The sequence below is a fragment of the Pipistrellus kuhlii genome, unplaced genomic scaffold, assembly GCF_014108245.1.
Source record: "Pipistrellus kuhlii isolate mPipKuh1 unplaced genomic scaffold, mPipKuh1.p scaffold_m20_p_36, whole genome shotgun sequence".
Lineage (NCBI taxonomy): Eukaryota > Metazoa > Chordata > Mammalia > Chiroptera > Vespertilionidae > Pipistrellus > Pipistrellus kuhlii.
Window position 1 is genome coordinate 3,609,849 of NW_023425536.1, and position 72,089 is coordinate 3,681,937.

The 72,089-nt window shown below is 44.6% G+C and overlaps 3 long non-coding RNA genes and 1 pseudogene across 3 annotated transcripts; 2 read left to right on the top strand and 2 right to left on the bottom strand.

The window, feature by feature from the left end:
• The first annotated feature begins 33,067 nt into the window (after positions 1 to 33,067).
• LOC118732225 lies at positions 33,068 to 35,330 on the top strand (annotated as a pseudogene).
• Positions 35,331 to 37,777: 2,447 nt separating this feature from the next.
• Positions 37,778 to 51,626, bottom strand: LOC123651093. Its single transcript, XR_006739573.1, has 3 exons — positions 51,615 to 51,626; positions 42,222 to 42,228; positions 37,778 to 38,017 (listed from the first exon to the last, which is right to left on the bottom strand). It is a non-coding gene; the product is annotated as an uncharacterized LOC123651093 (long non-coding RNA).
• LOC118732245 lies at positions 38,680 to 40,655 on the bottom strand. The gene is made up of 2 exons (XR_004992099.2): positions 38,874 to 40,655; positions 38,680 to 38,837 (listed from the first exon to the last, which is right to left on the bottom strand). It is a non-coding gene; the product is annotated as an uncharacterized LOC118732245 (long non-coding RNA).
• Positions 51,627 to 54,889: 3,263 nt separating the features above from the next.
• LOC123651100 lies at positions 54,890 to 55,634 on the top strand. Its single transcript, XR_006739578.1, has 2 exons — positions 54,890 to 55,070; positions 55,168 to 55,634. It is a non-coding gene; the product is annotated as an uncharacterized LOC123651100 (long non-coding RNA).
• The last annotated feature ends 16,455 nt before the right edge of the window (positions 55,635 to 72,089 follow it).

The following is a 72,089-nucleotide window of genomic DNA, read 5'->3' on the forward strand; positions in this document are numbered from 1 at the left end:
AGGCTGTGATCCATAGCTCAGCTGCAATCCCTAAAGTTTGCTCCCCACAGCAAATTCCTCAGGCTGCCAATGAGTTGAGTCCCATGATCAGACTCAGTGAGAGGTGACCTTCCTCAGTGAGAGGTGACCAGCCTCGGTGAAAGGTGACCAGCCTCGGTGAAAGGTGACCATCCTCAGAGAGCAGGTGACCAGACTTAGTGAGAGGTGACCAGCCTCGGTGAGAGGTGACCCTCCTCAGTGAGCAGGCACACGTCTCCCCAGCTCAGTGACCCTGTTGTGAGCTTGGGGCCAGAGCCCAGAATAGCTGGCCAGCAAACTTCTGGGAAATGATGTATCAGAGCATGTATCTCCTCATGAACAGTTGGCCTAATTAGGTCCTCAGGCATCCCTAGATCTGAAAAGTCTACGGTGTCATTTCATGTGTGAACTCTACACTGACACATGCAAAATTTTAAAAAATCAAAAAAATTATAACTTTTCCCCCTTTTAAACTTTAGGATACTTTTTGAAATAACAAGGATCCATCTTTTCTGGAAACCAATCTACCATTCTTCCTACACCATCTTGGGGCCCTGCTGTGCTGGGTGGTGTGAGCAGGGCGGCTGTGCACATTGCTCTGCACCCTCTTCTGCTCCCTGGACGGTACAGGCTCCAGCTCTGCCTGTTTCCTCTCCTTTCAGAGGAATTGTGGGAAAACAGACATAACATAAGACATGTCCCTCTAACCATCCCGACTGCACACACGGGGGCATTGAGGACGTCGCATTCCTGTGTAACCAGGGCCACCCTCCACCTCCAGAACGTTTTCATGTTGCAAAACTGAAACTACCTTTGAAGGCCTTGCCTGTCTCAGCTCCACTCTCCAGCCACTCTATGGGTTCCACCGCTGTCTAGCCCCTACATGCTGTGACTCGGGGATAACCAGGTCCTCTTCGTGCTTCTGGGGTCACACCAGCAGGAGGTAGGGAGATCCTATGGACTGTGGACACCAATGGGGCCAAATGTAGCTTTATGATGTCAGGGAATCCTGTAGTTGTGATTGCAAACCCTTTTGTGCAGCATCATGTCCTTCGGAAGTCCCACCCGGAATTCTGATTCTTTATGGAAGTTGGGACCCAGGTATTGGAATCAATCCTAAATCCCAGGAATGTCCTCCAGGCCACACCGTAGAGGGGACTCTGTGTGTCTGGGAAGCTCTGTCCACATGGGGCCTCAGGAAGCACAAATGGAAACTTTGTCCCCAGGGGCAGCCACAGTCCCGAGGGGATGAGGAGCGTGCTGTCCACGCTCATTCACAGCAGCTCTAAGGACAAGGGCCCATGAAAGGCTCTCTGGCCCCTAAGGACTTGCACCTTCAGATCGGCAGTGTGGCCGCGGGAGCTGAGTTGTTCTCTGGTTTCCTCCCTCCAGCTGCCCATGGTGGGGTTTGCCAGGCAGGTGCCGGATGCTGTGACTCCATGGCATTGGAGACTCTTAATGCCCCTGGAATGTCCCCAGGACATTCTTCAGGATGTGGTGGTGAGCTCAGTGGTCCTTAAGCTCTTCAAAGTTGGCCTGTCATATTCCTAAATGTGGCTCCAACGATTAGGAGTCTGGCCGGTCCCACAACCTTCTGAACAAGTGTTGTCCTCACCGGTGCATGGAACAAAAGTGTAAAGACTCTTTCAGTCCTTTGTTTGATTTGCCCAGCAACCTCCCTCTGCACCTTTCTCCTGACAGAACTCCTCTCTTGGGGAGAACTTCTCCTTCCTCAGCACCGACGCAGGGTTCCCAGGGCCAGGCCAGGCACGTGGCTCCGTCTCCTCCTCCTCCATGTTTGCCCAGGGACAGCTCCATGACCCAAGCTGGAGCAGTCACCGCCTGCTCTGGGCTTTCACACACGGATGCTGTCAAGGCCAAACCTCTTCCCTCTGGGCTCCAGCTGTCTGGTACTTTATCCCTGTGATGGGAAGTTCTCGTTTGAAGTGACAGACAGTGAAGTAGACATTCAAGACGAAATTGACCCCAGAGAAGGAGGTTCCACTCTTTAACCTCAATTTCAATGTCAGTGTCACCCTTTCTAGGCATGCGTATGTGTAGTTTTCAATTTTAATTAATTAATTTTTTAAATATATTTTATTGATTGTTTTTCAGAGAGGAAGGGAAAGGGATAGAGAGCTAGAAACATCGATGAGAAAGAAACATTGACCAGCTGCCTCCTGTACACTCCCCACCGGGGACGTGCCCACAGCCAATATACATGCCCTTGACCGGAATCAAACCTGGGACCCTTCAGTCTGCAGATCGACACTCTATCCATTGAGCCAAACTGGTTTCAGTTAATTTTAATTTATTAATAGTTATTTTCTCATTATAAAAGCAAATCATGTTTATTGTCACCAATTTGGGCAAAACAGAGAATATGATTGTTATCTTCTTTTTCTTTTCCTTCCTTTTTTGTTGACCATTTTTAAAAGGCGGCCTTGAGATGTTACTAGCATGGGCTGGTCTCTTAGAGCCTTGCCCCTCACACTTAGTATATATGCAGCATGTCTGTACACATGTTAGTAAACATAATTTTACCGTACCTTCTAGGCCGGGACCAGCTCAGGGGTCTGCTGCGTTCACTGGGTGGAGGAGTGTGCTGCAGGCTCTGCCCCCTTGTGGGGACAAGCATGCAATGCAGTTAGCACAGGTGAGGAGCACTGGGAGCACCTCCCAGATCACTGCTCCTGATGGGTGCCCACTGGTTCCTGTGACAGGGTCCTCTGAGGCCCCCCACCCACTGGCTGTGCCACACTGGGGCTCCACCAGAAGCAAGGGCCAGGCTTCCTGAGAGGGGGAGGTCCTGAAAGTGCTGGAAGCGGGTCTGGAAGGGGAGCCTGCTTGGAAGTGTGGCATTTCCCATCCTGGAAGCAGGGAGCTCTGACTGGAGGAGGCGTCTGCCTGGCAGGGGAGGCGGGACTCACACTCAGGCGGGGCAGCAGGAACGTGAGGGAGCATCCTCGCTTTCCCCATAGCTAGGTTTGCCACGTGTACACCAATTACAGGCAGCTTTTTGAATACTGTGATAGGAACTTTTCATGAGAATAATTTGCCCCAATCTATCTCAACTTTTAACTTTGTTTATGGAATTTATTTGGGAGAGTGTTTTTTTTAATTTTTATGTTGTCAAATTGGTTACCTTTTTTTAAAAAGAAAAGTTTTCTATCATTGTTTAAAAGTGTTTTCAGTGCATTCTAAAGTTATTTTAAAATTGCATACTGAAGGATCCCGGATTTGATTCCAGTCAAGGGCATGTACCTTGGTTGCAGGCACATCCCCAGTAGTAGGTGTGCAGGAGGCAGCTGGTCAATGTTTTTCTCTCATTGATGTTTCTAACTCTTTATCCCTCTCTTCCTCTCTGTAAAAAATCAATAAAATATATTTAAGATAATAAATAAATATCTTATGATTGTATTCCTCAGTTATATCTTAATGAAGCTGGAAAAATACATAAAACCACTCACAGACGTTACCTCTGGGCAGTGGTACTAGGAGATTAGGCAATGACTTGAAGGATGCTGCTTTTGTTCTTACCATGTGTACTCATCGCTGTGATGAAAATTTTAAAAGTTCACTGATGGCAGGGAGGGCTGAACCTAAGGATATGCTTCATGCCACCATCCTGTGTGGTTAAAATGATTAAAATAGAATGGATACCTGTTCTTCCTGTTTTACCACATTGTTTAAATAAGAAAAAAAGAGAAAGCCAGATGGTAACACAAATTTAGGTCAGAGGAAAGCTTGTAGATCAATCTACACACTACCATGTGTGTAGAGTAGCCAAGCAGCCAAGCATTGCAAGGCCCTCCCAAAGGAGGGATGGGAACGATGATAGATTGGCTATTGGGAAAAATGTAATATAGGCTATTTCAAAAATATTTTGAAAGTGACTTTCCTAGAAGAAAGAATCAAGAGCTTTGAATGGCTTCTGTTTTCACCTGCTGTCCGTTCTTGTTTGCTTGAAGTCGTACACGGATGGCACCACAGATTTGTCAGTACTTGGATTTCTGACAATGTAAGCAAGCCAAACTGCTCATGCGGAGGGAAGGGCTCGGGTTCTTCATTTCCTCCAGGTTTGCTGAGCACCTGTTTGGGGCACCAGCCCCAGGCTCATAGCAGGGCTTACAGCCAAGCAAGCATGTGACCATTCACCTAGGCTGGCCTCGGGGCTCCACTCAACAGCTGACAGACAGCTGCTCTTCAGGGCTATTTTCAGAGATTGTGGCTGCGCTTTGGGCCACAGCCTGAGCGGGAGGTCAGACTTAATCCTTGCAACCTCAGCTCCGCCAGCTTTCGTGTTTTCCCCTGTGAAGTGGGGATTAGGTTATTATGGAGATCAAATGCCATATCCAAAGAAGGTGTACATGAGCCATGAAAGTCATTTACTGGCTCCAAAGACCACAAGAAAGTAAAGTGGAATTTTGGATGCATTTATTTTTCATTTTGTTTATCTATACTTTCTAAGTTTTTCATAATGACTAGTTTCATTATCTGTTTTTTAAACTAACAAAATATAATTAAAAGAAACTACTGGAAGAACCATAACCAAGGACCCTCTGAAAATTCTTGTAAATAGCCACCATCAAGTTATTCCCTGGAAGCTCTAATGGGGGGGAAACAAGTCAGCTGGATGGTGTGCTTACTGTCCCATCATCCACAGGAACAGGTGTCATTATGGCTCATGAGCCAGGTACCTGGCTTAGTTAATTGTTTTTATTTAGTAATTAGACATTTACATACTTTTACAACACACCAATGCCTTTCTCATTAAATTGCAACTAAGTCAGGATGAAGAGACTGACACTTTTAGGCACTGTTTACTCAGGCGTGTTGGTGAATCTGGTTTGTCAAGACAAATTAGAGTCGGTCCACCGGAAGTCAAGAAAGCAATTGCTGACATGCTTACTGTATTTCTGAAAATAACAAGAGAAGAGGGGAAAGAAGACCGGCTTTCGAGAGGGTCACTGGTTCACCAGGAGAAGGCCTGGACTCAGCATTGCACTTTTCCTGAATCTTGCCCGAGGTTGACCAATGTCAGTGCATCACACACATTGGGGGGCTCAACAACCAAAGCAAAGCAGGGGAGAGGCACTGATGAGGGAGGCTGGTTTGACTGAGAAGCTCCAAGACCACAGTGAGAACAGAGCATGCCTGAGGCATCATGTTGCAATGGCTCCAGGTGGGTATTTGGGGCATCATGTTCCTAAATTTCTGTAATTTTTGCTGTGTCCTGAAATCTCAGGTGTTTTGCCTTCAGTAGACTTTAAGGGCTTGTCACATATCTTGTTATCTTTCTATATTGCCTAACAATTCTGAATCTTCTGTGATATACCATAAAGTATGACTGGTTGAATGATACAAAGCAACTAAAATTTCAAAACAATATTAAGAAGGATAATACTAGTAGCTACAAGCTGGAGACTGTATGCTAAGCACTATGTAACTTATCCTCTACAATGCTCACAACACCCTCAGAAGTAGGCATTTTTAATATTTTTAATTTCACCTTCACAGATTTCATAATGGGCTCTCTATCAAGGACTTTCTCAAGGTTACATGACTGTTAAGAAGCAGAATCAAGAACTTGAAACCAGAACTTGAAACCAGCACTATTCTATTTAAAATCAGTGGCCCACGTTTACTGCGTATAGGTCTATTTTATTATCTTGCCCTGACAACATCATAACACTCACCTCACATATGATAAGTCATAAATAAAAACCTTGTGGTATGAATGAAGACTATCTCCCCTCAAGACCTAGGAAACAGAGGCATCATGGGGTAATGGCAGGTCATTGTTTGTTTCGCAGTTCACTGAAATAGCAGGTTCAGTATCCTGGTTTTCCTGACAAATTCCCAACGCCATGGCTCCCTAGTACTGAAGCAGAAATTCCTAGTGGCATTATAGAAACGTTTCATGCCAAGATTTTGTACGATTTGTTTCTTTTATAAATATTATATATGCTAGATAGGTCAGTTTAAGTTGTTATAAACCTGGAAAATTTGAGGGAAGTAGAAAGAATAAATAAATAAACTAAATTTATCATCAAAAGGTAAATATCTACACCCAAATATCAGGCCCTCTGAAATATATAGGGAAAAGGTATATGCAAAACACCTCTAAATAGGAAAAAAAAAAAAAAAAAAAAGAAGATATTTCATTTTATGTAAATTCTCACCACAGGGTGTCCCCAGTAGAGCAGGATTTTAATAATCAAGTGAATGGTATGGCTCATTTTGAGAATACCAGTCAGCCTCTCTCCCAGCCACCCCTGTCCTCACTCAATGGTCTCATTCACAAAGTGGCGTGGCTATGGGGGCAGGAATGGAGCTTGTGTATGGGCTCAGCACATGAACTTCTATTCTCTAAGGCCAACCTGACTGCAACCACCACTGGATGGCCGATCTGTCAGCACACTGGTCAGCACTGACTTCATCTGACAACATTCTCAGAGGTGATCAGCTAACTACCTGGGATCAGGTTGGTTACTTTTGACCACTTTTATGAAAGAGGCAGGATGTGCTCTTCCTGGAATATATATCTATCTGTAAACAGATTTACCTTCCTTGAAAGTAATACTTCCGCTGAAAGTACCATCCGAGGACTCACAGATTTCCCTCTTCACAATTGCAGTGCTCCTCACAGCACTGCTTCTGCTCAAGAACCTTGCTTCACAGCAAATGAAGTGCAGCATTGTTGGAATGCTCGTGGATGCGTTGTTGTTGCCATTAACCTTCTCTTTAAAGCAGCTGACTTGAAAAAATGATAATTTTTTTTAAATTATTGACTCAATTGCAGATGTCCCCCCCATTTTCCTCTCTTTTGCCACCTCCTTCCAGCTCCATCCCCTCCACCCCCTCTCCCGGACATCACCACACTGTTGTCTGTATCTTTAGGTTCTCTAGCTACTCTCTTCACATATACATTTTATTGATTTCAGAGAGGAAGGGACAGGGAGTGAGCGATAGAAATATCAATGATGAGAGAGAATCATTGATCAGCTGCGTCCTTCACGCCCCACACTGGGGATCGAGCCCGCAGCCCAGGCATGTGACGTAATGGGGAATTGAACCAGGACCTCTGGGCTCACTGGTAGAAGCTGAACCACTGAACCACGTTGGCCAGCTCTTCACCTTCTTTCATTCAGTCCTCCCCACCTACCTTCCTCCTAACATCAGTCAGTCTGTTCCACGTTCCCATGCCTCTGGTTCTATTTTGCTCATCAGTTTATTTTTTTTTTCTCATTAGATTGCACATATAAGTGAGATCCTGTGATATTTTTCTTTCTCTGACGGGCTTATTTCACTTAGCAGAATACTCTCCACGTCTATCCATATCCTTTTGAAGAGTCAGTTTCAATGACAGCGAAGTGGCAATACTTAGCAGAGCTAAGGGGAGGTTCCTCAGGAGGCTGTGTATGGTCCAAACCAGTGTCTAAAGTTTGTGCTGAATCTCCAATAGCCAAGATTCAAAGGCCCAAAAACAAAGAAATGGAAATAGTTATCACACTACTTACTGCTACCAGTAGAGACCCACCAGTAAAAATGTTGTTTCTGGTTTCAACAACCAAACTATACTCTGCTGCTATAGAAGTTTTAGTTTCAAAAAGATGATGATTTCACCGGGAGATACAACAATGATGCTCTTGAACTGGAAGTTAAGAATTTAAGATTATTTCCTGGCCAATTTAGGTTTCTCATGCCTCTGAATTAACAGGCAAAGGGAGTTATACCGTCTGGCAGGGACAATGGATCTTAACCACGAGGAGAAATTAATGCTGCTCTCTAGTGGACGTGAGAAAGGGTAGGTCTGAAATACAAATGATTAATTAGAGTGTCCTCTGAAAAAGGTCAATGTCAAATGCCAACAACCCCATTGAGGTTGGGAAAGTCATGGCCCAGGCACTTTAGGAATTAAAGTTTGGGTGATTGCAGAAGGCAATGGGGCTGCTTGATGGAATGGAAGAAAAATAATGTAATTATGCTGAAACCAGTTTGGCTCAATGGATAGAGCGTTGGCCTGAAGATTGAAAAGTCCCGGGTTCGATTCCAGTCAAAGGCATGTACCTTGGTTGTGGGCACATCCCCAGTGGAGGGTGTGCAGGAGACAGCTGATTGATGTTTCTAGCTCTCTGTAAAAAATCAATACAAATATTTTTAAATAATATAATTATAATTATCAACTGTGTATGAACACGTGACCAGTTACAGAAATGAGGAATGTAATTATATGCAGTTTCTCCCTTTTTGCTATGAATGTTTTGTGTGAGCATAAAATGTCTGTATGTCCTTCATTTCAATGTCATGTATCATAAGATTCATTGACTTTATATCGTAGCATTTAAGTGTTCTTAGTTTTACATCATAGTACTGAAGTTAGGAGACATCATATAGAAGGGTAAATATCATCCTTATTTCTTCATCTCCTCTTTTGGAAAAAAGGTTAGTTTGGTGTGTGTTTTTGTTGTATCAGGATAGCTGCATCATGTTATGAAGAATCTTGTTACTGTGTTTATTTGGAGACAAAGTAAGGTGTAAAGAGATGTGGAGGATAGGTGCCACGTTCACAAGAGGTAGATTAACGACAGTTGGTTTTATGTCAACTTGACTGGGCCATGAACACCCAGGCATTTGGTGGAACATTGCATGAAAGGATTCTTTGGGTTGATATCACCATGTGCAGGGGGACACTGAGAAAAGCCCATTGCCCTCCCTACTGTGTGCAGCCCCACGCCATCAGTGGAGACTGATTAGAACAAAGGCTGACCTTCCTGCTGAAATAATGCATTTCTCTGCCAATGGACCCACACTGACCACTGGCTCCTCTTGGGCCGGAAACTGCCAGCCTGTGGACTGGGACATCCACCATTGGCTCTCCTGGGTCTCCAATGTAGTAAATGCTACAGATAGGAGGACTTCTCAGGTTTCAGGAGCACTTAACCAACTCCTCGAAATAATATATATTCTACCAAAGCCGGTTTGGCTCATTGGATAGAGCATCAGTCTGCGGACTCAAGGGTCCCAGGTTTGATTCCGGTCAAGGGCATGTACATTGGTTGCGGGCACATCCCCGGTGGGAGGTGTGGAGGAGGCAGTTGGTCGATGTTTCTCTCTCATCAATGTTTCTGGCTCTCTATCCCTCTCCCTTCCTCTCTGTGAAAAATCAATAAAAAATATATATTTTTTGAAAGAAATAATATATATTCTGTTGGTTCTCTTTCTTCCCGGAACCCTGAGAAATAAAAGTTTCCCAAAATCTATTCATGAAAACAAAACATCTGAGACAGCAGATTAGGAGCCGTGCCTGAGAGGCTCAGAGCTTACCCGCCGGCACAGAATATACAGGACATATCTGTTGTCACCTGTTCAATGACTCAATGCTAGTTGGTTTTTATCTAATTCAACTGCATAGCACTCACACTTTTCATTTTACCCTCTGGCCTCCTAGTCCAGGGAGCACCCCTGCTCCAGGGCACACACTGTGGTCACAGGCCTCATGCTCAGCTGTGGAAGGAAGATGCTGATGGTGCTACAAACCTGCTAGACAGATAGGCCCTAGGGGCCATTATACAGGTGCTTCTGACATTACAGCTCTTCCTGCTGGCCCAGCTGCTTGCCCCAGGCCCATCAGCTCACTGCTGTCTTCATCTCAGATGTTGGGAAGGGATCAAGCCTGCAACCAGAACGTGCCCTTGATGGGAATCAAACCGGTGACCCTTTAATCATGGGCCAATGCTCAAATCATTGAGAAAAAATTGGCCAGGGTGGAAACAGCATCCTTAAACAACACACTGTATCATATGAATTTAATTGATATTACAGAATATTTCATTACAAAGCAGCAGAGTATGTATTCTCCTCAAGTGCACATGGAACATTCTTAAAGATAGACTACATGTTAGGACACAAAATAAGTCTTAATACATTCAAGAAGATTGAAATCATATCAAGCATCTTCTTTGATCACAATGGAATGAAACTAGAAATCACCTACAAAAAAAAATCAACAAAAAACACCTCAAAACTCCATTCAAACACATGGAGGCTAAATAGGATGCTTTAAACAATAAATAGATTAACAATGAGATCAAGGAATATATCAAAATCCTCTGATTCTTCCAAAACTGAACGGGGAAGGATCAGAAAACCTGCATAGACGGATAACAATGAAATGAAAGCAGTAATTAAAAAAGAACCAACAAAAAACAAAAACAAAAAAAAAACAGCAAACAATCCTGGACTGGATGGTTTCACAAGTGAATTTTACCAAACATTCAAAGAATAAATAACACCAATCATCCTCAAACTAGTTCAAAAAATTCAAGAGTAGGGAAGACTTCCAAATTCTTTTTACAAGACTTCCAAATTCTTTTTATCTAATTTCAAAATGAGATAAAGACACTACAAAGGAAGAATATTATAGGCCAATATTCCTGACAAGCATAGGTGCTAAAATCCTCAACAAAATATTAGCAAATTGGATCTAGCAAAATATTAAAAAGATCGTATACAATGAAAAAGTGGGATTTATTTCAGGGGTGTGAGGTTGGTACGATATTCGTAAATCAACAAATGTGATACATCACATAAAAAATTAAAGATAAACATCACATGATCATATAAATAGACACAAAAAAGCACTAAAAAATTCAGCACATATTAAATGATAACAATTATTACCAAAGTGGGATCAATAATAATAAAGGCCATATATGAAAAATCTACATCCAACATCATGTCCAATAGGCAAATACTAAAATCCCAAAACACCAATCAGAAAAAATATATGCACCCGTATGTCCACAGTACCATTATTTACAATAGCCAAGATCTGGAAATAGGCAAGTGCCCATCAGTAGATGAGTGGGTAAAGAAAGCTGTGGTACAGTCCGGCCAGCATGGCTCAGTGTTTGAGTCTCGACCTATGAACCAGGAGGTGAAGTACGATTCCCAGTCAGGGCACAAGCCCGGGGTTGCAGGCTTAATCCCCAGTTTGGGGCGTGCAGGAGGCAACCATTCAATGATTATCTCTCATTACTGATGTTTCTATCTTTTTCTCTCCTTTCCTCTCTGAAATACACACACACACACACACACACACACACACACACACACACATACACATTGTGGTACATTTACACAATGGAATACTATGCAGCCATAATAAAAGAATGGACCTGAAGATTATTATGCTAAGCAAAATAAGCCAGTTAGAAAGAAACAAATACTGTATGATATCACTTATATGTGCTAATAATAAACAAAACAAACTGACGAATAAAATAGAAACAGAGGCATGAATACCTGGAACAGACTGACCTCTATCAGAGGGGATGGGGGCCGGGAGTGAATGAAAAATGTGAAGGGTTAGCCATAAAACATATGTGCATAGCCCATAGACTGACAGCAGTGCAGTGATGCCCAGAGGGAAGGAGAGTCAGGGACTGGGTGCAGGTGGGCAAGAAGGGAGGGGGAATTGGGACATCTGAAAAAGCGTCAACAATAAAAATAAATAAATGCCAATTTCCCATGCACACATATAAAAATAAAATAAAACACTTGAAAAAATGCAAAGAAAATGGATCACTCATCCATTTCTGGAAGTATTTAAAGCAGCACAGCTATTCTGGATTATAGTTAAGCAGTTTCTATATTTTCCAGTTTCATAAGACACATAATTGACAAATCACATTGTATTAAATAAAGGTGTACAACATAAACATTTAAAATATAAATATATCACAAATTGATTGTCGCCATAAGTTTAGTTAACATATATCACTTAGGGTAATTATAAGTTCTTTCTTCTTTTAATAAGAACTTTTAGGATTTACTTTCTTAAGGACTTTCAAATATAGCTATGTCTCAGAGATATTTTGTGTTCCGTCCCAGACACCACCAAAAAGCAAATGTTGCAATAAAGCCAGCCCCATATGAAATTCATGTTTCCATTATACTCTAGTCCCGTGATCGGCAAACTGCGGATTGTGAGCCACATGCGGCTCTTTGGCCCATTGAGTGTGGCTCTTCCAAAAAAATACCATGGCCTGGGTGAGTCTATTTTGAAGAAGTGGTGTTAGAAGAAGCTTAATTTTTAAAAATTGGGCTCTCAAAAGAAATTTCAATTGTTGTACTGTTGATATTTGGCTCTGTTGACTAATGAGTCTACGAGTGTGCATAGCATTATGTCTAAACAAAGAAGTATGCACCTTAATTAAAATGTACTTGGATGCAAAGAAATGCTGAGTACCATTTGAGTCCCTCATAAGGTGATAGCCACTGTGAGGGCTTCCATTCAACATGCGAGGAATGCAGCATGTGAGAGGCATGTGTGAAGGACAGTACTACTAGTGCACCTGTCCTCAGCACAGTTTGGAAACCATGGTAACCTCACTCACTGTACATCCCAGCCTCAGAAATGCTTTACCTTACGCTGAAAGTTTGGCCTTTCATCACCTTTACTCATTCCCCACCCCACGCTGTTCTTTACAAAAGTGAACACACAATCACCATAAGACCCAGCCATTGCCCTCCTTTAAACTTTGTGTCTATCGCCCACTCTTCCTTAAACGTGTTACAGGTGCAGTTGGCCACACCCTCCCTCAGCATGAGCACAGCTGCCAATCATCTGGAGCCTCAGTGGCCTGTTTGGAGGAGCCCACGGGGCAATGAGGCCAAACAGAGGCCAGGTGTCTGCTGTGCCCAGAGCCTTTCTCCTCCCCTGGGGCTGCCATCCTGAGAAAGGCCTGCGCCTGTGACCGCCAGGCCTGAGGGGAAGGCCTCTGAGCAGGAAGCCGAGGGCAATCCAAGGTGTGGGTGGGAGAGAAGGCACCTGATGGACACGGCCTCACTGCCTCACTCCAGTAGGTTCTTCCCAAAAGCTACGCTTTCATGGAGTCCAGCTTTCCTTCAGGACACACAGCTCTGTTTCACAGACAGAAGACAATGCACTATTTTAAGTTTCCTGAGTTAGGATCTTCCACTTGAAAATGAAAGACTTATGTCTGAGGCAGGAACCAGAGCTTAGAACTGGGTGTGTAAATAAGAGTCCATAAAACGGGCAAGTGGCTGTGCTGTAGCGTGGGAGATGGCAGCAAGCAGGTCTCTATCGTCACTAAATTAAGAATTTGCAGGTATTTTCTACAGGCGGTTGACCTGTCCCCTGTTGAGCCTGGAGGAATGGGTAACACCCAACACGCCGGAATATTCGGAAACTGCGGAAAGATGAGGATGTAGGGATGCATTGCTCCTCCTTCCAGCAAGAAAAGAGCTTTTACAGAGAAACTTCTCTGTTTGCGAGGCCACCTGGAAAGCTCAGAGTGAAATGACAACCTTGTGAAGAAAGGCTGTGTGTGTACAAGTAACAGAATGAGTTTAGACTCTGTCCATCCTTCTAGTTGCGGATTAGAAAGACGGTTCTCTGCCCTTGGCTAGCACTGGGATTGAAGCTAAAAGTAAGACAGAACCTAACATCAGAGGAGCAGTCAGTAGTTTTCCTCATCAGGTTTTGTATGAGTTGCTTATTTTAATATTTTTACATCTTAACCTTCATCTTTTTCTCCTTCTCCTCACCCCTGTGCTGGCAAATGAGAAATCACTAAGCTGTATAATTGAAACTAATATACAGTTTGGGGCCAACTATGCTTTAATAAAATGGTTTAAAAACAAAGGAGTTGCAGGAGGACGGTGGAACCTCAGGGGAATGTACAGGCCTGCCCCGTGTTCACATCAGCCCCTCAGCCAGGCCCCCAGAGAGGGACAGGGAACTGATAGATGGACTTTCAGGAACACTTGATTTGTTATTTCAAAAATATCTGAGTCTTACAGAGGAAAGGTAAAAAAAAAAAAAATGTTTTTTAATTTTTTTTTTAATTTTGCTGTTCAATTTCACTTCATTTTGAATTCACTTGGGAACATGTGAGATGCATTCCTGAGGAATTAATCAGGCCAAACTGTTCCTGAGGAGGTTCGTGATCTGCTGTGTCATTTCCCAGAAATTTGCTGAGCCCCTACTTTGGGCTCCAGCCCCAGGCTCACAACAGGGTCACCCAGCCAAGCACACCTGTGCCTGCTCCCTGAGGAGGGTCACCTGCTCTCTGAGGCTGGTCACCTGCTCCCTGAGGAGGGTCACCTCTCACTGAGAAGGGTCACGGGATTCACCTCATTAGCAGCCTGAGGAAATTGCTCTTGGGAGGATGTTATATTATAGCTGTGCTGTGGGTCACAACCTGCAGAAGAGGTCAGACTTCATCATCACAAGCAAATGTCCCAAATTATGAGAAGCCTGAGTCTCAAAAGCTTTAGACCACATGTGTCAAACACAAGGCCCGCCAGGCCTTGCAATGTGGCCAGCACCGCGCTGTCATCACTGCACTCCGCTGCGTTTCCATCACAATGACAGTTTATGACTGTTCAGTAAACCATTCGGCCCGCGATTTAGGCTGGATTTTAGATTTTGGCCCCTTCTCTGATTGAGTTTGACACCCCTACTTTAGACCAAGAGTGGAACAGCTTGCAGACACAGCCAGGACCTGTCTGTCCCAGCCAAACACCGTTGTCAAAGGCTGGACCAGGAGGTGCCCCAAAAGGGGATTTTAAGAAGCAATCACACCCCTTCCATGTGCAGCCCTGGAAATACTGGTGGCAGAGCAGGAAGTGAGCCCAGGACACAGCTGCTAATCTCCCTGGAACCACCCAGGCTCAGAGGCTTGCTGGCTCATGACTGGTGATCACAAGGACAAGTCTTCTCTCAAAGGGAGCGAGGAGGTGTCTGGGAGGAGGGAGAGGAGGTTCACAAGCACCCACAGCAGGGCCCTCTGGATCCAGGGTGGTGACTGTCACTTCCAGGGCTGATGCTTGCTGAGGCAGCCTGGCAGGTGCCGGATGCTTTGACTCCAGCCTGCAGGGTCCTGTCAGGGGTGCAGAGAAGGGACTTTGGGTAAGGTGACCTGTCCCACTGAAATCACAGATTTTTACAATGAAAAGGGACTCCGAGTGGGTTTAGTCTAACTGCACTCAATGGGGACTGGAAGGAAAGAGTTCAAGACATTTACTCAAAATTGTACCATCAATTATTAACAGTCCAGACCAAGTGCCAGGCCAGATGACCACAGATTAGCAGCTGTGTCCTGGGGTCACTTCCTGGGGCTCCTTATAAACCTCTGTCTGCTAAGTGTTCGCGGTGGGATGTAGTGTGTGTGTTGGGGAGGAAATTATTTTTCCACCGTTCCAGGTTGGCTAATCTAACAGCCACAAATGGAGAAAAAACAAATGTAATTGCATATGGGAGCCTCGTAAGAGAATGAGACCCAATGGCCAGTTGGTGGTTGAGGCCTGTGTGCCAACCTGAGCTAAGGAATGGCGGAGGCTGGGGCCTCAAAGCAGGGGCAGGCATTCAGAGGACAAGAAGAGCAGAGGTTTTCCCTGCCCTCCAGACAGGTCTTCCAGGTGAAAAGTCACCTGTGGGCACAGCTCCTTTTCTGGGCCAGTCTCCACCCTCAGCCAATGCTTTCTGATGGTTCAGGGAGAGGCAAGTTTTTCTTGAAATTGCTGGATCTTGATTGTCTTCTGCTCAAAATAACCCACATGCCATAATAATACTTCTCGAGGAGTCTATGTGTCATGTGTGTGTGTGTGTGTGTGTGTCATGAGTGCACACATGCATGTGTGTATTGTGTACGTGTGAATGCACATGTAGACATTTGTGCATAGGAGCCTAAGGTGTGTGCAGGTATGGAATTGTGTGTGTGCATATGGGTAAGTGTATTTGTGTATATGTGTACAAGCTTGTGTGTTTATGTGTGAGTGCATGTGTGTTTTCTGTATGTTTTGTGAATGTATATGTGCGATGTGCATACTATGTGCAAGTCTGTTATGTCTGTATTGTTTACAAACATGTGACTTTGTGTGTGATGTGTATACTGTATATAAGTGTGTGTATGTGTGTCTGTGTTTTATGAAGTGAGGGGCTCAAAGGCCCATGTGCTTCTGTCCATGCGCCTGGTTCTCACCGATTCAGCCATGACGCCCATCTCCACAGCAGGATGACCACAGAGCATCTAGAGACATTCTCTCCCCCATGTCTGCATGCCACCCCCTGACCCTGAGTGACCCCCCGGGGTTCTGTGAGCCCTCGGACTGTCACAGCCAGTGCCCTGGTAATCTTTCTGTCTCCAGGAAGGGAAGGCAGTCCCCCTAAAGGGAGGCCAAGGCTGCCTCCTAGAGGTCGAGTGACTCTGTGACCAGCACTCCCCTGGGAAGGAGAAGCAGGCGTGGCCTCTGCACAGAAAGCCAGCAGAGAGCTTCCTGGGTGCCTACCTCTCCAGGGCTCAGCAATGCCCGTGGCTTTCAGAGACACTTGATGAAGGCTAGCGCTGGCTTTTGTTTTTCTAGACATTTTTTAAGTAACCGATCTATTGACCTAACACTGGGACAGCTGGTTGTCAGTGTTCTTAGAAGCTCTTCAGAAACGGTGTCAGTGGCTGCTTAACACTGACAGTCATTGACTTAACTCTTCCCAACCAGAATCAGCCAGGCCTTCTCCCTGTTACAGGTAAAGCTGGGATCCACATCCTTATGCACATTTTTTCTGCATTTTGGATTGGACGTGAAGCTGTTTTCCTTGCTTTATGTGCAGGACTTCATTCAAGGCACAGTTCTGGCAGAGCAAAATATTGCGTTTTTATTGGTTTCTGTCAGGTTTACTATTTCCTCAGAAAAACATTATTTTACTCATTAACTCTTGACTCATCTTATACTTGTTTACTATTATTTGCTACAAATAATGGCTTTTAGAATCATTAAGCAACAACATAGGGAAAATTTTAATGCCATCATGAGGATAAAAATTATTAGAAATGATTAAAGGTGTTGAGAGTTAAGAAAACATTAGTTTCAAATGTTATTACTGCCGAGACCGGTTTGGCTCCATGGATAGAGCGTCGGCTTGGGGACTGAGGGGTCCCGGGTTCGATTCCAGTCAAGGGCATGTACCTTGGTTGCAGGCATATCCCCAGTAGGGGGTGTGCAAGAGGCAGCTGATAGATGATTCTCTCTCATCGATGTTTCTAACTCCCTATTTCTCTCCCTTCCTCTCTGTACAAAATCAATAAAATATATTTTTTTTTAAAAAAATAAAAAATAAATAAAAATAAAAATGTGCCTCAACAGTCACTAGATAATTTCAAATGTTATTACTGATAATGCCCTAGAAATTTCTGTAATTGTTTTTAAACCTGGAGAACCTGTGTCGGGATGCGTTTGGGGGGTTGTGTTTTTTCCTAACTGAGCTGTAGGATTCTCTGACATGTCAGATTTTCACGTCAGTGACTTGCGATAAGCTCATTGAATTGTCAACACTCATGAGCCAGCTTGTCATGGCCCCTGTCCCTCTCCACCTGGCTTGATATCCTGAGTTTCTGCTCACACTTGGGGTCCCGCATGCCTCTGAGTCAGTCAGCAAGCAAGGAGCTATGGTGCTGACGGTGACTGCTTCTCACTGCCAAGGTGAGGTGGGGCTGCTGCTCTACATGGAGGGAGGGAAGAAGATGTTTGACAGACAAGGGATCCCTTAGGGTGTCCTGTGATTGAGATTAAATAACAACACCCAATCCAGGCAGGACTGCTAATGGCCTAGACCAGCGACTCTCACCTGGAAAAACATGCAACACCAGCCTATTTAGTCAGGCCACTGATCTCTGCCCTTACATTGTCAAAAAGAAAATAAAAAATAACAACAAACACAACAATAGCCATCCAGTGTGAATGATTCAAAATTATACCTATTTATCTGATCAGCAAAAAAATATATAAGTTTATGGGTGCCCTAGGATTTTAGTAATTAGTTTGTGTGCCATGAGGTGAAAATGATGGAAAACCAGGGGCCTAGACCTTTGAGGAATAGAAGTTTGGGCCATCCCACCAGGTAAAGAGCACAACAAGCTGAGGAGCTTGCTGAGGACAAGGGGAATAGAGAGCAGGTGGTGGAAGACAGTCCTTATGAATACCAATTGTGAGTGTTTGTAATTATCAAGAACAATTCCTCCCTATTTTCTTAGGGATCTGATTGTCTGTGCGTGTGCATTTAACATCTTACTTTCCTTTTTATTCCCTTATCAGGTAACATGAGATGTATTGAAGATATATCATGATATTAAAGTATGGTTGATTTTTACATCATAGAATTTAAGTTATAGAGTATTAAGGAAAAGAGTAAACATCCCTCAGAAGTGTATTTTCTGAGGAAGGAATTTGTATATTATTTGGTTGTATTATGACATTTGCAATGTATTTGGCAGAAATATGACCGCTAATGTCCTTATCTGGAGATTAAGTGTAATTTGAGAAGGTGCCAAATTCACAAAGAGTGGACTGGTGGTGGTTAATTTTATGTGTGAACTTGGTGGGACCATGGAGTGAGTACCCAGGACTGTGGGGCGCTTTGGGACAAGACTGACACTGGAGTGGGTTCACTGAGCAGAGCAGATTGCCCACTCTGATGTGGGCAGCCTGCACCTATCAGGTGACTCCTGAACAGAACAAACATGCTGGCACTCTTGTGGGTCAGGGGGCGCCTCCTGCTGGCTGCCTTCTGGCTGGAACACTGATCTTTCCTGCCCTTGGACCAGAAGCACTAGCACCTCCTGGGTCTGAGGCCTGAGTCCCCAATTTGCCAAATGCAGTTCTTGAGATTTTCCATCCTCCATATTTCATGAGCCAGTACATTATAATGAACACATTTATAACCTCTTCGTGACGCTGTTTCTCTTGAGAGTCCTGACTAATGCAGGCTTCCTGAAATCTACCCACAAACCCAAGGAGTCTGGGACAACAGATTAGGAGCCCTTCTCTAATCTTTCTCTGAGCTCAAGGCTTACCCACAGGCACAAAATATACAGGACATATCTGTTGTCACCTGTCCAATGACTCAATGCTAGTTGGTTTTTATCTAATTCAACTGCATAGCACTCACACTTCCATTTTACCTTCTGGCCTCCTAGTCCAGGGAGCACCCCTGCCCCAGGGCACACCATGTGGTCACAGGCCTCATGCTCAGCTATGGAAGGAAGATGCTGATGATGCTACAAACCTGCTAGACAGATAGGCCTTAGGGACCATTATACACATGCTTCTGTCATTATAGCTCTTCCTGCTGGCCCAGCTACTTGCCCCCAGGCCCATCAGCTCACTGCTGTCTTCATCTCAGGTGTTGGGAAGGGCCCTGGGCTTGTGTCACAGGCACAGGACAAAGATGCTGCCTTCACATGACATCAATCCTGCCTGTAGTTGTGGAATTTATGCTTGAAAACCTGATTTCTGGGCTACAACCCTGGGGTTATAATATTAAGTAACCAATTATATGTCTGTTTTTTAAAAAATCAAGTGATAGGAAATTAGGAAGGAATGACACTAGTTAATATTTTTTGAGACTGTTCAAGAATTATTCTTTATTCTGTATACCCAATAAAATAGAGATAAAACAAAAAGGAGGAGAGAAAATTAACTTCTTATTCACATATATCTATTTGTACATACCTATCATTGATGTATATACATCAATGATGAAATACTACATCATTTTGTATCTATGAATTGATTACCCACTATAAATCATTATAGATGCCATTAAATTATTTTTTAATGATCAAGACAAAAGTATCAGCTCTCATAGTGAATTGACTTTCACCATGGAGAACTCCCCATTACAATATGAATAGTTTAATTGTCAACTAACACATCCATATCCAGTCTTGGCTGAGATGGGTAAGGGGGTGGGGGGAAAATTCTCACACTGGCTGGGCAGATATCAATTAACTCAATATTTTGGGAGGATACTTTTAAAAACATCCACATAACTTTCTATGGCATACTAATTAATGTAGTAACTTTTTAAGGAGCTAAAAATATCCTTGTAAATGTATTAGAATATTTGTATAAGTATGTACAAATTTATAAGAAAAATATGTAAACACAAAAAAATATCAAGTAAAGGAAATGTCTATGAAGTAGAATTTTATATAATCATTATATAGAATGCCAGAGATCTATATGTGCTGAAATAAAAAAATATCAACATGACATATTTTTGAATAAAATTGAGTAGCATATAAATTTTAACTGGTACACATTTGAAAAATAAATTACACTGGTTAATTTATGCTTTTCTTAGCTATCAAATCACATAGAAAGAAGGCTCAGAAATATTATCCAGAATATATCTTTATGATTCTCACTAATTCCTCTGCTCCTCAAAATACAGTTCTGATATCTAGAATCACTTAACTAACCTTAACTTCTATCCTGTGAGGTGGAGGACTGTAGCCATATGACTCCTCAAGCAAAACAAGCCTTTTCTTTATCTTAGAAAGAAAACACAGAGTGTTGTTTATCTACATGGCCCTACAAAGACTTGCATCCATGGGGGGGTGGGGGGGAAGGGGGGAATCAGGACTCAGCTGATAGCAATACATCAACACCTCCTTAGTTGCTCTGACTGCTGTGAGAGTAAAATGGACTTAGGCAGCTTATAAACAACAAAAATTTATTTTCCACATAAATAAATTTATTTTTTTTTTTTATACAGAAAAGCTCTGTATCCTGAAAGTCCAAGACCAAGGCACCAGCAAATTTAGAGTCTTATGAGGACCCACTTCCTGGTTCATAGACCTCTCTCTTTTCTGATTGTCCTCAACTGGAGAAGAGAAAAGGGAATCCCTAGTGCTTTCTTTATAAGGACACTAATCCTATTCATGAGGGCACCACCCTCTTGACCCAGTTAACTCCCCAAAGCAGCACTTCCTCAAACCATCACCTAGGAGTTAGGGATTAAACACAGGACTAGGGAAAGGAAAGCAAACATTCAGTGTCTAGCAAATACCCAGTGTTTCTCTGCTCTTCCTCCACCCCAAGACAGCATCAGTCACCACCATCTTTATATCAGTGTGTATTTGTCCAGAACTTCGTATGCATTAGTATAGCGTGCCCCTTAGAAAAGTTTCTGCTTGTCCTGTTGTACAGAGTAAGGAAACTGGAGCTGAGAGAGGGTGAGGGCATGCCCCAGCTTCATACACCTGGAAGGAGGCAGTCTGCATCCCTCTCTGCACACCCCTCTCTGACTGGCCTCTCTCACCTCCCTGGGGATACACCATGGGTGTGGGTGGGTTTTGTGAAGATCTCAGGGAGGCCCTATGACCCATCAGCACTGAACACTTACATCAGCCAGTGAGTGAAGGGCTTCCACAAAGACATTTAGTCACCTAAAGGCCGTGGAGATCCCAGGGTCCCAGCAGAAACTTACAGTTGGAAAACTGGAGCTCATTTCCTTTTGAGGAAATCCTGTCTTCAAGACACTAAATGGTGCCACCACCACCCGGGGTCCAGGGAATGCCCTCTAGTTCCCCAAACACTAGCTGCCATGGAAGCTCGTTCCTTGGAAATACCATTTCATTGTTCCTGTGGCTGATTGCATTTTCCAGAGATAACCATATCGAGATCTCCAATTATATGTGGTCTTTTAAGAAAATGAGCTTTGTACTCCATCCATTGCACAACGGGGTCTACCCTTGAACCTGGTAGAACCTCTGATGGCTCCTGATAAAGTATGGGAGAAATCGTGAGATGTGACTTCTGAGGCTGGGGCATAAAATGCCATGCATTTCTTCCTTGCTGTGTGCCATCATATATCTCCACACCCAGCTGTAGATGGATTCCTTTTCAGAAATGTTCATTCTCTCTGCTCTTCTACATGAGGGTGCTTCCCTGCTCCAATACATTAGGCTTGGCTGTGCGACTTCTCTTGTACAAAAGAAGAGACAGGGACATTGGGGAAGGGACATTGTGCTAGTACTGAGCCTAGGCCTTATGAGTCCCTATGTTTCCAATTATCTCTTGTACCTCTGTCATGGCCACACGTAGAGCATGACTTGGCCAATCCAAAGAGCATGAGGGATGCACGACCAAGAGCAGGCTGATCACCTGGATCAGAAAACGTGCAGCCAAGCACAGACCTATGGATGGCCCAGGTTTTCAGGAAGAGTGTTGGAATGTTGTGTTACAGTCACAGGTCATTAATACAGGGGTTTGGCATGTTTGAGTCCTGCTGACAAGACAAATTCAGAAATAAAGGCACTGACCTCATAGCTTAATGTTATCTGAACTCCAACTGTGGGCTTGATTTAGATTTGGGGACAAAACAAAAATGATCTCACTTAGCTTCTCACAACATCAAATTTTAATTATGTATCTAAACAATAAATAAGCCTCAATAATTATAATAGAACTAGATGTCCGGTGCATGAAATTCATGCACGGGGAGGAGGATGTCCCTCAGCCCAGTCTGCACCCTCTCCAATCTAGGACAGCTGGCTCCCAATCGCTTGCCTGCCTGCCTACCTGATTGTCCCTAACTGCTTCTGTTTGTCAGCCTGTTCACCCCCTAACAAATCCTCTGCCAGCCTGGTCACCCCGACTGCCTTCCCTTGCTGGCCTAGTCATCCTTAACTGCCCTCCCTTGCCAGCCTGGTTGCCTCTAACTGCCTTCCCCTGCTGGCCTGATCCCCCCAACTTCCCTCCCCTGTAGACCTGGTTCCTCCTAGCTACCCTCCCCTGCTGGCCTGAGTCCTCCCCAACTGCCCTCCCTTGTAGGCCTAGCCCCCTCCCCCAATTTCTCTCCTCTACAAGCATGGTTCCCCCCAACTGTCCTCCCCTGCAAGCTTAATTGCCCACAACTGCCCTCCCTTGCAGGCCTGGTCCTTCCCAACTGCCCTAGCCTGCTGGCCTGATTGCTCACAATTGCCCTCCCCTGTTGGCCATTTTGTGGTGGTCATCTTGTGCCCACATAGGGGTGCCATCTTGTGTGTTGGAATGACAGTAAATTTTCACATTAGGCTTTTATTATATAGGATAGTCACCATGTTGCCCATTATATCATCCGAATTTATTCATATCAAAACTAAGGTTTGTATCTTTTAAACACCTTTATCCACTTTCTACCAAAGCAGCTCTTATAAAATTAAATACACCCTAACCATATCAGCTGTCAGTTGCACTCTTTGTTTTCTAACAGCTCCTCTGCCTTGAAAGTGTTTCAGGTTCAGCTGAACATAAAGCAAAGTGAAGCAGCTGGGAGAACAGGAATACCACCTGCCAGTCATCTGCAAACCACAGGGATCTGTTTGGAATGAGCTCTTGTTTCAGGCCACCTAAAGACAATGTTATGCTAGTAGCCAAGAGCCTTTCTCTTCTCAGAATACCGCCCTTAGGGCAATCAGTTTATAATCACCAAGTGCGGGTATGAGAACTCTGAGAAGAAAGCCAAAAACAAGATTGTCTGGGTGAAAAGGAAGGGCACTGAATGTGATGTGACAACATCAACCAAGGTGATAAATTTTGGTGGAATTCAGCTCTATTTCAAGAAAAACAACCCTATGTCACATAACAGAAGTCTCTTTTCAAAGCTTATTGAATTGCGTGTCAATCACCAGAACATGAAAAAGGCATGTCTAATGCAGAAACCAGTCCTTAGAAATAGGGTGTTATCAAAAAATGTCCATATAATGGGCAATGGGCAGTGCTGCAATATGGTAGATGGCAGTAAGAAAATATCTGTTCTTACTAAGCTAAGAATTTGAAAATATTTGCTACAAGTATTGTACCTGGGATATAGAAAACAGCTAACCAGGCTGGAAAACTAGGAAACTGCAGAGAAAATGTAGAACATAGGGATGGATTCAGCCTTCGCTGAGCTCCAGTATGTAAATTACTTTTTTTACAGAGAAAATTCTCGGCATGCTAGCACACCTGGAAATGGAGGAAATGGAAGAAAAACTGGTATGAAAGACCCTTTCTGAATTGGAGTAATTGAAGATGTTTTAGATTCTGTTCATCTTCTTACTTGCAGATTTTGAGATACTATTGGGTCGGCAGCTAAGTAATTGCGGGTTTCACACATATATGGCTTCAGTTGAATTTTTAGGTTTGCAGACGTAGTACAAATGTAAAACACATTTTGTTATTTGATAGTTGGCTATTCAGCTGTTAATCAGTAAAAAAAGTTTTTTGATCTGTTTTGTAGTTTTCGTTTGACGTTCGTTGAAAAATGGAAAATCAAAAGGAACATTTTCGTCATATTTTGCTTTTTTATTTCTGCAAAGGGAAAAATGCATCGCAAGCTCATAAAAAGTTATGTGCTGTTTATAGTGACAAAGCCTTAAAAGAACAGCAGTGTCAAAATTGGTTTGCCAAATTTCGTTCTGGTGATTTTTCACTCAAAGATGAAAAACGCTCTGGTCGTCCAGTTGAAGTTGATGATGCCCTAATCAAAGCAATAATCAATTCGGACTGTCACAGTACAACACGTGAGATTGCAGAGAAGCTTCATGTATCACATACATGCATTGAAAATCACTTAAAACAACTTGGCTATGTTCAAAAACTCTATACATGGGTTCCTCACGAACTGAAAGAATCACAGTTAACGCAACGCATTAGCAGCTGCGATTTGCTAAAGAAATGTAATGAAAATGATCCATTTTTAAAACGACTGATAACTGGCAATGAAAAATGGGTTGTTTACAACAATATCAAGCGGAAAAGATCGTGAAGCAGGCCAGGTGAACCAACTCAAACAACATCAAAAGCTGATATTCATCAAAAGAAGGTTTTGTTATCAGTTTGGTGGGATTACAAAGGAATTGTCTACTTTGAACTCTTACCACCCAACCGAACGATCAATTCTGATGTCTACATTGAACAACTAACGAAATTAAACAATGCAGTTGAAGAAAAGCGGCCCGAATTGACAAATCGAAAAGGTGTTGTATTCCATCATGACAATGCAAGGCCACACACATCTTTGGTCACTCGGCAAAAATTAATGGAGCTTGGTTGGGATGTTTTGCCACATTCACCATATAGTCCTGACCTTGCACCATCTGATTACTTTTTGTTTCGATCTTTACAAAACTCCTTGAATGGTAAAAATTTCAATAATGATGATGATGTCAAATCGTACCTGATTCAGTTTTTTGCTAATAAAAACCAGAAGTTTTTTGAATGTGGGATTATGATGCTGCCTGAAAGATGGCAAAAGGTCATTGATCAAAATGGGCAATACATTACAGAATAAAGTTATTTAGTTCCATGAAAAAATTGTCTTTGATTTTCTTTAAAAAATCCGCAATTACATAGTTGCCGACCCAATAAATTCCCTGCCCCTGGCTAAAGGGGGAATTGAGAATAAAGTAGGACAGGTGATAAGATAGGAGGAAGAAACAATAGGTTTTTTTTTCTTTTTTTCTTTACCTCAGGCTTTAAAATTTTAATTTAGTTTAGTTTTTTTGTTGTTATTGTTGTTTTACATTTTGAACTCCATCTATTTCTCCCACCTCCCACCTGTCTCTAGCTACCGTCCATCTGTTATTATATCTATTAGCTTATTTTTCTGTTTGTTAGTTTTTTATTTGTTTTGTTTTAAAGATCCATGTATTAGAGAGAGATGATATGATATTTAATTTTCTTGGTAAAACTTCTTTCACTTGTAGTAATACCAACAAGGTCTATCCATGTTGTAGAAAATTGCAAGATTTCATTTTTCTAATGGTTAGCATTATCACAGTGTGTGTGTGTGTGTGTGTGTGTGAGTGTGTGTGTGTTATGGGATAGTCAAGGTATGGTAACAACTTAATTGTTCATGAATCTATAAATGGATTTTAAAAGCTATTTCTTATTCAAAACACATATTCAAAAAGATATGTCGGCCTCTATGTTCATTGCTGCACTATTTACAATAGCCAACATATGTTAAGAAAATCAATATCATCAATAGATAAATGATAAAGAAGATGTGGTACATATCTATAATAATAAAAACAGAATATGCTAATTAGACCAGACATCCTTCCAGACCACCTTTCAGACAAAGCTGAGGCTGAAGCTACGGGATTTAGGCAGCCTCTGTAGCTGTGAGGGAGGGATCCAAGTAGCCACAGTGGGTGTGAAGGCCTACTCTTGTACTGAGTTCGTGCATCAGGCCTCCAGTATATATTGTAATAAGCATGATCAAGAGCCAATACTTAATGGCAACAGTAGTCACTGCGATGTTACTGGGCCTTTGGATTAAATGTCATTTACTCAAGGACATGTCCATTTTCAAGAGAGAAATTCTGGATATGATGGGTTTTATCAACACCTGTGTTACCTCATGTAATTTATAACCCAAACATATGAAGGTTGCCCTTAACATCTTTGATGTTGACCACATGTATAGAGTGCATTTGGATGGTGGCCCATCCAAGGCACTGTGCTGAAAAGGCTCATTCACACTCCATGCCATGAGTACTTGATGTTCACAGGTTCACCTGATAGAGAAATGGAGCAAAGAGTGTCTTCTTTTCATCTTAACCTTGTCATGAGCTTTGAGGTCACACTGATGAACTTCTCTGGGGTAGGTGACTGTGTCTGTGGCTTGGAGAAGATAGGTTCTTTGCCCAAAATTTACTCTTGTGAGGGATGACTTCTGATTTACCTGCATTTTCCACAATGAAATTCTGTGGTAAAACCTTGACATCAAGAGTTTAAAAAATATTTCAATTCATTTATCCATTATTTTAACTCAGACATGGCAGAAACATACAATGGTTTTAAAATAGAAGCTTTGCTATATTCTGTAATTTTAATGACCAAAGCTTACTATTATATTTATGGCAAAGCATTTATCAACGTTCTCTAACAGTTCAATTGAAATAATAACAAGAAGAGAAAGAAAGAAATTATTTTCATTGCTTCTCTCATCCAGAAGGAAATGAAAAAGGATAAATCAGAAACAAAATGTCAATCTAAGAAAAATCCAAACCAGTAGATAATATTTTTATATATTTTTCATTGATTTCAAAGAAGAAGAGTGAGATAGAAACACCAATGCTGAGACAGAATCTCTGATCAGCTGCCTCCTATAAACCCCATACTGGGATCTAGCCCACAATTGGGGTTTATGCCCTGACTAGGGATCAAACCATGACCTCCCAGTTCATAGTCCCATGCTCAAGCACTGAGCAAAGCCAGCTGGCTGTAGGTAATTTTCACAGGTGTTTATTTGAGCCAAACGGGCAACATATGATTGGGGGTTGAGGGTGAAAGATCTCAAATATTCCAGATAATAACAGTTGTGCAGTTTCTTTTATGCATTTGAAATTAAAAAGGAAATATAAGGGACATTATATGAAGGTTGGGGAAAGCCAGGCAAGGATTGGACTACAGGATGCTTAGTGAGATTATGTACAATTTGAGGTTGGTTACAGCTTATTGCCAAGGTGTGTTCATCCATGGAAACAATGGACAGGGCTTGCATGTGTCAAAGATAAACATTTTAATAAAAATGTATATAGCTGGGTTGTGACTACCCACCAAGACCTGCCCACTTAGGAATTTATGAGCAGATCGCTCTGTGAGATCACTTTCCATAGAACCCCTTTTTCATCAACAGACAGTTCAGTCAAGTCCTAATTTCCTCCCCTTTCATCATTTGGGCAGAACTATGGAACTATGCATGCCGAGGAGGCAGTTCTCCGTGGCCCTCGCTGAAGGGTTTTGTGCCTGTGGGGTGTGACTACTACATCTTCAGAGTGTTCAACAGCGTGAGCACAGCAGAAGTTTACCATCTCACTTTACCATGCTGGCACTATTGGAAATCACCAGGGGAGATGTTTGACTAACACGTATATTTGCCACATGCTTGTCTTAACTACTTTTTCACAAATAGTTCCTCTTTCTCTTGAATTTCCCTGGAGATCTATCTTGGGAGAGGGGCAGGCAATTGCTAGTCAAGCTGCTGTACTACAACACTGTATGATGCATCATAGAGTGTCTAATGACTTCAATATAACCCCCTCTTTATTTTCTAAACTGAGATATGATTCTCATATGAAAAGGTTCCCCACATAAGCATATACAATCCACTGGTTTTGTTATATTCAAGGAAAGTGGAACGATGGTGGCCAGAGGCTGGTGGGAGGGAGACATGGAGAACTGTGTTGAATGGGTGCATGTTTTCAGATTGACACGATGAGAATTCTAGTGCTTGATGACAGTGATGGGTGCACAAAATGCTGAACTGTACACCTGAAATGGCTTAAGTGGTAATTTCATGTTATGTTTATTTTACCATGATTTTAAAAGAAGACATGCCAAAGAGATAAAATGCAACAGCAGAGTGGGCAAAAGTATTTGCAAATCATATATTTCATAAATGCGTAATATCCAGGATATATAGAGAAACCTTGCAACTCAACAGCAGAGTGGGCAAAAGTATTTGCAAATCATATATTTCATAAATGCGTAATATCCAGGATATATAGAGAAATCTTGCAACTCGGCAATAAAAAAACAAATAACAATTTTAAATTGGACAAATAATTTGAATACATATTTCCCAAAGGACATATACGTAAGCACTTGTAAAGATATAAACATCATCATTCATCAGAGAAATGCAAATCCAATCCAAAATGAGACACCACTTCTAACTATTAACAGGGACACAGTTTAAAAATGGACAGTAGGATGTATTTCAGGGGATATGCAGGAATCAGGACCCTCACAACGTGCGGAGGGGGTGTGAAATAGGAGCCACTGTGGAAAGTGGTCTGGCATTTCCTCAAACCCAAAGGGGATGCCATTCCTTGGAGGAACACCTGCCACACAGCCTCCTGTGAGGCAACTGCCTGAGGGCAGGGCCCCTGCAGGAGCAGGTGAACTATCTTATGGATCTGAGACCCCAGGGGAACTGTAAAGCCACAAATCAGAAATCTACTTACATCTCGTGATCACTGATTGGGATAAAATGCATGGTGTACTCAAAAAATACAGCTCCAGTGATTTAGAATGCAACGTATTTTTTAATCACCTAAGATATTCAGGTTCCAGAGTTTGAGAGAAGAGAGTTTCTATATTCTCAATGATATTATAATAAAATTCAAATGAACTGATTTTTAAAAATTGTATGGGGTTGCCAAGATTATACAATAGAGGTAGGAAGATCTTTTCAACAAATGATGCTTGAAAATCAAATATCCACATTCAAAACAATAAAATTCGACCTTTACTTTAAACCTATGCAAAAATAAACAAAAAAATGGATCAAAGACCAAAGCAGGAACACTAAAATTACAAACCTTAAAATAAAACATAAAGGAAGAACCTCATAATATTAAATGTATTAGTAATTTTTTTTTTGGGGGGGGGGGAGGGGAAAGATGTTAAAAGAATAGGCAAACAAAAACAAAAAAAAAGTTTCATATGATTAATTAAAAGTTTTTAAATGTCCATCCAAGGACATTATTTACTTAATAAAATGGCAAATCAGAGGATTGAGAAAATTCTTGCAAATAAGCACAGAATTTTCAGACCCAGCAATTCATTTAACTTCTAGGTATGCACCCAAAGAAATGAAAGGAGGAACTCAAACATTTGTGCAACTATGAGGACAGCAACATTATTCAAAGTAGCCTAATGTGGGTGTAAGCCATATGTCCATCCAGGGATGACTGGAGAAACAAACATAACACATTTACTCACAAAATATTATTCACTTTTAAAAAATGAAAATTCTGACATGTGCTAAAATATGGATGAACATTGAGGGTATTATGTGAAGTGAAATAGCCAGGTACAAAAGAAAATACTACATGATTTCACTAATGTGATATATATATGCAGAGAAGTCAAATTCATAGAGACAGAGAGTAAAACATTTCTATGTTATTGCCAGGCACTGGGGGAGGGAGGAATGCAGAGTTACTGCTTAAAGGGGACAGAGCCTGAGATTGGGGGGAGGAACAGGTTCTGAACGGAGGGTGGTGAGAGCTGAGGACAATCTGCACGAGCTTCATGCCACTGATCTGTGCCCTTAAAATGGTGGCAATCAGGAGTTTTATGTTATATCTACATCGCCAGAGTAAAAATCAAAATTATGTATGTCATCATGGTTCTAGAAAGTTTGTAAATCTAATTGTAAGTAGAAAATAGGTACTAATCTTCATGAACTGTGACTCTATCTTTATTTTAAAAAATGAAAATATACCTAGAACACACTGATGTGGGAAGGAAGGTGAAATGAGAATAAAATTGTCTGACAGGTATTTTCTATAATGAATACAAACAAACATACATTTCTGGTTTGTGTAATATGTAATATAGATATATACTTTCTCAAATTAAAACATTTTCACCAAATGTCATTAAAATGCTGACATTAAATGTAAATCAAAGCAAAACTTCATTGAATTAAAGTCTAAAGTAAGTTTCTTGAGTGAAATCTCAAGAGCAGGCTGTTGGACACTGAGGAAGACATAATGGCTCATGGTGCACAGCATGGGGAGGTAAAAGCCATTTGCTCCCCCCTCTCCTCCATTGCTCAGCCACGTGTCTCTGTAAGTGAGTCCTTCCTGGGGACCTGGAGAAAGGCCTGGGAGGGGGCACAGGACAGGAGCCCTAGGAGTGTCCCCCTTCCCTGGAGCCCTCCCAGTCTGTCCCAGTTACCCCAGGACCAGGGCCTGGCCCTCCATGTCTGTGCTTTGGGCATGGCCATCCCACCCTCCATTCTTCCCAAGCCCAGCTGCGCCCCTCCTGAGACAGTGAGCACCTCTGCCTGTGAGCCCTGCCTTCCCCCACTGCTCCTGTTTTGCTGCAGAATAAACAGGAGCCATCAGACAGTTCTCAGTCCTGCTAAGGTTTTACCCAAAACCCCTAGAACTGAGAGGCAAGGCAGGGTTATGCTGAAATACCACTTGGGGTTCCCTGTAAGCTCTTGTTCCTGAACCCCTTGCCCAGGGCCTGAACAGCAGGTAATGGATTAACATGGGTCCAGTCCCTCCCTGAAATACTTATCAGTGTTTTTCTGGTTCTACCTTCATAGTTACCCCCAGGTGCCACAAAAGCAGATAGGATCTGCCCAGATACCAATTAAGACCACGTGAGCTTTGTCCCTCACCTGGAGACACAGAATTTGGCGGCCCCACCCAAGGCTATCCTAGCCAATGAGGCATGGGTAAGAGATGGGGGTGGGGCTGGCCAGGCTGCTCAGGATCCTTAAATGCGAGGCCTTGGGACCACAACCATGCATCAGAGATCCCTGGACCTGCCACTGCTTACTGCACCTTCTCAGCTGCGTCCACCACAGGTGAGTGCTTCTACCGGGCCAGGCTGGGCTAGGCCACCCCAGAAACCAGCCTGTCCATCATCTTGAGGGACAGGATCCTGGCCCCCAGTAGGAACGATTCTCTTCCATTGCTGGGCAGGACACAGCTGCCTGACCACAGCCCATCTGCTGCGGGGCCCTCTCTGCCTGACTGTTTCAGCATCTGGGGAAGAGGCAGGAGTGTGGGTGGGCAGGGGGCAGGGCTGTGTTCCCCCAGGTCCTGCCTGCTTTCCTGCCCCTTGTCCCTGGCCAGTAATCTGAGCCTCAAAAGAGCTGGGCCCTGTGAGGAGGCAAGAACTGGTGTGTATGTGTGTGGGGCGGAGGGGTGTCTCTGAGCTCCATCATGCCAGGTGAGCACTTCCCTGGTTGGGGAAGGAGTAGGGGGATGGGTGGCCCAGGCCAGGTGGGGGAGCTGAGCCCTGGCTGTCCTCCTGCCCACCTTCCCCTGGCTGGGCCTGTAGGAGAGATTCCAGTTCTAGGAGAGGTGGTTGGAAGGCACATCTCACCCTGCCATGCAGTAGTCAGGGAGGAAGTGGGAAGTGGCCACCTAACTCCTGGGACCTCTGTCCCTACCTGGGGTCAGGAGTCCTCCTTAGGGAGGCTCTCCTGGGTCACCTGGGCACTGTTGCTCAATCCCTGGAACAGCCTTTTGCTTGGTTCCTCTTTGGAGCCTCAAAATCCTGACCCATAAGCCACCCTCCAACCTTCTCCCATTAAATGATCTTTGCACATCTTGTTTCCAACCTGGAGTCATTCTCCGCTGCTTTTCCTTCAGTGACTGAATCACATACCTCCATCTGGACTGATTTTCTCCACACAAATCCTCATCCTTCCTCCACAGGCCTTGGATAAATAAGTTCTTGGGAGAGGGAATTCAGCCCGCCTACTTTCTTCATAAGAAGGTATGATGGGATTTTAGAAGGATTGATCTCATCAGACTCGTTTATTTTTTTCTCCTTAGGTGTTTGAACCATGAAAGCTTCAATCTTCCTGGTAGTTCTTTGCTTGGGAATAGTCTTCGCTGCTCCAGCAGTTGATCCCAGTTTCCATGCAGAACCAAATGAACTGTTCGCATTACCCGCACTTCTACTTGGCGCGGTAGGTACCATGTGAAACTGTCCAGAGGGACCCTGAGCAGAAGGATCCATGCTGCTGGGGGTTTACAGCAGAGAGTAGCTTCTTCAACCCAGCTCTTTCCAAGGCCATAACTTCATGTTCGTCACCCCGCCCCCAACCCCTTTAATGACTCAATAGGGCCTGTTGTGTGGGTGCCTGAGAAGAGCTCTCTGACCTATAAACCCTTCCCTGGTCCTGGTTTCTCCTCCTCTCTGTCTGCAAGTGCCCTTGGGGAAGGTGAGTTAGTTTGAAATAGAAATAAACATGATTTATTATACGTTTTCCTTTTAGCTTAAAGCTCTACTGGTAGGTTTTCTCCAGGCAGCCGTTGGCACAGTGGTTAAGACAGCCATTGAGAAAAAACCAGTGAGGTTGGAGACAGAAGTTCCCGCTGATGAGGTGAGTGTGACATGGTTGGCTGGACTCTTGTGTCCTCTCCTAGTTTATTAGCAAAATCATCTCTTGCTTCTCAACACTCTGTTTCCTTTTCCTTGAAGATCGCTGAAGAATTCCAGGCAGGAGATGTAGTGATCCCAGAGCCAGAAGCACGGAAATTGGAAAAAGCCATCGAGGATATCCTGGTGGCCATGGGCTTGGGAGAGGACAGCAACGGAGCGCCTGCGCTGAGGAAATAGCTGTTTGGACCCGCAGCCTGGGAATTTACAGCGTGGCCACCTGCTCACACCCAGGACGGGAGATCAGGAGCCTCCAAAACTTGATGGCAGTTAAGATGCACCATGGATCCAGGGGAAGACAAAGCACAAGAGACTCTATAACAAGGTCGATAACAACGGAAACTGTCCAGAGGGTACCCATGCTGTTGGCAGTTCATTGCACAAAGTAGGTGCTTGAGGCCTGCTCTCCCCAAGACAATGTTTTTATGTCTATGTCCCCACAATAAAAAAAAAAAATTTTTAATGTATCTTATTGTGATTCCAAAAAGTTTGTCAATTTAATTGTAAGTAAAAGTAATTACTAGACTTCATGAACTGTGGCTCCATTTTTATTTAAAATATATATATATATATATATATATATATATATATGCATAGAAAAATCTGATGTGGGAAGGGATGTGAGAGAAAAAGGTTTTTTTTCTAAATGCATTTTCTATAATAACTACACACTTTCAGGTAATAATGTACAATTCTTCTGGTTTGTGTTTCCTAAATACATATACTACTATTTAATACAAACATATATTTTCCTCCGTTTAAAACTTTTTCACAAAATATCCTGTAAATGCTGACATGAAAATAAATCAAAAATTTTTTTAAAGTCACTGAATAAAATAGTCCAAAGTAAGTTTCTTGAGTGAAATCTCAAGAGCAGCCAGTTGGACACTGAGGAAGACATAATGGCTCATGGTGCACAGCGTGGGGAGGTAAAAGCCATTTGCTCCCCCCTCTCCTCCATTGCTCAGCCACGTGTTTCTGTAAGTGAGTCCTTCCTGGGGACCTGGAGAAAGGCCTGGGAGGGGGCACAGGACAGGAGCCCTAAGAGTGTTCCCCTTCCCTGGAGCCCTCCCAGTCTGTCCCAGTCACCCCAGCACCAGGGCCTGGCCCTCCATGTCTGTGCTTTGGGCATGGCCTTCCCACTCTCCATTCTTCCCAAGCCCAGCTTTGCCCCTCCTGAGACAGTGAGCACCTCTGCCTGTGAGCCCTGCCTTCCCTCCCCTCCCCTCCTTTGCTGCAGAATAAACAGGAGCCACAAGAGAGATGGCTGTTCTCAGCCATCCTGGGATTTTAACCAAGCATAGAACTGAGTCACACTCGGGGTCAATACACTGTGGTGGGTGGAGGAAATCCTGTAAGGGGTTTGCCTTCCCCCAGTTTCACTGAGGTATGACCTGTGCTGGGACAAGTGAGGGTCAATTAACTGAGCCTTGACACTCACCGGGAGGCCCACAGAGGTCCACGCTGCTGGGAGTTTATGGCTCAGAGCAGCTTCCTGAGGCCGGCTCTGACCAAGGCCTTCACTTGGTGCCACCCTGTCCTGACTCGATAGGACGTGCATCCCAGTTTTAAATGGAAATAAAGGCCTAAAGGCCATGGCGAATTCCTTTGCCTCTAGAATGAAGAAAGGCATAGAAGAGCAGAGTGGGAGAAGGGCATGAAAATGACTGAACTGCACAATCAGGAAGGGAGATGCCACTTCACCATGGCAATGACTATGAGTGTGGCATCAAGGCTTGGCTTTTTGTGTTTCTCCTCCTAGCATGTTGGCAAAAAGTATCTTGCTTTGCAACACTCTACTTCCTTTTCCTTAAAGACCAAGGAAAAATTCGGGAGGATGGTAAATGGCTTTTAAACGCAGGAACCCGGAAGGGGCAGGTGCTCCGAGGACCCCGCTTGGCTGTGGATTGGAGAGGGAAAGGCCCTGTGACTCCCATGAAGAACCAGGCATGCCGGCGTCCAGCAGATCTCTCCCAGAGCAAAGCCAGCGTGAACCCGTGGCCTTTTGGGTAGACTATGTATCAACATGCAGTCTTCTATTTTTAAAGGAGATTTCAGATAGAGGGGCTCCTGTCAGTCTTGCTATTTGTTTTATAGAATGAGCGCTTTTGAATTTTGTCTTCAGGGTCAGCATGGTTCTTGTTGGGCTTTTAGGGCAACTGGTACCCTTGAAGGACAGATGTTCCAGAAAACTGAATGAGTTTTCTTAAACATCTGGTGGACTGCTCTCGTGCTCAGGGCAATGAGGGCTGCAGGGTGGCCTCATGGATAATGCCTTTGAGTACATCAAGGACAACCAAGGCCTGGACACAGAGGAATCCCACCCATATCTCCCATAGGTAAAAGGGGCTTGTTATTCTGTTATTGTTCCAGCTCTACTTTAGAAATTCAGCACTTTAGGGAACAATCTATTTCTGCAAACTCTATTAGCTTTGTGCAGTTCTCAGTTGATATGGCTAAGGTAGTTTTTCTATTACCACGTTACATGGAGATGTACTTACCATTCTTTACCGCATATCTCTCCATGTATCTCATGAGCAGATACATGTAGTGCCTTACTGAGTAGACACACCAGCTTGTGTGTGTGTGTTTTTTTTAATTTCAAAACAACTAATTGCATGTCTCCTCAAACTTTTTAAATTTAAATTCTTTATTGTCTAAACTTTAAACTCTAAAGTATTACATATGTCTTCTTTCCCCCCATTGACCTCTCCCAGCTGCTCCCATCCCTCAGTACATGCCCTCACCCTGCTACTGTCTCTGTCCATTGGTTTTGCTTATGAATACAAGTCCATTGGTCTCTTACAATTCCACTTTGCCTCTGAGGTTTGATGGTTTGTTCAATGCTTCTATGTCTCTGGACCTATTTTTGTTCATCAGTTTATGTTAATTATATTCCACATATGAGTGAGATCATGTGATATTTGTCTTTCTTTGACGGCTTATTTTGCTTAGCATAATGCTCTCCAGTTCCATCCATGCTGTTGCAAATGGTAAGAGTTCTTTCTTTTTTACAGCAGCATAGTATTCCATTGTGTAAAAGTACCACCGTTTTTTAATCCACTCATCTGCTGATGGGCTCTTAGGCTGTTTCCAAATCTTAGCTATTGTAAATGGTGCTGCTATGAACATAGGGGTGCATATATCCTTTCTTATTGGTGTTTCTGATTTCTTGGGATATATTCCTAGAAGTGGGGTGACTGGGTCAAATGAGTTTCATCTTTAATTGTTTGAGGAAATCCTACACTCTTTTCCACTTTATAACAAACTGGACTTGAAAACTATTAATCTGCAAACTGTCTTGACCTCCTGTTATCAGGGAAGTGAGTGGTAGTAATCAAGATCTTCCCCTTTAACTTTGAAAGAATGGAATCTGCAGATGTAGGCCTGAGAATTCTACTGCCAATGACCCTGACTCCATTAATATTCGTAACCAAGAGAGGCTCTTTATGGAGGAAATGGCAGCTGTGGGCTCCTCTGTCGCGATGGAGGCAGGTCGGTGTCGCTTTCAGTTCTACAAGAAGGTAAGCATTTGCCTTTGTGTAAATTGAGGCAGAGTAACAGAGAAACATTGATGACATAAGACAGGATCGCCTCTTTCTTCAGTGTGCAGACTTCAGTGTGAATTCCTCGGTGTGTGGATTTAACACAGCTGTTCATTCTGTACATGTAATGTCTGTACCTGATGTTTCTATGTGATATAACTTGACCCTTAGCTCCATGTTAAGAACTTCATAAATATGTTTATAATAAATGGCTCTATGATTTGATTGGTATAGGAATACTTTACTTTTTGTCTAATTGTTAGACCTTTCAAATTTACCAAATAATTTTACTCTGTAATTAAATTAAAAAGACCCCTTGGATCTGGTCATTTGTGTTCTGTGCTGTTTCCTTAGAAGAGTAGAATGATAGTGTTTCAACTAGTGGTCTGTTATGCCTCTTAATAAGTTGATTAAAAAAAGATGTATTTCTGATATGTTACAAAAGGGCTTAAATCTCTAACCTAAGAAAAAAGATTTTGGTTTTATTTTTTATATTTAAATCTTTATTGTTGGGAGTGTTACAGATGTGCCCTCTTTCCTCCCTATTGCCTCTTCCAACCGGTTCCTACCCCACCCTGGTTCTTCACCACCTTATTGTCTGTGTTCACAAAGAATGCTTATGGGCATAAACATTCTTTGATTAATCTCTTCCCATCCCCTCACCCATTCCCTCTGAGATTCCTCACTCTGTTCCAGGTTTCCAGGCCTCTGGTTCTAATTTATTCATCAGTTTATTTTGTTCACTAGATTCCTTGTTTGTTTTGATTTTTAGAATCAACTGTTGATAAATATGTATTTATTGCCCTTTTTTTTTTTTATTGTTGTTCATTGGTCAACACTCAACCACTGAGCCATGCTAGCCAGGCCCCTAATTTTCTTGATGTTAAGGAGTTTTCAAATCTAACACCCACTTATTTTCCCAACCTTATTTCCCATTCTTCCCCTTTGTTCATTGTTCACTTCAGCTGACCTGGCTTGGTAATTTTTTCCTGTTGGGAGAGTTGTTCATGTGCTGCAACTGATCTGTTTCCTCCCTTCCGCTGCCTCCGTACCACCTGCCCCAAATTCCCCCGCTGGCAGCCGTCTCTTTTGAATGCCCATAACCATCTGTAGCTCTCTTCCTTATAGCACTTCTCATTTCCACCTACTTCCGGTGTAAATATACTTCACTCTCCATTTCCTAGAGGGCTCTTAAGGATCTGTTTTAATCACTCCCGGGGCATCCTGAGGTTCACGTCTGATTGTCTTGAAAACGGTATTTCTGATAATGTGGCACCGATCCCCCTGCACCGTGGAGACCCCAAGGAGGCCAGGCTGAGCTGGGCTCTTCCGTGTTCAATGAGCAGGTGGACACCTGCATTTGAGTCCATGCTCCAGCAGCTCTGCTTCCCAGAGAGCAGGATTCAGTGAACCAAAGATGAATTTTAGGAATACACCAATCTCTTTGCTTATATATTCTCAGATTTATTACAGTTTTAAGTCAAAGATACCAAATATTTATTTTCTTTTTTCATTTGTTTTGTTTTTCTCCTTTTTGTTGTATCAATATTTGTTGGGGTGACACTGGTTAACAAAATGACACAGATTTCGGGTGCACAGTTCAACAACACATCATCAATACACTGTATTGTGTGTTTACCACCTCGAGTCAAGTCTTCATCCATCACCATTTATCCCTCCTCTACTTTCTGATAGGCAGGGGAAGAACAAAAGGTAGCAAGAGCTTTCTTCTGACTTGTACAATAATAATGCTGTAATTGAAAAAGAAAGAATAAATCTATACAAAGAAAAAAATGATGAATGACTCCATTTGTAGCCTTAGATATGGGATGGAGCATGTAAAGAAAAGGTTAAGTCTTTCTACCTGTACTAGAGGTCTGATGCATTGATTTTGTGCACTCATTGTGGGGAGGGGGGATCCCTCACCCTAGCCTGTGCCTTTTGCAGTCCAGGGGTCCTTGGGGGATGTTCAACGGATGGCTTAATGCTTCCATAGAGGCAGGAGAGGCTCCCACCACTGACACTGTGCTAGCCAGCCATCAGCCCGACTTCTGGCTGAGCAGTACTCCTTCTGTGGGAGCACACTGACCACCAGGGGGCAGCTCCTGTATTGCTCATCTTCCCCCTGGTGGTCAGTCCGCATCATAGCTACTGGTTGTTCTACTGTTTGGTTGATTTGCATATTACTTTTTTATTATATAGGATTACTGTCAGAATCTGACCATAATAACATGTGAGCATGGTTGGTATCTGTTATCATATCACCCTGAGGGTTGCATTAGAACAGTACATTCATGCTTAAAATTTAGTCCTGCAGTAAACTTCAGATTCATTCTGCTTTAAGTCTCAGTGAGATTAAAATACGATATATTAGTGCTAATACTTGGAGTTATGTTTTCAGACCTAAAAGGCAAAGTGAGCTAAAATTGCTCTTTAGTTGATAGTTCATCTTGTGGACAACACCCTTAATTTCTCTTTCTCTCTCTCTCTCTCTCTCTCTCTCTCTCCCTCTCTCTCTCTCTCTCTCTCTCTTTTCTCTCAAACATGGAATCCTCCGAGAAAAGCTCCCATTGTGCTGTGCAGCTGTTGGGATGGGTAATAACGTAGAGTTTGGAGTGGCCACCTGTTCAGTTCAGCCTCTTGGTAGTGATCATCATTTTATTGTAATTTTCTTTGTATCATAGAAGCTAGAACCAGATTAGGGAAAGTTAAGACACACAGCTGCAGGTACACACACACACACACACACACACGCACACACACACACACACCACTCTCTCCAGAGCCTTTGAGTCTCTGGAAGCACTGAGCAATGAAGAGCTGGGGGAGAGCTTTACCATTAGAATCAGTGGTTCCAATACCAGTTCTGCCACATTCAAAGAGTTACTCTGTCTTTTAAATGATCAGTCTCCTCATTTGCAAAGTTGGGGAAATAATGGTATTTAACTCGAAGGGAGGTTAGGGGAATAAAATGAGATGTATAAAACAAGTGCTCAGAAAATGAGAGTTGTTATTGGACAGAGGTGTGAGGAATATTTTAACTCAAAAGATGAACCATACAATTCAGCAGACCAACAAATTACTTTAGGACAGAATTATATTACATCAGTGTTGACTCATTATAAAAAAACATTATTTCCTCAAGTTTGGAGACCAAAATGTTTCAAAACAACTATTCCACATTTTCAGTGAGAAGAAATTCTTTAGCACTTCTTAATTCTCCTCTTCGATTTTATTGAGGACAGATGTTTTTCAGTGAGCACCTTTCCATTTTTCTCTCGGTACTGTTTTTACGTTTTCCCAACTTTCTTTTGGGGCTATGGGTCAGTTTTACAATGAAATCAAAATATTTCCTTAGTTTAAAAAGAAAATATCCTCAGGTTAGTCTTCTCTATATATATTTTTTGTAAAACCTTTTAGATAAAGGGTTTCAAAATCTCTAAAGACAGTAATTGGATGTAACTCTGTTACTGCTAATGAAGGGGAGGGTAGAGTACTTGGTTAGGATGACAGAATTTTAGAGTTTTCTCTGGTTTTTCAGAAAGCTGAAGTCTCTAATCAGCCCAACTTGATTGACAAGGAAGCATATTAGAGGGAATAATGCTAAGTTATTAGATTTTACTAAGTCTGCTCCTTTAGCTCCAATTTGGGTGAATTTTCTGCCGAAAATTGCCCTTTTAGACTGTGTTTGCCCTGTTATAGACTGAATGTTTGTATACCTCCAAATTTCATATGTTGAAGCTCTTATCTCACAGTGTGCCTCTGTGGAGATGGGAGCTCTAAGGAAGTAATTAAGGTTTAATGACATTGTAAGGGTGGGGCCCTAATCTGATAAGATTAGTGCCCTTCTAAGAAAAGACACCAAAGAGTTAGTTCTTTCTCTCTCTGTGCCTGCCCTAAAGAAAAGGCCACAGCAGAAGGAAAGAGCACTTACCAGAAAAATGAATTGGCTTGAACCTTGACCTTGGGCTTCTAGCCTCCATAACTAGAAGAAAATAAGTTTCTGATGTTTGAGCCACTTAAGTCTACATTTTATTATTGCTGCAGGCACAAAATATGTGCCCTGAAACAACTTCAGAAATGAAAATGAGCAGATAAACTAGAGGACACACAAATCAAAGTGATGACCTGCTAACTACACTGCCTGCTGCCTGCTTATCTGCTCCCCAACAGGGCCGAGACCACGCTGGCTCCCCAGCCCTCCATGTTCCCCGCAGATCACTGCGGTGGCTGTAAAAACAGGAGAACCTGAAGGTCAGCCAGGCTTTGGGAAGCTAATGTCTGAGATTTGCTCTGTTCTCAATTGCCCAAAACGTTAGCCACACACAAAGCTTAGCTGGTGGCTTTCCTTGGAAGTCGCTCACATATATGAGACTAGAGGCCCAACGCACAGATTTGTGCACATTGAAAGGAAATTAATTAGAAAGTGGCTTGTGGGGCGGGACTGGGCAAGATGGGCCAGACACACCCTGAAACTAACCCCCCACAGCCCCTCCCTAGCCAGCTGGCCGGCCGCACCTGGGACAGTGCCAGGGCTCTAAGGGTGTCTGCAGAGTGAGTGGAGTGTCCCTCCAGCAGGTGAGGTGCCTCAGCCTAGCCTGCGAGGATTGGGCTGAAACCCACAGTCCGACATCCCCAAGGGGTCCCGGAGTGGGATAGGGCACTCTGCAAAGCTGCAGTCACTTGGCAGCTCCTGAGTTGAGTGTCTGCCCCCTGGTGGTCAGTGCATGTCATACCTACAGGCTAGTCTGCCAGTTGACTGGTTGCTTAGCCATAGAGATAGATAGATAGATAGATAGATAGATAGATAGATAGATAGATAGATAGATAGATAGTAGATAGATAGATAGATAATCTCTACACTTGATGGGGCTAGCATTCCAATGGGGCTGGCATTCTGACGGGCTCCCATGTCTGTCCTACATGCTGCTGTGAGCTGGACATTCAGCCCTGGCTGCTGAGCAGGCAGCCAACGGCTCTCTCCATTGCTTGGGCTCCCTCAGCTTGCACACTGGCTCTGAGAGGAACATCCAGAGGCTCAGTGTGCCAGAAATCCCAGGAGGGGCCCAAGGCCCCTATGACCTGGCCTTAACCCCAGGAGCACCTCTGCTGCTGCACTGAATTTGGAGGACACCCCAGGGCCCAAGAGAAGGGACTGACGGTCTACCTCGTAATGTCAATCAACTTTGACCAAAACTGTAAGGCAAAGAAAGCTTTACTTGGGGCTCATTTTTTAAGAATTACAGTGAGACACAGAATTAGATAGAAGCCAAACTGTGTTTCCAGGGGGAAAGAAATTGACAGAGTTTAAAAAGACAGAAAGGGAGGGGAGGTTGAAAAGGGATTTCACAAGTTGCATTGAAAAAGCAGTGATTGGTGCTGGCCAGCCTACTCACACATGCTACGTATGATTAATTGCTTATGTTTATTGCTGGATTTAAAAAATGTCTTTTTGAATAGAGAGCTCAGTGGTACAGAGCTGGCCACAGAAGCTGTCCCAGTATGTAGCCATTGGGTTTAGAAAAGCTGTTCCAGCCGAAACCGGTTTGGCTCAGTGGATAGAGCATCAGTCTGCGGGCTGAAGGGTTCTGGGTTTGAGTCCGGTCAAAGGCATGTACATTGGTTGCGGGCACATCCCCAGTCGGGGGTGTGCGGGAGGCATCTGGTCAATGTTTCTCTCTCATCGATGTTTCTGGCTCTCTATCCCTCTCCCTTCCTCTCTGTAAAAAAATCAATAAATATATATTTTTTTAAAAAGAGAGAGAGAGAAAGAGAAAGAAAAGCCATTTCATAAGGAGCCGGTGCATTCGCTCAGCTTTCCAGAGGCCTCCTGGCTCCAGTTCACGTTGCTCTCTGAATGGTGTCACCTTTATTTTTCTGCTTTTCTCTCACATTTCCTCTTTCCACCAGGATATTTTCTTAGAAATCATTGATGATCAATTATCAGGAAATATGGATGGATATTGCAATCCATCATTGAAACAGCGACATTGATCTCTTGATGCCAGGAATGTTTATTCCCAGTATGTTTGTCGCATGTGGGAGGGAAAGCAGTGTCCTGAGGGTGCAGTAAGAGAGCATATGGCCCCGTTTTCCCAATAGGATGCCAGTAGAAAGCACCCTCCATGACACATGTTCCTCAGATCAAAGTTCCTTGGTAGAGGTGGTCTCACGGGATTTATTTGTTGTAACATGTCTAGGCATTGTGCCGCCATTACTCTAGCAGTGGCTGTTAGTCATTGCTCAGTGAATCTGTCAAGGGACCTAATTAAGGGGGCCAATCATAATCATGAAAATCAATATCATTGATGCTTGTAATATAGAATAAAGCTAGGTCCCTATTCTTACCATCAGCCAGCTACATCAATCTGTCCAACACAACCTATAGGGTAATGTTCTGTCTGTTCAAGGATTTAAACGTTTTGTTTCAGAACTTCAAGCTGTTGCACCACTTTACCTGATTTTTAACAAAGAAGCAATGTCCCATGGGGCAAAGGACTGCCTCGCTTGGCAACCAGCACATTACAGGCCTGTGGTTTAGGACTATTTCAGCCAGAATGCCCATTATTTCTTGCTGTTCTGATAGAGCAGTTGCAGTAGAATTCCATGGTTGTGCCGCCAGAAGGATTTCTGGTAGACTTTTCTATTTCAGCTATTCAATGCCAAGGAAAGAAAGCTCTAGTGAGGGCATATCGAAGGCCTTGCTGATATATTATAGGGCTTGGAGAGGAGAGAGGCCTGAAGAGGCCATGCCCCAAATCTCAATTTTTGAGGGGTCCATTTTGGTTGCAGCTTACAGACAAAAGAGCCTCGATTGGGGATAATGGCAGAGGAAGAAGATTCTTTCTGATTTCGGCATCAGATACTAACATAACAATATCATAGCTGCCTCACCATCAGGTTGGCAAGGCGATACTAACATATGTGGGTTCCACATAGAAAGAAACACCCAGTGCCCTCAAGTGAGAGTGGATAATGGGGCTGAGGTAACTAATCATGTTTGGGTATCCTTTTTAAATGATCATCATGAGTGCCTGAGTGAATACCCTGAAGTGTAGCAACAGGAGGATTAGTAAGTAATACCTGATTTTGGCCCTCTTGATTAAAACTGAAGTGCAGCCTTATGAGGATAGTGTTTCCAATAGACATAATGTAGATGCTGGGGTTGGAGATCCTAATGTAGATCTTAGTCTACAGGTAGCACACTGTGGAAAGATTGCACCATCAGCTGAGAGTTGGAGTTAAGAAGCCCTGTAAGTGCTTTACAGTAAATCAGGAGGTTTCCTTTCGGCAATGCAGGTGTACACATTCCTTGATCTAATCTCATGGGTCTGCTGGTCTGTAATCATTTCTAAATGAGGCCATCGGTCTTTGCCTAAAGGAGCAGACCTTGGGTTGAACAATGCCAAGAGAAATGCCTCAGAGCAAGGCAGATTAGAAGACTCACATGTTCTTCCAACTGAGTTTTAATTGTCCTCATAGTCATTCCGCAGGAGCAGAGGACTGGGGAGGATAAGCACAGTGGAAAGGCTGCAGAATCGGCAGATCTTGCAGATTATACAACGTGTCCAGAGAAAGGAGTTGGTGCCTATGGGGCTCCGACAAGGTTCCCAGAGTGGGAAGTTCATTTGTGGGAGTTTTTTACTTACTGCTGAGGCTGTGCCGCTGTGGCCTGGGGATGCTTCCACCCAACAAGAAAACGAGTCATTACTAACACATACCTGTATTCTGAATATGGGATTGACTAAATAAGGTCCTTGTGTCAGTTCTCAAAGGGTCCTAAAGGCAAGAGAAAACTCCCCCATGGAAGTATGAATGAGCTTCCAGACTTGTGCTTTGGGCAGACTTAGCATTTGTGGTATACCTGGGTTCTATCTCTAGCGATGTCTCCCAGCACTATTGCTTTCCCCATAAAACGATGTTGTCAGTGTCCCAGTGAGTTAAGTGATGTACATATGTGGTGTTGTATGCAATCGGAAGGAGTGTACAGTTGTTTGGACCTACTATAAGACTCTTTTGGGGTAAAATTTGAGCCATGTTTCAAGCATGTTTTTCTTTCTATTTTATAGAACAAAAGGTTGTGCTTCCATAATGTTATCTTTGAAATCTGCAAGTGCTTCAGCCAATAGCTCCGGTGCTTTGTTGGGGTCCTAGGTTGTTTTAATGCTGCTAACTTAACAGCAATGCCACCAAATGATTACCTCTAGTTTTATTGGTGTATGTCATTGAATGTCCAGGGATTTCTATGATTGCTAAAGACTTAGGCAATTGGACAGCCTCTAAGAGTTTTAAAACATAAAAGTTGTCATCTATCTTTTGTCCAGAAGAAGTCAAGATGTCTCTGTCTGCAGAGCATACAGAAGTCAGGGGCAGCACCAAAGGTGCAACCTGCTGTCAGTATAAATGGTCACCATTCTACCGTGGGCCAACTGCAAGCTCAGGTGGACGCAGAGAGCTCAATTTGTTGAACAGAAGTTGCCTAAGGCATTACACTGGCCTTGGTGGTTTTATTCATACAGACAATTGCCAGCTAGATTGGGGCCTGCTTCACCATGAGCAAACCAAACTAATTCAACATTTTAAGAGGTATTTTCCATAAATCAATCTGAAGAGTAAGTAGTCAGTCTGTTAAAGTTAGGGAGTCATGAGGGGGTATTGTCCAAAGGCAGAGGAAGGAGAGTAGTGACACAGTGAGTAAGAGTCATGTTGGATGAAGACAATAAAAGAACTCTGAAGGCAGAGAGTCGCTGAGTATGATGGGAGTGAGGTAGGGCTGCCACTGAATGAGGCACATGAGGAGTCCGTGGAGCCCATGAGTACTTCTGAACATACTGCAGTGCTTTGGTGATGGCCACCATAGCTCTCACTCAGGGAAAGAGGCTTTGATAACCAAACCTAATTGTTGACTATACTACCCAATGGGCCTGTATTGGCTTCCATGTTGTCGGATCAAGACACCTGAAGCATTCCCTTCCCTTTCATAGACAAAGAAGAAGGGTAGTTGATAACTACAAGGTTCTTCTCCCCCAAGCACAGGTAAAGCTGACAGAGGTACAGATCCTTGGCTCGTATTTTTGGATACTGAGCAGAAATGCCCTGGTGAAACCCTGTAGTCATTCTTGTGTTTAGGAACTCTTAAGAATGGCACAGAGCTCATCTTCAGTCCACAGGCTGTAAGAAATGAGGGCTGTTTCCTGGGCCTGATCCGACATCTGACAGGGTAACTTTACATGGGGCAGTAAGAGCAGGGGTTCCAACGGAGCCATCAGAATAAAAAGGGAGCTTAGTGACTGCAGGGCAAAGAAGGGGACAGGCAGGCCACTCAGGAGCAGAAGTGGCAGATAATGAGAGGTCGGGAGGATACTTACAAGTTTCCTCAGGTTTAGTCAGCCTCTGAGAGAGCAGAGAATTTGCTTCATTTTGTTTAGAATTTGTGATTGGGGGAAAGAAAATTCTGAGCCACTTACACTTTGGGGGTCTCAAATGCCAATTAAAATTGGTGATTAATACCAAACCTACTAGCTTTTGGTGGAATTCAGCTCTACTTCAAGAAAAACTACTCTATGTCACATACAGAGGCTCTTTCAAAGCTTACTGTGTTAGGTTTCAGTCACCAGAACATGAAAAAAGTATGTCTAATGCAGAAACCAGTCCTTAGAAATAGGATATTATTTAAAAAAAAGTCCATAAAATGGGCAATGGGCAGTGCTGTAATACGGTAAGTGGCAGTAAGAAAAGTTCTGTTCTTACTAAGCTAAGAATTTGAAAGTATTTGTTACAGGATGGTTGACCTATCACCCATTGTACCTGGGATATAGAAAACTGCTAACCAGGCTGGAAATCTAGGAAACTGCGGAGAAAATGTAGAACGTAGGGATGGATTGATGACTCCTACAGCCTTTGCTGAGCTCCAGTATGTAAATTACTTCTTTTACAGAGAATTCTCTGCATACTAGCACACCTGGAAATGGAGGAAAGGGAAGAAAAAGTGGTATGAAAGACCCTTTCTGAATTGGAGTAATTGAAGATGTCTTAGATTCTGTCCATCTTTTTACTTGCAGATTTTGAGATACTAAATTCCCTGCCCCTAGCTAAAGGGGGAATTGAGAATAAGGTAGGACAAGAGATAAGATAAGGATAAGAAACCAGAGCTTTTGTTTTGTTGTTTTACCTGGGGCTTTTAAAATATGAATTAAATTATTTTTTTTCTTTTTCTTTTTTTCTTCTTTTTTTTACTTTTTAAACTCTTCATCCATTTATTTCACTTACCACCAGAATCTGGCAACCAGCCACCAATCTGTTCTTATATCTATTAGCTTGTTTTCTGTTTGTTATGTTTTGATTTATTTTGTATTGAATATTCATGTATTAGATTAACCATATGGTATTTGATTTTCTTGGTCAAACTTATTTCACTTTGAGTAATAGTATCAAGGGCCATCCATGCTGTAGAACAGTGTTTCCCAAACTTCTCTCATGATGAGAATCACCTGGTGGAGTTGTTAAAATACATATTCCTGAATCCCAACTAAGAAGTACTAAACTAGAATTTTGGGGAACATATAGGTAAAATTGTGCCACTAGTGCCACTAAGTTAAGTATACAATTTTACCTATATGTTCCCAAAAATTCTAGTTTAGCACTTCTTAGTTGGGATTCAGGAATCTATATTTTAACAACTCCACCAGGTGATTCTCATCATGAGAGAAGTTTGGGAAACACTGCTGTAGAAAATTGCAAAATTTTATTGTTTTTAATGCCTGAGCAGTGTGTGTGTGTGTGTGTGTGTGTGTTATGGGATAGTCAAGTTATGGTAACAACTTAATTGTCCATAAATCAATGCATGGGTAAAGAAATTTTTTCTTTTCTTTTATTTTAAATATATATTTTATTTATTTATTTTTTACAGAGAGGAAGAGAGAGGGATAGAGAGTTAGAAACATCAATGAGAGAGAAACATCAATCAGCTGCCTCTTGCACACCCCCTACTGTGAATGTGCCCAGAACCAAGGTACATGCCCCTGACCGGAATGGAACCTGGGACCTTTCAGTCCCCAGGCTAATGCTCTATCCACTGAGCCACAACTGGTTTCAGCAAGAAACTTTTTCTTATGCAAAACACTAATTTGAAAAGATCTGTGGACTTCTATCTTTATTGTCGAATTATTTACAATATTCAAGATATGGAAGTAACCCAAATGTCCATCGTCAGACTAGTCAATAAGAAAGATATTATTAGAGAGAGACCATATGGTATATAATTTTCCTGGTCAAACTTTTTTCACTTACAACAATACCACCAAGGTCCATCTATGTTGCAATATTTCATTTTTCTAATGGTTAGCATTATCACATTGTGTGTGTGCATGTATGTGTGTGTGTGTTATGGGGTAATCAAGCTATGGTAACAACCTAAATGTTCATGAATGAATGAATCAATCAATCAATCAACTGTTTCTTATTCAAAATACATATTTAAAAGGTATATGGACCTCTATTTTCATTGCTTCACTATTTGCAATAGCCAAGATATGGAAGAAACCCAATATCATCAATAGACAATGATAAAGAAGATATGATATCTATACAATAGGCATAATCCAACACCAGTGAAGTACTTAAAGACAACAGTAGTCACTTCCGTGTTACTAGGCCTTTGGATTAAATGTTATTTAATCAAGCACATGTCCACTTTCAAGTGAGAAATTCTAGGTATGGCTGGCTCTGTCATCACCTGTGTTGCCTCACTTAATTTTTAACCCAAACTTATGAGATTGTTGGTATTCACCACATTTATGGTGAATAAAACCAAGGTTTGGAGAAGATAGATCATTAGCCCCAAATTTATATCTGTGAGAGATGATGTTGGATTTATCTGCATTTGGGTGATAAAACCATGAAATCAGAAGTTAAAAAATAATAAAATGTTTCAATTTTGTCTCATTTTTCCATACCCTATTTTAAGGCAGACAAGGCAATAACATACAATGGTTTTTAAATAGAAGCTTTTTCATTGCTTCTCCTATCCAAAATGAAAAGCAAAAGTCTAAATCAGAAGTGTTGACCTAAAAATAAAAATCCAAACCCGTGGAGAATTTTTATAAAAGTTTATTTGAACCAGCTGACAACATGTGCTGGGGAGCAAGATCTCACGTGCTCCAGAAAATAAAAGTTGTGCGGCTTCTTCTATGAGTTTGAAATTGAAAATGGGATGTAAGGGAGAGTACATGAAGGTGCAGAAAGCAAGATGGCAATGTGACTGCAGGATGGTTAACAAGATCATGTGCTCTCCTGAGGGTGGTTAGCGCTTATCACAAAGATGTGTTCATCTAGATGCAGGGCTTGCTTGAGTCAAAGATAAACCTTTTAATGAAAGTTAGGTACCTGGGATGTGACTACCCACCATGACCTGTCCACTTAGGAATGTATGATCAGATCACCCAGTTAAGGGGTTACTTTACAAAGAACCCCTTTTTCATGAACAGAAAGTTCAGCCAAGTATTAATTCTTTTCCCATTTCATTAGCTGGGCAGAGCCATCAAACTATCCATGCTGAGGTGGCAGTTCTCCGTGGCCCTCGCTGAAGGGTTTTGTGCCTGTGGGGTGTGACTCCTACATCTTCAGGGTGCTCAGCAGTGGTGAGCACAGCAGTAGTTTACCATCTCACTTTACCACGCTGGCACTCTTCGAAATCACCTGGGGAGACGTTTGACTAACACGTATATTTGCCACATGCTTGTCTTTACTACTTCTCCACAAATTGTTCCTCTTTCTCTTGCATTTCCCTGGAGATCTATCTTGGGAGAAGAACAGACAATTGTTAATCAACCTGCTGGACTACAGCAATGTTATGAAGCATCATAGAGGGTCTAATATATTCCCCTCTCTATGTTTTAAACAGAGATATGGTTCTCATATGAGAAAGTTCACCAGATAAGCATATATCAATACAATCCACTAGTTTTGTTATATTCACAGAAAGTGGAACGATGGTGGCCAGAGGCTAGTGGGAGGGAGACATGGAGAACTGTGTTAAATGGGTGCATATTTTCAGACACAAGAATTCAAATGCGAGTGTACCTAATGCCACTGAACTGTACACTTAAAATGGCTTAAGTGGTAATTTTATGTTATGTTTATTTTACCATTATTTTTTTAATATATTTTATTGGTTTTTTACAGAGAGTAAGGAAGAGGAAAAGAAAGTTAGAAACATCAATCAGCTGCCTCCTGCACACCTCCTACTGGGGATGTGCCCACAACCAAGATACATGCCCTTGACTGGAATCGAACCTGGGACCTTTCAGTCCGCAGGCCAACACTCTATCCACTGAGCCAAACTGGTCAGGGTCTTAGCATAATTTTAAAAGAAAACATGCCCAAGAGATAAAATGCAATAGCTGAGTGGGCAAAAGTATTTTCAAATCATATATCTCATAAATGAATAATATCTAGAATATATAAAGAACCCTAATAACTCAACAATAAAAGGACAAATAACCCAATTTTTAAATGGGTAAATTATTTGAATACCTATTTTCCCAAAGAATGTATTCACAGATGCATAAGTACTTGTAAAGATATAAACATCATCATTCATCAGAGAAATGCAAATCCAATCCAAAATGAGACACCACTTCTAACTATTAGCAGGGACATAATTTAAAAGTGGACAGTGGGATGTATTACAAAGGATGTGCAGGTATCAAGACCCTCACAACGTGCGGAGGGGGTGTGAAATAGGAGCCACTGTGGGAAGTGGTCTGGCATTTCCTCAAACCCAAAGGGGATGCCATTCCTTGAGGAACACCTGCCACACAGCCTCCTGTGAGGCAACTGCCTGAGGGCAGGGCCCCTGCAGGAGCAGGTGAACTATCTTATGGATCTGAGACCCCAGGGGAACTGTAAAGCTACAAATCAGAAGTCTACTTACATCCCGTGATCACTGATTGGGATAAAATGCGTGGTGTACTCAAAAAATACAGCTCCAGTGATTTAGAATACAATGTAATTTTTAATCACCTAAGATATTCAGGTTCCAGTGTTTGAGAGAGGAGAGCTTCTTATATTCTCAATGATATTATAATAAAATTCAAATGAACTGATTTTTAAAAATTGTATGGGGTTGCCAAGATTATTCAATAGAGGTAGGATGATCTTTTCAGCAAATGATGTTTGAAAATCAAATATCCGTATGCAAAAGAAAAAAAATTCGACCTTTACCTTAAACCTATGCAAAAATAAACAAAAATGGATCAAAGACCAAAGCATGAACACTAAAATTATAAACCTTAAAATGAAAACACAAAGGAAGAACCTCATAATATTAAATGTATATGTAATTTTGCAAAAAAAAAAATACATTAAAAGAATAGGCAGCCAAAAAAACTAAATGTTTTATATAATCAAATAAAAATTTTTAAATATCCATCTAATGTCACTGTTGACATAATAAAATGGAAACTCAGAGGATTTGGGAAAATTCTTGCAAATCATATCAGATTGGAAACCTGTTGCAATGCTGTTAAGAATTTAAAATTGTGCAGCCCCTGTGGTAATCATGGAAGAAAATAAGCCCTGAATTTTCAATCCTGGCCAGTTTTGCTCAGTGGATAGAGCATAGGCATGTGGACTGAAAGGTCCCAGGTTCAATTCTGGTCAAGGGCATCTACCTTGGTTGCAGGCACATCCCCAGTAGAGGGTGTGCAGGAGGCAGCTGATTGATATTTCTCTCTCATCTATGTTTCTAATTCTCTATTTCTCTCCCATCCTCTCTGTAAAAAATAATATACACACACACACACACACACACACACACACACACACACCGTATTTTCCGGTGTATAAGACGACCCCCTAATTTTACAGTCAAAACATAGGTTTAGGCCTATATTCGCTGTATAAGACTACCCCCCACTTCAAAGAAAAGACTTACTTTGCCATCAAGATCTGCAGGTAATTTTTGTGCAGTTTTGGTGTTTTGCCTCCGATTTTCGATTGACTTTTTTTCATTTCAAAAGTTGTCTTATACGCCGGAAAAAAGGGGTGTGTGTGTGTATGTGTGTGTGTATGTGTGTGTGTGTTAAGCATAGAATTTCAGACCCAGCAATTTATCCCACTTCTGGATTTGTACCCAAAGACTTGGAAGGAGGAACTCAATCATTTGTGCAACTATGAGGACAGCAGCATTATTCAAAATAGCCTAATGTGGGTGTAAGCCATATGTCCATCCAGGGATGACTAGAGAAACAAACATAACACATTTACTCACAAAATATTATTCACTTTTAAAAAATGAAAATTCTGACATGTGCTAAAATATGGATGATCATTGAGGATATCATGTGAAGTGAAATAGCCAGGTACAAAAGAAAATACTACATGATTTCACTAATGTGATATGCGTAGAATAGTCAAATTCATAGAGACAGAGAGTAAAACATTTCTATGTTATTGCCAGGCACTGGGGGAGGGAGGAATGCAGAGTTACTGCTTAAAGGGGACAGAGCCTGACTTTGGGGGGAGGAACAGGTTCTGAACGGAGGGTGGTGAGAGCTGAGGACAATCTGCACGAGCTTCATGCCACTGAACTGTGCCCTTAACAATGGTGGCAATCAGTAGTTTTATGTTATATCTACATCGCCAAAGTAAAAATCAAAATTATATGTGTCATCATGGTTCTAGAAAGTTTGTAAATCTAATTGTAAGTAAAAAATAGGTACTAGTCTTCATGAACTGTGACTCCATCTTTATTTTAAAAAATGAAAATATGCATAGAAAACACTGATGTGAGAAGGCATTTGAGATAAGAATAAAATTGTCTGACAGGTATTTTCTATAAAGAATACAAAGAAACATACAACATTTGTGGTTTGTGTTCCCTAAATACTTAACAATAGAAATTAATATGTAATATAGATATATACTTTCTCCATTTAAAACATTTTTACCAAATGTCATTAAAATGCTAACATTAAGTGTAAATCAAAGTAATACTTCATTGAATAAAAGTCTAAAGTAAGTTTCTTGAGTGAAATCTCAAGAGCAGCTGGTGGACACTGAGGAAGACATAATGGCTCATGGTGCACAGCGTGGGGAGGTAAAAGCCATTTGCTCCCCCCTCTCCTCCATTGCTCAGCCACGTGTCCTTCCTGGGGACCTGGAGAAAGGCCTGGGAGGGGGCACAGGACAGGAGCCCTAGGAGTGTCCCCCTTCCCTGGAGCCCTCCCAGTCTGTCCCAGTCACCCCAGCACCAGGGCCTGGCCCTCCATGTCTGTGCTTTGGGCATGGCCATCCCACCCTCCATTCTTCCCAAGCTCAGCTGTGCCCCTCCTGAGACAGTGAGCACCTCTGCCTGTGAGCCCTGCCTTCCCCCACTGCTCCTGTTTTGCTGCAGAATAAACAGGAGCCATCAGACAGTTCTCAGTCCTGCTAAGGTTTTACCCAAAACCCCTAGAACTGAGAGGCAAGGCAGGGTTATGCTGAAATACCACTTGGGGTTCCCTGTAAGCTCTTGTTCCTGAACCCCTTGCCCAGGGCCTGAACAGCAGGTAATGGATTAACATGGGTCCAGTCCCTCCCTGAAATGCTTATCAGTGTTTTTCTGGTTCTACCTTCATAGTTACCCCCAGGTGCCACAAAAGCAGATAGGATCTGCCCAGATACCAATTAAGACCACGTGAGCTTTGTCCCTTACCTGGAGACACAGAATTTGGCGGCCCCACCCAAGGCTATCCTAGCCAATGAGGCATGGGTAAGAGATGGGGGTGGGGCTGGCCAGGCTGCTCAGGATCCTTAAAGGGGAGGCCTTGGGGCCACAGCCATGCATCAGAGACCCTTGGACTTGCCACTCCTGACTGCACCTTCTTAGCTGCGTCCACTACAGGTGAGTGCTTCTGCCAGGCCAGGCTGGGCTAGGCCACCCCAGGAACCAACCTGTCCACCACCTTGGGGGGCAGGATCCTAGGCCCCCAGTGAGAAAGATCCTCTTCCATTGCTGGGCAGGACACAGCAGCCTGACCACAGCCCATCCGCTATTGGGCCTGTGCTGCCTGACTGTTTCAGCATCTGGGGAAGAGGCAGGAGTGTGGGTGGGCAGGGAGCAGGGCTGTGTTCCCTCAGGTCCTTCCTGCTTTCCTGCCCCTTGTCCCTGGCCAGTGATCTGAACTTCAGAAGAGCTGGGCCCTGTCAGGAGGCAGGAACTGGTGTGTGTGTGTGTGGGGGGGGGGGGGGTGTCTCTGGGCTCCATCATGCCAGGTGAGCACTTCCCTGGTTGGGGAAGGAGTAGAGGGATGGGTGGTCCAGGCCAGGTTGGGGAGCTGAGCCCTGGCTGTCCTCCTGCCCACCTTCCCCTGGCTGGGCCTGTAGGAGACATTCCAGTTCTAGGAGAGGCGGTTGGAAGGCACATCTCACCCTGCCATGCAGTAGTCAGGGAGGAAGTGGGAAGTGGCCACCTTACTCCTGGGACCTCTGTCCCTACCTGGGGTCAGGAGTCCTCCTTAGGGAGGCTCTCCTGGGTCACCTGGGCACTGTTGCTCAATCCCTGGAACAGCCTTTTGCTTGGTTCCTCTTTGGAGCCTCAAAATCCTGACCCATAAGCCACCCTCCAACCTTCTCCCAACCTAAATGATCTTTGCACATCATGTTTCCAACCTGGAGTCATTCTCTGCTGTTTTTCCTTCAGTGACTGAATCACATACCTCCATCTGGACTGATTTCTCCACACAAATCCTCATCCTTCCTCCACAGGCCTTGGATAAATAAGTTCTTGGGAGAGAGAACTCAATCTTTTTGTCCCACCTTCTCTCTTCAGAAGAAGGTAAAATGGGTTTTTAGAAGGATCGCTCTCATCAGACTCAATTATTTTTTTTCTCCTTAGGTGTTTGAACCATGAGAGCTTCAATCTTCCTGGTAGTTCTTTGCTTGGGAATAGTCTTCGCTGTTCCAGCAGTTGATCAGCGTGTCCATGCAGAACCAAATGAATTGATTGGATTGCCCGGAAGTATAGTTGGTGCGGTAGGTACCATGTGAAACTGTCCAGAGGGGCCCTGAGCGGAAGGGTCCATGCTGTTTGGGGTTTAGAGCAGCGAGTAGCTTCTTCAGACCAGCTCTTCCCAAAGCCATAACTTCATGCTCCTCCCCCTCCCATTACTGATACTATAGGGCAGCGTTTTTCAACCGCTGTTCCGCTGCACACTAGTGTGCCGCGAGATGTTGCCTGGTGTGCTGTAGGTGCAGACAAGAATTTTATAATTTTTCACTATTTTGTTTACTTAATATTTCATAATAAAGTAATTATAAAATACTTCCTTTGTGTTTATTTGATTCCTATTCAAGAGAATTACTTTATATATAGTCAATATAGGCACAGAGTTAAATTTTTTAACATTTTCTAATGGTGGTGTGCCTCGTGATTTTTTTCATGAAACAAGTGTGCCTTTGCCCAAAAAAGGTTGAAAAACACTGCTATAGGGCATCCCTGTTGTGTGGGTGCCTGAGAAGAGCTCTCTGACCTATAAACCCTTCCCTGGTCCTGGTTTCTCCTCCTCTCTGTCTGCAAGTGCCCTTGGGGAAGGTGAGTTAGTTTGAAATAGAAATAAACATGATGTATTATATGTTTGCTTTTAGCTTAAAGATATATTCAAAGCTGTGATCCAGGCGATCATTGGCGGAGTGGTTAGGACAGCCGTTGAGAAAAGACCAGTGAGGTTGGAGACAGAAGTCAATGTCCCCACTGATGAGGTGAGTGTGACATGATTGGCTGGACTCTTGTGTCCTCTCCTAGTTTATTAGCAAAATCATCTCTTGCTTCTCAACACTCTGTTTCCTTTTCCTTAAGATCGCTGAAGAATTCCAGGCAGGAGATGGACTGATCCCAGAGGCAGAAGCACGGAAACTGGAAAAAGCCATTGAGGATATCCTCGTGGCCATGGGCTTGGGAGAGGACAGCAAGGGAGCACCTGCAATGAGGAAATAGCTGTTTGGACCCGCAGCCTGAGAATTTACAGCGTGGCCACCTGCTCACACCCAGGGTCTGGATGTGAGATAAGGACTGAATATTCAGATTCCCGACTCAAGTACCGGCTTTATTTCTCAGGAGCCCCTTTAAAATAACCACTAAAGTTGAGCCTTAAAAAAGCTCACCCCACCACCTTTGACGCTATAATGGGTCCTTACTATGTGCTCTCTCCCCTCCTGTTGGTTTGTGACCTGGGCTGGAGGGCAGCACCTTCCCCCAGCACTCTGTGGCTCCTCTCTTCCCCTCCCCCAATTATGAGACCTGTAACTAATAAATCTTTGACTTTACTTCTTTTGTGTGAGTTCATTCAAACCGCCTTCAATGAAAACCACACCACAGTTTTCATTTCTCCAAAGTGGGAGCTGGGGGGCTGTGGGAGCCACCTGCTGACCCGGGGGTAACATGGCTCCTCCTCCAGCAGTCATAATCCGCATGTCCCTAATTTAATGCATCAGCTAACAGGTGTGCCCACATGCAGCAGCTCTCTCTCCAAGGGGAAAGCAAAAGGAGCCTGCCATGACAAATGGGGAAACCCTACCATTTGTGACGACAAGGGTGGACTGTAAAGGCATTATGCCCCATGAAATAAGTCAGCAGAGCAAGTAAAATACTGTGTGATCTCTCTTCTGTCTGGGATCCGACAAACAATCCAAGAAACTTGGAGAATCAGAAGTCAGTCTTGTGGTTTCCAAGGTGGAGGTGGAAACAGGGAATAGGAGGACGGTGGTAAGAGGCAGGAATTCCAGGTGTTAGACACTCAGTGTGTGGGATGGAAGGTATAGCATGCTGACTGACCACCTCAGCTGTCAGGTGTAAAGGAAAGTCATTAAGGAGGTAAATCCTAAGAGATCTCATCACCGGACAAAACATTTCCCTTTTTTATTTTATTTTTTCATTTTTTTATCTACTTGAGAAGATAGATGGTAGCTGAATCTAATATGGTAATTATTCCACAGTATATGGACATCAAACCATCATGACCAATAGCTTAAATGTATGTAGTCACATGTGTCATTATTTCTCAATAAAATTGGAATAAAAAGTAACACATTTTTAATAACATGAAATTGTGTCCTTTCTAGGGTAGACTGTTGACCAATATACAGTTTACCCTTGGAGACTGAGAGCTTTTCCATTGGTTTTCTCAGTCAGTGTGGCTCTTGTTGGGCTGTTAGTGTAACTGGTGCCCTTGAAGGACGGATGTTCTGGAAAAGTAGAAACTTCCTTTCCTGAGTGAGCAGAGCCTGGCTGACACCCTCGGTCTCACGGCAGCGAGGGCTGCCACGGTGCCTGAGGGATGACGCCTTCCAGGGTGTGAAGGCCAGTGGAGGCCTGGACTCAGAGTTACGCTCTCCGTCCCCTGCATGGTAAGCAGAGCTGCTTACGTCCCCATTCCAGCTCTGCTTGGGAACTATAAACACGTTCAAACATTTTAGATTGTGGAATCTATGCACACTGTCAGAACTGCCATTAAAATGTCTTACCTTGTCCAGACTTCTGTTTCAGTAGCTACCATACAGCTGTCTTACTCCTATGTTATGTGGAGATACCCATCGTATTCTATCTCTCATTCAAATTTCTCCAGATGGATCATGTCTTATGACCAGGTGAACCCAGAGTGCCTCAGTGAATAGAAACCAGCTAATTCTTCAATTTCAGAAAAGCATTTCACCTCCTGAAATGTTTTATAGCCAATTTGACTTGGGAAGGGTCAAGCTGCAAACTGTCTGGAACTCCTATTTCACTTTAGGTTGGTTGGTGGTGGTAGTGGTGGTAATCAAGTGTCCTGCCCTTTACCTTGTAAGGATAAATCTTGAAAATACAGCCTTCGGTGTTCAATGAGGGTTCTCCCTCTGTGGGTAGAGATTCAAACCAGATTACCTGCAGGTTCTATAAAGAAGGTAAGATTTGTCTATCAGAACAATTGGGAAACCACTGTGACATAAAGCTAGATGGACTCATCGGTATGTAAAATTCAATGCTGAATGTTTTAAGTGTATGGATTTAACCTATTTGTAGATGCAATATTTGTGCCTTATGTTGCCATTTGACCATTACTTGAACGATATGTCCATGATTTTATGTGTTTCACAAATAGAATTGGCCCTCGAACAACATGGAGTTAGGAGTACCAACCACCTTTGCAGTAGAAAATGTGTGTATAATTTTTCTTCTTCCAAATCTATACTAAAAGCCTACTCATGATGGGAAGGAAGCCTTATTATAAATATGAACAGTCAGTTAACATACAGTCTATAAGTCACATGATTACAATACTGTATATTGTTACAATAAAGTAAGCTAGGGTAAAGGAGATTTTACGAAGAAAACGTAAAAAAGAGAAAAATACATTTACAGTGAAACTGAGAGCCAACAGCAAGCATGTTCAGGCGTTAGATCACAGAGTCCAGGGCACAGGCATGGGCTCTCACTGCACGCTTCATTTGCTGTGGTTGTCACATAGCTCACACACGAGGACTAAGAAAGCATGCCAGGCATGTTCTGAAGGCTGCTTGCCTATAATGCAAGTTCCAGGAGAAATGCTTCCAAGTACACTTTGCTTGTGATAATGGAAAAACTGAGCTAGCTACGTGCAAGACAATGGCACCTGGAATAATAACAAGGTCACAGATGTCCAGTTCCTGGGTTTCGCTTAAGGTCACGGCACTGATGCCCAGCTATGAGAAATGTTGCAGAATCGTGGTTCCGCAGCCCAGCAATTCCTGTTCTCAAACTCTAACTGTGAGCTGCTGATGTGCTTCTTTTTGTGAAGCAGGAGAGATAACCTCAGGGACTTGAAGGGAATTAGGTGTTTGACTGCGTGACTGTAAGGAAGTTCTGACCAGTTCTTGACACCCAGGAGCCTCGCTGCACAAAACGTTACCTGTAACTGAGAAGCACACTCCCCCTGGTTCCCTGAACTCCCTGCCCTGACCCCCTGGCTGAGGGAACACGCCCTGCCTTTGCTTGATAAGGAAAGATGACATTGGGAGATCTTTCTCTCTGCCCTCTCCCTTTGCCCGAATCAAATAAACCTTTCTCTACCTCCAGGCACCTGTGTCTCCTTGTTGCGCTTATTAGCACACTGGCACACGAACCTATATTTTGGTTGGTGATTTAGTAACAAGAGGAATTACTAGCATAGAAAAAATCTCACTATAAGGAGAACACACAGTCCAAATCCGTGTTGTTCCAGGGTCACCTGTATATTGAAATGGCTACACATCTGATTTGATATACCTTTGTCGGTGTTAAAAAAAAAAAAAAATGTCCAAACCCATAGAGAACTTTTACAAGAGTCTATTTGAGCCAAATGGGAGGCAACTGCCAGGGAACAAGATCTCAAGTGCTCCAGAGAATAACGGGCTTGCAGATTTGTATGCATTTGAGATAAAGGGGGAGATATAGGAAAATTACCGTATTTTTCGGACCATAAGACGCACTTTTTTTCCCCCAGAAGTGGGGGGGGGAAAGTCCCTGCATCTTATCGTCCAAATATAGCCTACACATATACTTTTTAAAAAAAGTTTTTTTACTTGCCTGGCTCTGTATGGTCTCTGTGTGCTTGCCCGGCTCTAAAATGGTTCTAAATGCTGCTGTTTACTTTACAGGGTTGATTACATGTGTTTATGACTGTGATGTTGGGTTTTAATGCACATAAAATATTTTAGGACACTATTTGTTTCAGAATCTTTTTTTCTTCATTTCCCTTCTCTAAAAACTGGTGCATCTTATGGTCCGGAGCGTCTTATGGTCAGAAAAATACGGTACATGGAGGTGGGAGAAGCAAGGTGGGCATACGATCATAGAGCAGTTACCATTTTGCGTTGCTTTGAGGGTGGTCAGTGTTGGAAAAAGGAGTCTGAAAGGGGGCATGTCAAAGGTCTGTCAACCTAGATGCACAAAACCCAGGCATCTTGATTGTGGCAAAGATAAGCCTTTTACTACTGAAGTCATGGGCCTGATGGGTGTCTACTCACCATGACCTTTCCAGGTAGGAATTTGTGCTCAGATCACCTTTGAGGTTACTTTCCATAGAACCCTTTTTTTGTCCCCATAAGTAAACGATTAAAGCTAACAAATGGGGAAACATAGGTTTTAGCCTCCTACTTTCACACAGACACCCTTCCGACCACCTGAAGGCTGGGTTCCGGGTTAGAATTCGGATTCCTCGGCATTAGATGCCACCTTCCTCTCCTCTTCCCAACCCTGGCAGCCTGCATGCGAGATTCTCACACCCACAGACACGCTGGGCCTCGTGTCTGCCTTCCAGCCACACACAGCACAGGTCACAGGGGTTGGGCAGGTTCGGGAAGACATTCAGAGGCATGCGCCAGAATTTAGGTAGCACCCTAGTCCCAATTCTCCACTTCCCTGGTGGTGTTACTGCAGTGAGGGCCTGACCATGGATGGACTTTTCCAAAGAAACAGATATCCTCCCCACTTCAGCGATAACCAGGAGCCAACCCAATGTCTTCCTCCTGCGCTCTCTGCACCAAAACCATTGGAGAGCACACACCCTTAGCTTGGTGGAAGCTGCCTCCCCAGACTCAGAGATCAACCAAAGGTCTTGTGTGCATGCATGTAAGCCTGACCAATGGACACAGACCACCAGGGGGTTAGGGCATGAGTGGGGAGGGGAAGAGGGGCAATGGGGCGATAAGGACACATATGTAATACCTTAATCAATAAAGAAAAATAGAAAATATATTTTTAAAATACTGCCTAAACTTTTCTTAGTTACTATCTAATAAAACATCTCTATACTTTTCAAAAAATAAAATAAAAAGACTCAGTAGTGCTGACACCCGCTCTGCTCCGCCATCTGGTGGTCACACATGAGAACATGCCAACCTGCAAAGTGGGGAGAGATGCCAGAGACTTTCTGGTGTAACTTCTGTATCAAAACCTGTTGTGTTTAGATTCCCCCAGGCTCGTGGTGAGCAGGGTGAGGGATCATCCTGCGGAAGCGGGTAGAAAGCCGCAGCCTCAGGGGAGCTGTATGAGCTTGGCTGTGTGAGCTTGCTCAGAAGTCAGTGGGGGAAGTAGCAGTGGCTCAGCTGGAAGAGATCAGCAGGACATCAGTGTCTCCCAGGATTTAGAGCTGGAAGCAATGGTCCTGTCAGGTCTAAGGTCACCCTGAGATGGAAAGACAGGTGTTTGCCTGTGAACCACTCTTGCCTGGGTCACCTCTAAGTCAAGTCATTGATACAACTCTTTTGTTTAAAAATATATTTGTTATTGATTTCAGAGAGGAAGGGAGAGGGAGAGAGAGAAACAATGATCAGCTGCCTCCTGCACACCCCACACTGGGGATTGTGCCTGTAATCCAGTACATGTGCCCTGACTGGGAGTTGCATGGAGACCTCCTGGCTTATAGGTCAACAATCAACCACTGTGCCACACCCATCAAGCTACAACACTTGATTGAGCATCATACCTGAGCCAGTGCTGGGAATATCCTTTCTTCCCTCAAGTTGACTCCTGTCTAGAGGGAGGCGCATCACACAATCGCCCTCACTGTCTGATGGGGTCACAGTGGAGAACCACCAGTGGTCTGAGCCTCTGGGGAGGAAACTTCCAGCAGAGACCACAGCAAGATAACTTCTATGGGATGCACGGAAGCTAAGAGGCGAAAGCACAGGGGTCTTCCTGAGCCGGGGAGAAGGGACCCACCCAGGTTGCCTGTCACAGCCCCTGCAGGCCCTTGATAATGAGCTAGGATCTCGGGCACGGGGGTGAAAATGAAGCTGGCTGGCATGTGAGGCCGGGATGGAGTCAGATGGCATGACTGGCAGTACCCCACTACGTAGACCTGAAGGTAGGTTCTCTGAGTGCAGAGAGCACCTTCTAACACCGCCCTATTAAAAGCACTCATGTTGCCCCGTTGGTGTGGCTCAGTGGTTGAGCATCGACCTATGAACCAGGAGATCACGGTTTGATTCCTGGTCAGGGCGTATGCCCAGATTGCGGGCTTGATCCCCAGTGAGAGGTGCACAGGAGGCAGCCAATCATAGATGTTTCTCTCTCTCTCTCTCTCTCTCTCTCTCTCTCTCTCTCCATTGATGTTCCTATTTCTCTGTCCCTCTCCTTCCTCTCTGAAATCAATAAAAAATATACTAGTATTAATAGCACTCATGTTCTATTTGATTTTGAGTGTTCATATGTCTGCATCTTCCCAAGGCCACGGAATGGGGCTGGTCTAGACCACATGTGTCAAACACAAGGCCCGCGGGCCAAATCCGTCCCGCCAGGCCTTGCAATGTGGCCCGCACCGCGCTGTCATCACTGCACTCCGCTGCGTTTCCATCACAATGACAGTTTATGACTGTTCAGTAAACCATTCAGCCCGCGATTTAGGCTGTATTTTAGATTTTGGCCCCTTCTCTGATTGAGTTCCACACCCCTAGTCTAGACCTTTCTGTTCCTAGCACTGTGCTTAGCACATTAGAAGCCCTCCACAAACGTTTGTTGATGGATGGATGAATGAATGGATGGATGGATGGATGGATGGATGGATGGATGGCTGGCTTATCTGGTGTTGGGGAGACTCTTTGATCGCCCTGTAGGACTGAGAAAGAATGAAGTGGGAAGGTTATTGTGCTGCACAGCCCCTCCGGGGCATTCAGCTTTGTACCTACTGAAGCCCTGCTCTGCCGCCTTGTGCATCCCAGTGCGCTGAAGGCCCAGCCTCCACAGAGAGGCGAGGCGCCCCAGCCAGCCTGACAGGCTGACAAAGCTCACTTTTAAATTAATTGCTTTTCAGGGTCTGCTCCATCTGGTTCTTTATGCATCCAAGGCAAGGGAAGTCAGGAATCTGCAGAGACAGCATGGATGTTGGGGGCGGGGGGGGGGGGGGGGGAAACAGAGAGGGGCATGGGCGGGGCTGCCCGTGGGAGCAGGGTTTCCTTGGGGGGGTGGGAAGGGGGGGGAAGGGTGCAAATGCTCTGGAACTCCACAGCTGTGGAGGTTGTATGACACTTAATCTATTATACTAAAAGCCTCTGAATTGTGCACTTTGGGTGTTAAATGTTTGACATTTTAGTGATAGTTTTTTTTTTAATATATTTTTTATTGATTTTTTTTACAGAGAGGAAGGGAGAGAGATAGAGAGCCAGAAACGTCGATGAGAGAGAAACATCGACCCGCCGGGGATGTGCCCGCAGCCAACGTACATGCCCTTGACCGGAATCGAACCCGGGACCTTTCAGTCCTCAGACCGACACTCTACCACTGAGCCAAACTGGCTTTGGCAAATGTTTGACATTTTAAATGGTTAAACATGTTATGTGCATTTTACAAGAATTTGTAAACAAAATGTACGTCCAGCGTTGGTGAGAACCGCAGCCGGGAAGGCTGCAGCCGGGGTGCTGAGCCTGAGAGCCAGCGGGCAGCGTGCCCAGCGCCTTCCCCCGGCCTGAGACCCAGGCTCTGCCCCGGCCGCGCTCCCAGACCCGAGGACTCCGCGGCGGCAGCCAGGCCACGGCCACGGCCACAGCAACCTCACCGAGAAGCCAACTGGCGAATGGGAAGGCCCCGGGTCCAGGCGGGCCTCCGCGCACAGCCTCCTCGGGAAGCTGGCTGTGCTGTCCTCCCCTCCTTCCGCAGACACGGTGATGCGGGTCTCGCCCCCAGAATCGCAGGGTCTCCTGTGCTGCCCGAGGGACACAGCGCCAGTAGCACCAAGAGACCAAGCAGCCTGGCCCCGGGCCGGGAGGAAGTTCCGTGGTGATAAACAGAGACCCGAAGGGAGTTTCTGAGCTTTGGACCTTGGATGCATTTTCTGAACAAAGCGGCCGTGTCTGCCCCCGGTGGAAAGGAACTGTTTTGAAGTGTGTGTTCCTATGTATTTGTGTCTCCAAAGAAGGAAGGCTGGGAAGCCTGTGGGGCAGCGACAGCAATAGAATAGGAATTGGGGGAGGAAATAATAACCAAACGGGTTTATAATGAGTGTGGTTGTAGGGTTGCCACCACAGTGCTAATCCCATCTGAGCACCGCCTGTGTGCCAGGAAGTGGCACCTCGTTTTGTCCCAGGTCTCACTGAAGCCAGGGGGCAGAAGCGGAAGGTGCTTCCTGAGCCGCTGCTCACTGATGATGCTCAGCACCCCTGAGAAGGGCATTTTGGTGCACATCTTCCACTTTCCGCTGTCGTTTTGGCTCCATTTGGGGATGTAGGATGGGTTGGACCTTCTCTGAAGGCAACAGTTTTTCAGATTTAGTGAGTAGGGTGTGGTCTAGGCCAGTGTTTCTAGTTCAAGGTCAACTTCTCCAGCAGTTCCTGGTGTCACCCCTAGAGAGAGGCAGTTCTCTTCTGCTATGAGTTAAGGTTAGTTACTAGGATCTGAACCAGTGTTGGGAGTGGGGTAGGAGACCGTGTATGTGTGCTTTTGTGTGTGTGTGTGTGTGTGTGTGTGAGAGAGAGAGAGAGAGAGAGAGAGAGAGAGAGAGAGAGAGAGACGGAGAGACAGAGAGCGGTAAAGAGATCTATTCAGATCTGGGACCTGGAATTGTATAAATCTCATTGCATATGGAGATTGTGCCGCAGGAGCCCTTGAGCTGACCGAAAGGAGCCACAGTTCAAGTGGCAGACGGTTTCCCCTGGAGGTAGAGCTTTTCTCTTTTCACCCTTCAGGAGCAATGTCTCCATTCATCTTCCTTCATGTCACCACTCATTTTCCACATCCGGAGGATCTGGAAGGAAGGAAGGAAGTCCTGAGTAAAATGTGACTTGGGGTGGCCAGGTTACCAGCAAGTCACATCGTGTGCAACAAAGCCCTCAGCCAGTGCTGGGGGCCGTGGGTCAGGGGCCCCGTGACTGCTGACCGTGTGCGCTCTCCGCCCATGAGCCCCCTGCGGTCAGCACAGGGACACAGCCTGTCCTGGGAGGCTCTTGTCCTGTTGTTTCAGCTCCTTTCCTTCTGAGCTGCCTTTCGGTCCAACCTGCACATCCAATGTCAAGGTAACTCATGTGGGACCAGCTTCTCTGTGTGTGAAGAGGTCAACACTGCTCTTGCTTGTGTCCATGGGACTTTGCTTTCAGAATCGCTGGCTTCCTGTCATCTCAGAGGAGTAGCTTTGCTGCCAGAAGGGACTGAGGTGGGGGGGGGGGGGGGAGAGAACCCCTAAGTAGACCCCTGCACCTGGGAGCTCCTGTCAGCGTTCTCGGGAAGCTCGCCTCCGCTGTCTGTGGGCACTTGCCTGAAATGAAGTCCCCTCGGGCACTCACAAAACTGAACAGTCACAGGTGCCAGAGAGACGTAGGAGAAGGCCAGGGGACACCAAAATGCTGTCCCAACTGGCAAAGCTGCTGATCCTTGGGGGGACAGAACCAAAACCCAGGTAGAAGCAAGAAGGGGGCAAAAGGCAGGCGTGTCTCGTTGGATTCTCACCACTGAGGGAGGTTGTGTCCTGAACCCATTTCGGAGAAAGTACCTGAGGCTCAGGGACCTAAAGTGTGCCTAAGGCAGAGACGGGAGCCGGCAGCCTGGTCAGCTGCAGTGTCTGGGTGGGGGAGGCCGGAGAGCAAAACAATGGAATTAGCTGCCAGCACTGAAAAATTAAAAGCCCTAGCTGGTTTGGCTCAGTGGGTAGAGCGTTGGCCTGCAGATTGAAGGGTCGAGTTCAATTCTGACCGAGGGCACATGCCCGGGTTGCAGGCTCAATCCCCAGTAGGAGGCATACAGGATGCAGCCAATCAGTGGTTCTCTCTCATCGTTGATGTTTCTATCTTTCTCCCTCTCCCTTCCTCCCTGAAATCAATAAAAAATATATTTTTTAACAAAGAGAAGAAAAATTAAGAGATTTTACTCTAGCCAATTTGGCTCAGTGGATACAGCATTGGCCTGCGGATCGAAGGGTCTGGGGTTCGATTCTGGTCAAGGGCATGTACCTCAGTTGCAGAATCCTCCCCGGCCCAGGCCCTGGTCAGGGCACATGCAGGAGGCAACCAATTGATGTGTTTCTCTCACATCGGTATTTCTCTGTCTTTCCCTCTCTCTCTTACTCTCTCTAAAATCCATGGAAACATAGCCTTGGGTGAGGACTAAAAAAAAAAAAAAAAAAAGTTAAGGAATTTCGGCATAGTTCGGCTGTTTGGCTTCTTCTGAAAAGTTGGACGTTCTGGCCGCATTGGCTTCACAATCTTGCCTGGTGCCAGTCAGTGGGGGGGGGAGGGTGGCCCCCTGACGCCAACAGGCCAATGGACCAGGAGAGAGAGCTCAGAAGCAGACTCCCCACCCCCAGGTGTGAAGTTTTGCCTGTGATGGAAATCGCATTGCATTGGAGAGGGTGACCTCTGGGACAAGGTCAGTGCCAGGGGTGGAATTCAGTCCCAGACCTGTCCATCCAAAGCCAGGTGGGCTCCCCAGGGCCTCGGCAGGATGGAGAGGTGTGGGACCCATAGACGCCCATGGTGTGTGCTGCCCAGGAGCCGGTCTGCTCCAAGGGGTGACAGAGTTTCCATCCAAACAGACCCTGGAAGAGGCATAGCTGATCTGCAGGGGAACCTAGACCTGCCTGAGGCTGGGGAGGAGCCAGGAGCTCTGCCTGCAGGTGCTGGAGCAGGCCCTCCTCCCGCCCGGGGTGGGGGGTGGGGGTGGGGGGCAAGCAGGCCTGGACTGAGGGGGTGCAGGCAGGAGGCAGAAGCATGTGGGGCCTGGAGCCTCAGTCCTAGACCAGGCACCTCACCTGCCACTTCCTGTCCCTCGCAAAACAGCACTAAGGGAGAAGAGGGAAAAGCAGAGCAGTTTAATCAGTATTGAACAAATAGGAGTCACCACGAGGGCCCCGGGGAAACCTCTCTGGGGAGAAAGGAATGCATGAGGGGCCTCCTATGGGGGAGGGGAACGCACCTTGCAGATTGGATGTCTGGGCTTCTTTAAAGACCCCTGAGGAGAGGACACCTGGAGCATGACCTCAGGGAAGAAAGTTTGGTTTGGGAAACAGGCATGGTCGCTCCACAGCGGCACAGCGACTGCAGGTCATGCATTTCTGCCTCCCCAACCACCCTCTGAACACTCCTAATGGGCAAGCCTCTCCCTTCCCGTTATCAGTGTCCGCAGGCACAGGCCCGCCCCTCACACAGCAGGGGGGCGCTGGGCTTCAGAGACTGGCCCCTGTGCCGCTCTCTCCTGGCAGCCTGAGACTAAAAGCTGGGTCACCGCCAAGGGCAGGAGAACCGGGGGTGTGGTGGAAGCCAGGCCACCCCAGCCTGCATTTGCCCAGGACACTTGATGGTCTACCCCAGCCCGCTTGTCTGACTGCCACACACACACACACACACACACACACACACACACACACACTGGACAGCGGCTGAACCGGGGTTCAGGGTGGAAGGCAATGCCAGTGTCAGTGGAGGAAGGAGGGTGCAGGAGGAGCTCTGCAGGAGACCACTCTGCTCTCACCAGAGAGGAGCAACTGGGAGCAAGGGCTTCTCCATCTGCGCCTGTCAGTTTTTACCACCAGGGGGCAGGAGTTAGCAAAAAATGTTTTGCCCCTAGAATCAAGTTTCCCTGTGAAATTGTTTTATTAATACTGAATACAAACCCTGTCCCAGCCTTTTATCCTCTCAAGAGAACCAGCTGAGGGGTGCAGGAATGCCTGTCATTTGCCAAATCTGACCAGTTCTCCATCCACAGGCAGCAGACCACAGCCCACCTGGTCACGGAGGCAAGGTTTGCGCCTGACAATGGGCACCCCACACACACAGGTTTCATGGCTCCGGGAAATAAATGGCCAAACCCGGGCTTGGGAAACCCCGTGGCTTTGTCAGATTTGCACTAATGATGTGCGAAGAAATACACTAAAATACCACTTTGGCACTGAGTTCTTTCCATTTCTGTGTTTGCCTGAGCCTCCACATGTCTTTTCCTCAGCGCCTCAGCCTCTCCTTATGTTGGGTGTCCCCGTTGTCCATGTCTGCAGTCTGAAATCTCAGGGCTAGAAGGATCAATGGGAGGAAAAGGGGACATATGTAATATGTTCAACAATAAAGATTTTTTAAATATATTTTATTGATTTTTTAGAGAGAGGAAGGGAGAGAGCTAGAGAGCTAGAAACATCGATGAGAAACACCAATCAGCTGCCTCCTTCACATACTCCTCCCCTCACCCCCCCATGTGCCCACAACCAAGGTACATGCCCTTGACCGGAATCAAACCTGGGACCTTTCAGTCCGCAGGCTGACGCTCTATCCACTGAGCCCAACCGGTTCTGGCAACAATAAAGATTTTTTTTTTTTTTAAATAAAATGCACCAGGGCCAGCATGAGAGCCACTTGTGTCTGCTTGCCCTCTTCCACCCGAATAATCTGACCTTTCTCTTTTCTCTCTTTAAATTGTCATAGCTTTCTTTACTCCATTGCATGACTCAGTGATCATTTATTAGTTATCATTATTAGAGTTTTAGAGGGGGTTCTTTTTTATTTTCTTATCCTTTGTTTTTCTATGACATGGTACATTTCAAATAATAAATAGAAGTCATTGTTTATATTTTTATTGTTTGTATTAATAAAACATATTTATATTTTTAAAAAGTGATTATTTCTATCAACGTGGCATTGCTGGGCATGAAGTACCTTCATGATGCTGTGCAGCCAGCACCACTATCTGGTTACAGAATGTTCCCTCCCTTCAAATGGAAACCCTCACCAAAGCTGCTCACTCCCCTCTCCTCCCGTCCCCTCCCCCACCCCCAGCCCCAGATCTGCTTTCAGTCTCGGCTCCTTTACTGATTCTGTAGGGTTCCTATAAATGGAATCTTACAGCAGGTGCCTTTTGTCTGCTCCCATATTCTGGTTTGTTTTCATCTGAAATAGCGTTTTGGTTATTTGGAAGGGGAATCCCAGATGGATTAGAGATCAGATGTAAAAATAAAAGTGGGGGGGGGGGGAGGCTTTTAGGAAGAGTGAGCATCATCTCGGGGTAGAGACCACAGTGCTAAGTGTGACCCCAATGAGGAATAGCTGGCTCTTCCTGTGCCTAAAGGAAAACAAAACAAAATACAAAGAGCTAGAAAGACAAACCCCAAGCTGGAAAGCATCCTCACAGCCCAAGGCCAGAGAGAGGTGTCACCTCCCTGTGGTGCAGACAACTCTCCAAAGTCAGGGTTCTCTAAGGCGACAGAGGGCCAACAAAGGCACTGCCAGGGGGAGGCAGTGCGCATGCCAGTACAGGTCAGAGATGTCCACCTCCCTGATGGGGCCCACACTGTCAACACAGCTGGGAGGACACTGTCGCCATCAGCCTGGCAGCTTCTGTTCTGGTGGAGCCCAGCCTGGGGACAGAGTGAGGAAACAGAGGCCCCGGCAGATCCCCTGGGGAGAGGGGAAAGGCGCCCCCTCTGGAGAACAGTGTGCAGGGCCCATCCAGGTTCCTCAGGCGCATCCCTTCCCCGGCGGGGCTCAGTCTAGGACGCTACACCACACACGTTCCTGCACAAATACTCAAAGATGTCTTTCTGAGACCACCCAGCAGAGCACTGATGAGACAGATGGAATTTAAAACCCACACACTAACGTGCACGGAGAGGGGACGGAATCACCACCTCTGGCCCACGTGGGCGAGGGACACTGAGCCGCCGCTCAGTGGGTGCAAAGATCTCTGCTGCCAGGCAAAGAGCTGAGGGGTCTTCTCACGTGAGACACGGGGACCAGCCTTCCAAATCCAGGATGCCACCTGTTTAAGCCACGTGCATGAGATTTCAACAGGCAGACGTGCATTTGTGAATGAGTCTGCCGGTGACAGAGAGACAGATGAGAGAGGCAGAGCCTGAGACATACCCACTTGGCCACACATGATGGTCACCTCTGGGAGGGCCTGGCAGATCTCTGATCTTTTCCTTGAGGTGATGTCTAAATGTTTATAATGCACCTATGGCTTTGATAGTTCTACAGCCATTGAAGTCATTTGTTCCGTATTAACTATGGCATAAGGTGCGTTGCTGCAGATCCGAGCCTGCCACTTGGCCCTGCTACGCCATCTGGTGGGGAAAAGTGAAGACACGGGTCCACCCGCCAGGAGAGATTTTGGGAACCTCTGCAGGTCATCTAAGCAATTGGGTTCTGTTCAGATTCCTCCGGTTGTGAGCAGGAGGAGGGTGTGTCACCAAACCAAGAGGGTCTGCCCACCAGTCACAGTGGAGCCAAACCCTGAACACTGAGTCTGCAGTGGAGAAATTAAAGCAGTTCGTTGGCAGTGCCCCAAGCCAGAACAGAAAACTTGATTAAAACTGAATTTCCTAATCCATTTAAAAAATATATTTTTTATTGATTTCAGAGAGGAAGGGAGAGAGAGAGAAGAATATCAATGATGAGAAAGAGTCATTAATGGGCTTCCTCTTGCAAGCCGCCTACTGGGGATTGTGCCCTTGACCAGAATAAAACCCGGGACACTTCAGTCCGCAGGCTGATGCTCTACCCACTGAGCAAAACCAGCTAGGGCCGAATTTCCCAATGCTTTTGATCAAGGATTCCTAAAGGCAAAAACTGTGAATTAGGGGCTAGGCGTCATGGGTGGAGCTGGTTGGCTAGTTCTTGTCTAGCCTCAGGAGTTTTCCTTCTTCTGATTATTTTAGCTCCTGAGGTTGTCTTGCCTGGAGCCCTCACAACTGTGATCAAGTGATCTAACCGGGTTGGAAAACCATGATTCTGTAAAAGATCTCGTGATTGTGTGTCAGTGATGTTATCTTAATAAAACAAAAGGCAGAAAGAGGCATCTTATGAGCGTTGCTATTGTTTAAGCTGTCATTGCTTCGTGCTTAACTCATTCCATTTTCCTATTATCTCAAGCAACGTGTCTGCTTAAACATTTTTCCTGGAAACTTGCTTTGCAGACAGGCCTTAGGCGTGACTAACCTATTTTCTTAATCTTTGACCGTAAGCTGCATGACAACCAAACCAGTGGAAACCTGTAGTTAAAGCCTGTACCGTGTGCCTGGCACCGGATCTAATGCCTGGACATGTGCACTGCCCACTGCGGGGTTCAGAGGGTCCTGCCTGCAGGAGAGGTTAGAGTTTCTCAGAAAGGAGAGGACTTACTTTGTTCTTCCTCACCTTTCCAAGACTATGGCGGATTCTGCCAGTCTGGGTACAGAGAAGAGGGGCCGATTTGCCCTCCCAAGACAAGGGGGCCGGGGGATGTTTGAGGCAGTCCTGCCCAGGCCCATAGCTCCTGGGGTAGGGGAGGGGGAGGGGGAGGGGAGGGGGAAGGGAGGGAGGAGGAGAAGTGGCGGGAGGGGGGGTCGGAGGGAGGTGTGCAAAGCCCCAGGATGAGGAGCAGGAGGGACGGTGGGACCCCTGAAGCCCCTTTACCTGCTTTGATTTGAAATCCTTTACCCACCTGCCCTCTCCCTCTCCCGTGCCTGAATGAAAGGTGAGCATGTGTGAGCGTGTCTGTACGCTCAGCCTGAATGGAGGACATCATAAAAGCCGAGCTCTGAAACCAGCAGAGCAGTATTTTCCTGGACGATCAGTTCTGGGGAAGCAGCATGTGAGCTTGTAACTGATCCTGGGATGAGCACAGGCCCTGGGATGAAGGCTCAACCTGCGGGTCTGAGACAGTGCAGGCCCTGCCCCGCAGCAAACCGGGGACACGCCGCCACGGGCAGCAAACCCGGGACACGCCGCCACGGGCAGCAATCTGCCTCATGTGCTTAGGACACATGCGGGGCTGAAATGAGAGGGGCCCGTGTCTGTGACAGTCGGAGCAGGGGCCCTCTCCTCCTTGCCTTTCTGCGGCGATGACTTAAAACCTACGTCAAGTCAGACGCTCCCGCCGAGCACGCCCGGAGACCGCACACCCACTCACTGGGAACGGCTCTCCTTGCACACTCCCCGTGCTCGGAACTCACCCGCTGACCTTGCTCTGAGATTCTGCCCTCAACTTGCAAATCTCTGTTTATCCCGTTCCCACCCCCGTTCTGAGAGGCACGCCGCCTCTCCTTCGACAGCCGGCAGAGGCGGGAGGAAGACCTGCGGTGAGGTGAGCTCCGTGTTTGGCTTGGCCGGTGCCTTGGCTGTCAGGGCTAAACAGAAGACAGGAAACCCCGGTGCCGAGTGGCGTTGGGAGTGAGCCAGGGCTGGGGCATGACTGGTTAGTGAGTACAACAAAGTAAAATAAAGACCCTGGCACCTAGCACAGCCGTGAGCACACGGCAGGTGCTCAGTCAGTGACTGCTGAGTAAGGTAGCACATGTTTTAACGCAGAGCTAAACGTCCACGTGGATGGGAATCTCATAAAATGCCATCTCACAAGCAGTTTGTTGTGCCCAAGTATGAGAAGAGTTATTTTTATTTAATATATCTTATTGGGTTTTTTTGGTTTTTTTACAGAGAGGAAGGAAGAGGGATAGAGAGTTAGAAACATTGATGAGAGAGAAACATCAATCAGCTGCCTCCTGCACACCCCCTACTGGGGATGTGCCTGCAACCAAGGTACATGCCCTTGACAGGAATCGAACCTGGGACCCTTCAGCTCACAGGCCAACGCTCTATCCACTGAGCCAAACCGGTTAGGGCAGAGAAGAATTATTTTTAAATGCATCTGCACTCATAGCTAATACTCTGATATCACACACAGCTTAATTTTTCATTTGGGCTATATGACAAGTCTGTTCTTTACTCTCAAACATTCACACGGGGTGCCGTTTGAAATGCTGCCAGGAGGGTTTACTCCCTCCGCACCTCCGAGTTCTCCACGCTGCACCCTTAGCTGCGGTCCCAGCTGGGTCCAGGCCACTGGAA